Here is a 72089-nt window from a genome sequence, read left to right as displayed (position 1 = left end):
AATTACTTTTCAGTTTAATTCAAATGCAATGTTGAGAAAAAAATTGGATTTCAGGGAATTTCGTTTAACTTGAAACATAAGAAACGTTTTTCTGAGAAAATTCCGAATGTGTAAGCTCTCACTTTAACCGATAATACGTTCATTCTAAAAAAAAATAGAGAGGCTCATTTCTAAGAAAAATCTTCAAAAAAAAATAATTTGTATATTTTTCTCTTTTTTTTGTGAATTTTTAAGGAGAAAATTTTTTAAAAAAATATATAAATTCAAACTTTTAGGTTAATTATCAAAATCTACTTTTCGTGTTGTAATTGCGGTTATATTTTCTCTCTCTCTATTCCAATTACCATTTCTTCAAGTTTTACATACCAAGTCTAATCATCTCTGCACTTTCGAATGGAAAATGTTTTAATATTGCGTGTTAAGCGTCTGAAAAATTTTGTTCCAGCCATTTTTTTTTTTTTTTTTTTTACTTTTTCAGGTCTTATGTTTTAAACAATATTGCTAGTAAGGAAGCAGTTTTGTACTTCAAAAGAAAAGTATAAATTCGGTGAAATATTTGACAAGAAAATTATGTTGGACATAACAAATTGGAAAATAATGTGGAAATTTGGAAGCAATTTCTTGGCAAAAAAAGGCGTTATTTTATTACTTTGCAGTTGAAATACTTATTGTGATGTGAAATAGATACCGCGAGTTTTTTCTTTCTTTATCGAAATGATGTCGGATATTATTAGATATCTATTTTGGGCTTCTCAAATCTAAGGAATCGATAAAATGCTGTTGATAATACTAATATATTTGTCCTAGTTGAATGTAACCGATGTAAAAGCTGGGAAACGAATTTCGTGTAAACTGTTATTTTTCCTCCATTTCTTTATGCATCTTACTTGATTTTCGGTATTACTGTATTCCCAACTTCTTAATACTGTGTTTCCCTGAAAACAAGACCTAACCGAAAAAATAAGCCCTACCTTGATTGGTTTTTAGGATGCTCATAATATAAGCCTTGCCCAAAAAATAAGCCCCAGGGTTCATAATCATGAACCAGACGAACACATTTTTTACGTCTGTTGCGATAAACGACGAATGTATTAAATTATAAAGTAATATTACGCAATAACTTTTTTTTTTACATTTACACTTAGAACAAATTATACCGCATATTGTTCAGACTTGCAAGTATTCAAAATGGCAATTTTGGACTACAGGAAAGCAATCCCAAAGTAATGAATGCATAGGAATGACTCTCCCGACTTTCTATATTTTGGTATATAAATACCAAGTATAGAGCAATTTAAAGACCATTTGCGCATAGAAATTAATGAACACATTGAAAATACATAGAATGGCAAGAGATTGGATTGAAAACTTGATTGTGACTCAGGTGAAAAATTTAGAAAGGATGAATTCTCTCTCTCTCTCTTCTCTCAGTGATACGCTGTGTAATTCGGCTACTACAAGTAGGCTATATGAACAAGAAGTACTCATTTTAGGAGAGCGCTGCTGTTGGAAAAGTTTAGACAAGTGATTCTACAGGAAATATAGTTGCAAAAAATTCAAGCATGAATTCGTAGGTTTTTAATAAAACAAAAGAGACACGCCACCTGAAAATAAACCCTAATGCATCTTTTACAGCAGATATTGAAGAAATGTAAGACCGGGTCTTATTTTTGGAGGAAACACGGTACTATTATCACTGCATTAATATATTTGCCATTTCATTACGTTTTGGTATTGTTACTCGGAAATAATTATACTAATTCTGAGAAAAACTAATTAAAAATTCCATTCAATTTTCCTTCTCATTAAAGAACAATTTCACAACATCGTCGATAAAATTGTATATGACATATAGTTCCATTTCAATACTATAAATAAATTCAATTGGCACCCAGAAACAGGATGAATGTATTGAGGATCAAGACTGGATAAAAAGCGAGGGAAGAATAAGGAATTTATTGCGATCACTAAAGCTTTTTAAAGGAATGAATGAAGCTAGAATATGTAAATCTACTTCATGGGTAAAGAAAATCTTTTCATCTATTGTTATGGATATGAAGTTCGTTCTTCTTTCCTTAAAAATTCAGAGAATTTTTTTCACTCTCTGGACGTTTTCTTTTTCTTATTTTTTACCAAACATCCTCTCTATTTATATGACGGAGAGATGCAATTCAATGAAAAAGGATCAGGATATAGACGTCTTTCCATGACTTTTGTATAATGCGAGTCACGAGCTGATTCGGCATCAATTTCTCATTACTAACAGAGATGGATTAAATTGAATATCTCGTGGTAAATTAATTGACAAGTCACAAAAGCATGGCTAATATAGATAGAACTACTTGAATGTCAGATGAGACTTGAATAATTATTAATTGCGAGTAGAAGAATGATTATTACGACAAAGTTTATCACTGAAACTTGAAAATTTTTGCAGATTTGTTGGAATCAATGCGATAAAAATTTAATTATCATATATGTGTTATCCATCAATATTTTTAATTGCTCTAGAGATTTTCATTAATATGTTTTTTTTCATTTACTAGTCATTGCAAAATAATGCCGTAAAACAGTGTTCATCAACCATTGGTCCACGGACCGGTGGATACGTGAAACATTTTGATTAATTCACATAGCCACTACGTATAGTTTTAGATTTATTTAAATATTATACCGTCTCTATACGTTGGTTTTTATTTCTGTCCAAACTGACAGCAGTTCTGTGAATTAATTCTCCCATTTATTTTTTGTTGGCCTACAAACTATTTCTCCTATTTACGGTTTTGTTTTTTTTGTTAATCATTACTCCTGTACAGCAATTACTCCCACCGTAAATCATTACTCCTATTTACGATATTTATTGCCCGTCCTCCGATTATCTCTCCCATTTATTTAGTTTTTGACTGTCCGCAAATTATTTCCAACATTTATTTAGTTTTTGACGGTCCGCAAATTATTTCTCCTGTTAATTAATTTTTTCAGGTTTGCAAATTAATTTTTTCCTGGTCTGCAAATTATTTTTCCAACTGATTTTTTTCCCCACGTCTTAAATTATTTCTCCTCTTTATTCATTTTTTGTCTGTTCACAAATTATTTCTGTTATTTATTTGTTGTTTGTCCATCCTCAAATTGTTTCTCACATTTATTAAGTTTTTGCCGATACTCATATACTATTTTCCCATTTATTTAGTTTTTACTGATCCCCGCAAGTTGTTCCTCCTATTTATTTTTGCCGTTCCACAAATCGTTTCTCCTATTTATTTATTAATTCATTTCTTTATTTTTTACCGGTCCACGAAAATTTTCAACTGCTTTTACCGACCTACAGCTATGAAAAGGTTGAACAACTCTGCCCAAAAACTTTTGAAATTGTTTTCATGGCTAAAACTTCCTTTTCAGAATAAGTAAAAATAATGTTCGATATAAGAATTTACGTTACACAATTTTTTAATAATATTTTCAAAAGAAATCAGGGGAATCTTGGTTACGCGTAACTTTTATATTGTCAGCGGGAAAGGTATTCCTTAATTCGTATTTCCACTAACCAGAAATTCGTATCGCATTCATTTATTTTTCGAAGCTCCACGTTAGTGATATCTTTAACCTTCAACCCAAATGCGGTCATGCTGATATCCTGGAGACAATTCATCATCTTGATGCGCTTTCAACAGTAAATGTGCCTTCATCTCAGCGACGGTCATGTAGGATGAGAGCTGATGAGGATTATTGCTCGCCGTTCACATTTACGACAGAGACACCGTCCTTCTCAAAAATCATTAAATTTCATATAAATGCTCGTTAAAGACAACCGCAGTGAAATGTGGATCGTAATTTGTGAAAAATGCTTGACGTTCTCTCTCGCTGGGAAAATACTAAAAATATCATCGAGGTTTATTAGTTTATCACACGAATCTCTCCGCCTACTGCTATCAGTATCGCCCGCTTCACTTTTCCTGAGAAAAAATATATTCCCCCTATCAAATTTTCCTTCAGAATCATTTCTCTTGTATTTTTGAAATTTTGCTGATTTAACTACGTATATGTAAGGAGAAAAATCAATTTTTTTGCACATGAACAAAGTTTATGTGTATTTCAAGCTCAAGGGCGTAGCCAGGGGGGGGGGACTTGGGGGTCTGGTCCCCCCCCCCCCGAAATGTGAGAAAATGACCGAAAAAAGGGAAAAAGATGGCCAAATCTATTGTTCTGTCACTTTGGTCCCCCCCCCCCCCGAAATGAAAGTGGTCCCCTCCCGAACGAAATTTCTGGCTACGCCCCTGTTCAAGCTGTATAAGAGAGCATCTATACAGGGTTACTTAATTCCCCTTGCCGTATTTTATTTGCAAACCAATAGAGGCATACTTCCAATTACAAAAAGTACTCGAATAACGTGTAGAAATCAGATATATACGCCATTCATATTGCGAGGGGTTCATAGTTATTAAAATATTAAAATAAACTATTTATACGGACACCCTGTCCCAAAAAACCCAATCAGAAAGTTGTCGTCCTGTCTTTCCTGAGGCCAACAAAACAATTCCACGTTTCTAAGTGCAATATTCGCGGAGATATTTTTTGAATTCAAATGTTGGAGTTGGGAAAGAACAGCAGGAACTAACGGACAATGCTTCTTTCCCTTGTTTATACTGTTTTTTCCCAACTTTTCTCCGAGAGAGAGTCTTTTGAATTCAAAAAAAATATCTCCTCGAATATATTGCACTTGGAAAAGTGAACTGTTTTGTTCGCCTCAGGAGAGACCGGGCGTGAACTTTCTAATTGGGCTTCTTAGGACAGGGTGTCCGTATAAAAAATATACAGTCAAACTCGGTTATAAATACATCGAAGATTCTTCGAGAAACTTTGTCATTATAAGCGAGGTTGACGTTTCCAGGGATATTTTTCACGAAGAATATAGTCAGATACAATCAAATGCTGCACATAAAATTGTTATTTAATTGTGATTTAGTTGATCATTTTTTTGGTGAAGAAAAGTAAGGGAAACTGGGATCATAAATACGAGACATCACTAATTCTTTCCAAAAATGTTATCAATTATAGGCGAAATCATCAAATATTGATTATAAACAACCAAGCGAGAACTATAGTAACACGGCAAATCTGCAGTGATTTCAAATATCACGAGGGGAAAATTTAAACATGGCAAATATGTGAGAACGAATATTTAGTAATATTCATTACAGCATATAATTTATAAATTATACAAATTCGTTTCATCTATGGTCCTAGTAAACATTAAGAATTGAAGTAAGCACCGTTGAAAAATTCGAGGAAAACGGGATTTATAAGAAAAGTCGGGAAGGTCTAAATTACTGGAAAATACAACAATGTTTCTGTTGAAGCCATATCAACAAGGAGCAAGTCAGAGCGTCAAACATGGAAAAAAAATTTTTTTAATCAGACATCAATAGACAATAGATAAACTTGCCTCTATATGATGACCTCTAATTCTATAAATTTCTCCGGAAAACGCCATAAACACGGAAGCAAAAGTGACAAAAAAATGTGTCGTGATTTCATCGACGTTATAACCAAGATTCCTTGATATTATTTTCCATGGAAATCAGAATAGACCACCAATTATTGACGTTATAGCTGAGGTTTCGTTGAAACCGAGGTCGCTATAACCAAATTTGACTATAGTTAAAAAAGTTAACAATACTCTATTTACATTCGGATAAATAAATAGTTTAGTGTTTCATAAAACATACCTGTAGATACTTGATATAGAAAGAAATATTCTAGTCTGTATAAAAAAAATCTTGTATTTCAAAACTCAGTCATTCATCACTAAAACTCTTTTCCACCCACAAATTTATTTCCTTCAACGGAAGCAAATGGAGCAACAAATCAAAATACAAGAAGCGGTTTTTATTTTTTCAAGACTTGTGAGTTTTTCAATATACAATATTCCTGGGGAAAAAATTTTCAGAACAAAACAGAAAGCATTGTATAATAATGACAGGACATGAATCTCTTGAAAGGACATAAATGGCGCAACGCATGAAATCACTGAATGTCTAGTCTGCTGAGTTTCATGAAACTCGTAGCACTGTCTACTCATTGGAAGAAAGTGAATGATGAATTTCTAAAAGGGGGCAGATGGATGAGGTTGTCTTCTAGACAATGCGTAACAGCTTCTCCCAATCATTTAAGAATATAATCTACGACTATATTGTAAACTCTCCCTCCCTCTGTCGATATTTCGACATTTACTTTCAGAAACGTATCTTCTGGTAACCATGCACAGATATCGTGAGTTATTTTGATTAATTTTTGAACAATAGACTAACGATCAAAAGATTATCTGGAATTCTTTGAAAGACATAGTATACAGAGGAGGGTAAAATTGACAGTTATATATCTACTAATTAGTTATAGATTGGTGTATTTCAGGGCGTTCTAAGTAATCGAAATTGATTTTTCGAAGGAAATCCAGCAAAAGATTCCAGTGATTTATGAACTGCATCAATACAGTAGACTTGATAACACGGCCGTGCGATAGTCCGGCCCGTCCAGTGATCTGGCGTTTTTAGTCAAGTTTTTTCCGAGTTTAGAAGAAAATATGTCACTGTGCATGTCTGTGCACAGATATTTATGTTATTTAACTGGGCTTTTTAAACTAACTTCCAGTAATTCAGCGATTTCAGTAATCCTGCAAACCCTGATCTGATATGTGCCGGAGTAGTGAGTCTACTGTATATTAAATCAGTGGTTCTCAATTTTTTGTTAGATGCGTCCCTTGTCCGATTCATAATTCATCTGCAGTTCCCGGAATAGTTTAGTAGCCATTCTCACACACTTATAAAAGAACCACTTCACAGCGTGAATATAGGCACACAAATCAATATCTTCAGCTCACCGCGATACTCCTAATAGAGGTTGGAGACGCCTTTAAGAGCCGCGACGCACACTTTCAGAAACACTGTATAAAATTTATAAAAATTTTGTAGAAGTTTCAGTTACATAGTTATGCAAAAATTTAGTAGTATCTTGTCCACTCTCCTGAACGCATGTCTGAAACGCATTGTTTTGGAACCACGGTAACCAAAGTAAACATTCCAAAAGTCATTGTTGAGACATACAAACCATTGCTGCCGGACAGTTTTCCCCCATTTCGGGCATTTGCTCAGCTCTGACAAATTTTTAAAGTAACCTATCGTTAAAGTCCGGTCCTGCTTGGTATATATGCAAAATTTGACACAGATCGATCCAAAATTGTAGATTTGTATAGAGAACATACAAACACACATACACAAAAAATCAATGTATATGTACAGGATAATTCAAAACTCAACGTAAAAATTTTTAGGAGAGATAGAGAACATCGTTAGGAGAATCATAATCACATAGAAAGGCATGGTCGGAAATGGGTAGGTGATGCTGTACGGACATTTGGAAGTAGATAGATTGGGCGTGGTGGTCCCGTCACATGGCCCCCAGGTCATCTGATTTATCTCCTCTTGATTTTTTTTCTCGGGGGCCTTAAAGGCTATTGTTTACGAAACGCCAGTAGATTCAGACATGGACTTGGTGGCACGAATTCCCATCGATGCTGCTACAATCCGCGAATTGCCCGGTATCTTTGAAAATGTTCGGCAATCTATGCGCCGTAGATGTCATGCGAGCATCAATGCCAATGGGCGAAATTAATGGGTTACAACACCTCCTTTGATGCTTGTAACTACTAGTGTACTCTTTTTTGAGTAATAAAGCGCTTTACAGTACTTTCTGTATTATGTCCTTATTGTGTCTTTATGTCTCTTTATCACTTGAGAGTGGCATTTCCGACCATGCTTTCGTATGTGATCATGATTCCTAACGATGTTCTCTACCTCCACTCCAAGTTTGTGGGTGGAGCTTTGAATCACCCTGTATATATTATAACATATTGATATAAGATTCTATATGTTATTTCATATCTTCTCACAAATTAATCACAGTATTTTGAATTTGTTCATACAACAAAGAAGTTTTGACGTTTTACAAAGTTTTATTTGGTTATAGTTATCATCAAGTACATTTTTTCAATATATCTTGCAAATATCAATAATTTTGTATTGTGTTTTCTTCTCTTATGCAATAATGCTATCTACAACCTCAGATATGAAGGGTTTGATGATCATAACATGTATCAGCAATTGGTAGCATGCCTGTACGTCATATGAATAGGTCTTGCTCAATATTACACTTATGCAATGTCAGCTGAAGCAGTCGTATGTCAACATGTTTAATGACAGCTATACCATCGAATCTGTTGTGTTCTCCCTGTTAACGTGAAGGGTGGAGTATCATGCAATATATAGTAGATATTTCACGTAGGTGGCCGTTATAATCATCGTCATATCAATGCTTGTAGTGCTCCCCATTGCGGAATCGGTAATTTCGACACGAACAATTAATCTGGCTTAGAATCAGGACATGGAGGAACCTCACAAATACCCATCACATTTTGAATGCCCCAACGCGCAATATCTGTACCAATGTATCTGATTGCATATACTTATAACGCGGGAATCTGATTTCATAACTAGAATAAGCAAAACATTGAATATAGAAACTTATAGAAATTATAATTATTTTTTAAATTGTTACCATCACCTCATGAACATCAAAACAAATATGATAAACATTGCTTCGGGTTACTCACTCCATTGCTATGCAATGGACATCTGATACAGGACCCCCAGAAAATTTTATGGAATACAATAGAATTTTCAAACTTCCACATCGTAGAGAAAAAAAATTCTCTCCCTTGAAGATGAAATTTAATTTTCTTTGATGTGATTTGATGGTATAAAGAAATGAAATAAAAATAAGAAAATTGCTTTGGCATACATCATATCACAGTTCATAGTATTTTCTCTTTTTCACCGAATTCATCCATAATGTAAATGTTATACGCGCGTGGAAAGAAACATCTAAATTTACAAAACCATGTTTCATGCTCCCTACTTAGCATTTTCAAAATATTTCTCATGAATATGGTGCGCTAACAAAGGAAGATGAGGCGAATTTCGATGCTGCAGAATTTTGCAACGCAAGTGGTGCTATTTTTTTCGGCAGTACTTGTTCTTGTTAGGCGCCAACACATTCCCCCTTTGTTTTATGATTTTTTCTCGTAAGAGATAAAAAGAACAGTTATGTATTCATCTCCATACTCAGATTCATGACTCCTGTTATATATCTTTTTTTTTATTATTTTTTTTGTAGGAGTGTATCTTGCCCCGAAAAATCCAATCTTATCTTTCTTTGCACCACCAGTGGTTGCATAAATCGTAACGCATCCGACGGCAACTTCTGGAGAAAAGGCATAATACCTTCTTTTGATATTTATATGGCTTCCCCTTCCTATCAATCCATAAATACAAGGGTCCTGCAACCTTCCATGAACATATGGAAATAAGACAAATATATATATATATATATATCTTCCCATGGAGCGACACATTGTCTGCTGATGGGGATAGAATGTTTTCTCCAGAGCTATTGTAGCCCATATTGACTGCTACTTGAATACTAAATTAGCTTCGACTTTTCATAAAACTAACGGGAAAATCTTCGATCTAACAGTGTTTTTCTTCTTTGTCGAAAATTTTTCGGATATGCTCTGCTGTTGAAATGGTCGAAATATGTATTTGCTACTTAGACCAGGGGTTCTTAACCTATGGGCCGCGACTTAAACTTGCATAGCAGGAGTTTTTAAGATGGATCATGCAAATAAATGCACATTCTGGTTATAAATTCGTTTGTTACGCCACTGGTTTCACGGGCATATAAACGATTTTTTTTTGGGGGGGAGGTGCTGTCTTAAACCATTATTTTATATAATTTTAGGGAAATTTCAAAATTCAAAAAAGCATCATTATTACAGAATGAATATACAGGAATTCCGAAAAACTATTTATACAAAACTATAAACACACTAAACAAAAATTAATGAAGATTCAGAATTTATGAATACTAAATGATAATTTTGAACTAATAAAAATATTTTCAGAATTAATGTGAGCAACAATTGAAAATTTTACCACAGAAATTATTCTAGAATCATAAAGTTTCGGAATTTACGAAATAAATAATTTTAAATTTATCAATTTGGGAACCCTGTTTGATTCAGGGTCCTAGCTCAGACAACGATAGCCCACTCGTTATGACCCCATTGATGGGTTTCAAAAATTTTGTGAAGGAAGCATTTTATTATTTTGGAAATGTTCGATAATTAACTATTTAATGCTTAAATATTTAGAATGAAATTATCATCTTTAAATTGGAAGTAGTTCCATGGGTCGCGAAGCTGATCATGTTGTTGATTTTGAGTCGCGGATAAAAAACGTTAAGCACCTCTGACTTAGACAATACTGAATCCTTTAACAATATATGTAGTTATTTTAGCAAAAACCTCAAAAACATTATGCATATTTTATTGAGTATAACAAAATGGACTTTTCATTCTTCAGTTCATCCGAATTTTTCATCAAGATGCTGAAAAAGTGCAACAATAAAAGAAATGTATAGTATAAGAAAGAGAAGAAAGTGGAATAAATGCCACAACTACGTGAAATGTGACAACGCCGCTAACCAACGCTCATAAATCCGAAGCCCCAGTAACAAAAGTAGAAGAGAATTTCGTAATTTCCTCGGGCCCGAGATTATTTGGCACTTTCATCTGACTTTAGTGTCTCGCACCCTAAACGTTTAAATGTTTTATTAGCTGCAACTGCAAGAGTTTATACGCAACCCGCTGAGATTTCCGATCTAGTGTTGAAGGCGTATTTTACTTTACGAGTTCGCTTGAACGCGGCCAGTGAAATAAAACTCAGAGAGAAGGCTAAGCGAAAGTTTATGTCCCACACTAAAAGCTCCCAGGTTTTCTTCCATGTCTTACCCTCTCACAGCTGAAAAACAAGAATTTTTTATCACTCATACTAGAATACCGGAGTAAAATATATTTTTAAGGTAGCAGCTAAGCTTGGGAAAAGTCGATAACTCGGATTATAACTTTAAAGCACCAAAAGGTAGTCAAACTAAAATCGATAAATGTTGGATGCAACGTTTCAACAAGTTTTCAGCTATAAGTTTTAGAACTTTGTGGTGTGACTATCATACTTTCATCGAGTTTCTTCGAAAAATGCTTCAGGTCGATCGATGTTTGGTGTCTAGATACTTGGTCGTTTTTAAAGAAAACAAATTTCAAACACGAACAGTAGAGTCATGCAACATGCATATCTCACGAAGAAATGGAACCAAGATAATTTTTCATGTTTTGCTGATTCAAAAGCTATATATGGCCTAACATCCGCACTACCGATCTTATTTTCAGAATTTTTCGAGAACTTACTTATTCGTTTGTGAAATTCTTTTCATAAAACAAAGTTACAATTTCACGGATTTTGCAAATCATTCCCGAGCACAGATACTTAGATCAACTGCTGATGTATTAGATTAATATTACTTCTTCTTTTGACTCCCGAGACGATGACTTAGAAAATCGATTCACAACATTAATATGAATCAGTCAATTGCAGTCTTGGAATTGTTGAGTTGGTTGAAGATATTTACTCTTAAACACAAGAAATTGCATCTTCCACATAATTATAAAGCGAAACGAAGAAGTGATTGAAATCATTTCATTACATTAAATATTTCACTCGAGTTGTAGATCATTCGAGAGATATTATGGGTCGTGTTCATAATTTTACACCTAAATCTGAAACCATTCTTCACGCCAAAATGCTCTTTGCTTTCAGTAGGCTGTATGCTATCTGCCCATCGAGTATTTCGTTGCAGTAATGTTGATATTGGGATCATTACATGGATAAAACTACGGCTATAGAAATTCGGATGGAAAGACGTTCTGCAAGATTCGGGGGTTCATGCTCAGTTTCAAAAATTCAGAAATCCTCAGCTGCACTAAGTGAAAGCTCTAGTCCATGGATTTCACCTTCGAGGTGAAGTCCATGGACTGGATGTTTCTCAAGGATGGCGTTTCCTACCATGATCGCTCGAGCGCAACACAGACCGTCCTCAAGTATACATATGACTGATTTCTTCCCTGGACGGTCTGAGGTGATATTGATAATCTTCCATCTTGAAACTCCTCCTCGCGGTAGTTTGACAGTGATAACATCAAATCTCAGGGAAGGATCGTTCAGTGGTACAGAATTTTTGCTTTGCAACACTTTCATTATCACTGCCAGGAGTGATTCTATCGTGAGCGATACCACAAGAACAAGCGATGTAGAGACAGGTCGATCCAAGTTGTCGGATGTCATGACGATTTTGAAAAAAAATATACATAAAAATTTCTTGAATAATTGCTGATATGTTCAGTTTGCTATTCGAGTAATTTTATATCTAGTAAATATTTACCGAATTCTATCATCCGGGTGTAGTCCTCGTGTTGTTTCGTCTATTAGTTGCGTTAACAAGCCTCTCAAAAAAGCCACGGCTGATACTAATGAAGTTGACGAATATGACAAGTGTTCTGTCTTTATTCGGGCAGTAAACGTAACCTGATCCGCAATGAATCGGAGGTTTTTCTTGCGGGACTGTTCACGCAATTCGTATGTTTTTTGTGTGTGTTATATATACCGTAGGTATTAAATAAAACATTTGATTCTTCAGATCGCATGTTCAGTATTAAAACTAACTGTTGAGAGACGGGTTCTCACAGAGACGGAAATCTTGCTCTTTGGTCTCTTTGCTCCATACATAAACGCCTTCTAAAAATCAAGCAAGAGTCCTCTGGTTGGCCGTCAAACTGCGTAACGAAAGGGGAGAAAAACACATATGGAGCGATATCAACAAGTTGAGGGTATCCAGTTGGATTCGGCTAACATCCAAATCAATCCAGGTCGACGTCAAGTGGCGAAACTATGTTTAAATAGGTAACTATCATTTTAACTCAGAGATAGAAATGTGTGTGTATGTGAATGAAAAATATTGAAACTCTATATATATATAGTAACCCTTTTTTCTATTTTATTTTATAGTTTTTGGGTTTTTGGGATCGCTGGGGTATGCAGGAAAACAATACGCAGCTGTCATACGTAACTGAAACATCTGATTGACTTTCACAAGATGATAAACGATCAAATGACAGAGGTAAATGTTATGTGATACTATTCTTCATAGAATAAAATTTTCTAAACTTTTTAACATATTCACATTTGATTTCATCTACGATCAAACTGAAAATCAAATTATTATTTTTTGTAGGTTATAAACTTGTGACTATAAACCTACTGACAACATAGCTGCAATAGAATGGCGTTACAAAAGTCAGACTTCATACCCCAGACCGATCGGATCAATGTTTTTCTGGCTGTTCATCGCCAGTGAGCGTTCCGAAAAAATTACGCCATACCGCCGCCAACTATTGCAGTACAAATTCCGTGTCAAACTATTATTTTAGAAAATTTAAAAATACTCCGCAGCATTAACCAATCGAAATTTGTTGCTCTGAGCTGTATTTATTGCAATTTAAAATGATGAAAACCATAACTGTGGTTACATCATTTCTACTAAGCACAATTTTCATCACTGTCTTTTGTAGACCTTAAACCTCGCTTTGCGTAACTTTGGTTCGTATTCGCGATGAAATAATAAAAGTGGCCTAATATATAAAAACTATGTTTCTTTCCATTTTCATGGGATCGTTGAGTGACTAAAAAAGTTATTTTATAAAGAAATAATTCAAGTCAAATTGAAATAACAATTATTAACTTGCATCAATTTTCAATTCAAATGTGCAGAAATAAATTCGAAGTCCGTGAAGTATCATGCGATATCGCAACAATGTTGATTTCCACACAATTATAACCTCTTCAAACCTCTTAACCTCCTGTGCCAAAACTGGCTGTTAAAAAAAATTGATTGATTTGTGTTTATTGTACGTCAAAATACCCTTTAGAAAGAATAGAAAATTTTAATTAATCAATTCATTTATTTCGGTCGATATCTTTACTAGGACCGTTGGAGTAAGGTACACATATATATGTGTGTACTTCAGCTCTTAACTTGAAAAAATAATCATTAAAACCATTTAAAACCGTTAAAAATGAAGGTACACGTGTGTGCAACTCTGGGAGCAAAGAGAATAAGGGGAAATAAATACTCAAGCAAATACGAATTTGTTTTCGTCCTTGAAGAGTTCTCTGCTTGTTAGTCGTCTTCATAAAAATTGAAACATGTATATTTTTTTTTGTTGCAATTTTTCGTGAAAAGACAACGAAGATAGATCTTTGCCCTAAAAGATCTTCCATTCTTACGTAACTGTGTTTACTTTAAAGAGTCAAGAAGAAGGGGAAATGATTCTTTTTTTTCCTTTTTTTTTTTTTTGCTCTTTCCCATCCATTTCTAATTTAACAAGACTAGTAGCTCTCCCTAGTTTCAAAGATCAGATGAAAGAACTTTTCAGAAGGAGACGCATACGTTTCCATGGCAACGTTCATTTTGATTCTGCCGACAAATTAATCACAAGATCATTAAAAAGTAGCGTCAAATGTCTCCTGAAAAGCAAAATAAAATCTTAAAATTTTTAAATGATCACTCTTAAATCATTTCTACGTACGTGTTTTTTTTTCCCCGACACCCTATTTCCACGTGCTTCACATCTTTTGCGTTTCAGTAATATCCTTTTTTTGTTTGGAAAAGAGGAAAATTCAACATTTTTTCGTTTTTTTTTTTCTCTCTCTCTCTCTCTTATTTTATTTTTAATTAATACTTCTCCGTTGAAGAACGTAAGTACGTCCCAGAAGGCCCTGATATGCGGCTTGGAAGTTCGGGTCTTTTAATTTGGTCCTGCTTCTAGCTGATAATAAACACTGCACTCTTTCTTTCTCTCGCAGTGTTGAAGACGACTTTGCGTGTATAGATTCGACCAAGATAAAGCAGGGAACTTGGTTATTCTTCGAGAAAGAAATTCGAACCACGAATATCGAGATAAGTTCGTTAGAATGATTAAACCTACGGAATCGATAACAGAGAGAGGTTTCTCCATTAAGGCTACCGAGTTTTCCTTTCAGTGGAATTGGTGTTGGAGAAAAATATTTCACCTTTTCCAACTTTTCTTGTTGAGCTAAGAGCCTTTTTTGCAAACTTAAGTCAGGGAAAAATAATTTTATAAATGCAAGTTCTGATAAAATACCTTCAGCTTGAAGTATTGGTTTTGCTTAATTTATAAATATAAAAATTTCATTATTATATGTATAATCTGGTGAATTTCAATCAAAGTTTTGAACCAACATCTCCTCACCGCATTTGTAGATGGTTTTAAACTAGAAATTACAAAGAAATAAATAGTATCATTCAATTCAGATATGATAAAACCTATCCTACAATCTCATCTCATTTTTATAATATAGGGCAGTGGGTCTCAACAGGTGCTCGTGGAGCCCTTCATGCTCTGTGTGCACTCTCCAGGGGCTCCGTGGCCACTCGAGGAAAATAATTTAAAAAAAACAGTAAATTTGAAAAAATTAATTATAAATATTTTTAAATAACGCAAAAGTAAATCAGAAACTTTCATGAATAACTAAAAAATAGGCCTACGAGGCTCCGCCATAGAAATTTTTTACCGAAAAGGGATCCGCGAGTTAAAAGAGGTTCGGAACCGCTTCAGACAATTGCCGAGTAGCAGCATGAAGTTGCCTTCAGTTCAACAGGCTTTTAAACGTTGACATCTAAGAGCTGAACATTCTTCCGAAATCGGCGTTTAATGGCACATTCTGGTTTAATTAGCCATTTTATGAGCATAAAATGATCGCAGTGTGATAGCGTGATTTCTTCGAATATCTTTACCTATGACAACAACATATTCATCCATATATTTTGTGTACGAGTGCATAATTGCTTGTGAAGTCTGTGTATGTATATAAGCAGTCTTATATTTGTTTTGATGATCCGCTCGTTTTTAGTTTTCTTATTTCTTTTTCCCAACTCAAATTACATAATTCATACCGAAGAAAAGCTATTTCGACTACTCAAATTCCCACAGAATTTTTTTTTACGTTTGGATTTGTCGTGGGTAGAGTAGAAGCACTAAGCCATATAACCAAGCTTTTCCATTATAATTTCAAAAGACATGAATGGATGTGAGAGATAAAAACACTTGTCATGCAACTGAGCATGAACTTGGATCTTCCAGAGAAGAAAGTATCGGCTTAAAAGAGAGATACTCCAAAAAAAAAATGACAGCTTGACAAGTATCGTCCTTAAAGAAAGGAACAAAAAACAGTAGACAACTTGAAGGGCGTTACAGGAACTGGGATATAAAAAGTTGGAATGTTCCAAGAGGATGACAGCAACGACAAAAAGAAAAACCATGAGATAGATAAGTATCGTTGGTAATCGAAGATTTTATATGAAATTCTGAAAGCCTCAGACAGTCGTAAAAAAAAATTCAACGCGTGAAAAATATCCGAAGAAAATAATCAAAAATTGGGAAAGTATTGTAAAAGAAACAAAATGATTTATTCGGTGTTTCTGGAATGTGAAGTGAAGGAAAACACGTTTCGTATCTAATTGATGATTTTTTTTTTTAAATATGGGAATATTGGTAATTGAATTCTTACCCCCCTAATCAAAAATAACAGTAGTAAATAAAGGAAAAACATCTCAGATTTTGTTTCATTATTTTCAAACCAATTATTCACTTTCTTTTACACTAAATGATTGCATTTCTCATTCAACTGATGGTGATTAATTTAATTTCGTATTCGAATTCTTTTCTTTTTACTATCTCGTATATTCTCATTTTTTAAATATATTAAACTTTACGAAGGTTTTTAACAGCTGGCTGATGCGAAGATAAACATATCTTAGAAACCTTCGTATGGATAGCTGAAATCATCCTTCGGATATTAAACTTTCTCATGGTATTTTTTATAATTTATACAATATCCATATTATAAAAATTATAATTAAAAGATATAATATTTAATATAGTACTATTAAATCATAGTGAAATAGTATAATACCCTCCCCCCTTTAAAAATAATACCATGTACAGAGGCACCGACAGGGAAAAAGACATTAAGGGGGGCTGACAATCCCCATTCGTCTCGTATATTGAGGCGAGATCTGCGTTACATTGTATATTCATGAATTATTGGGGGTGGGGGCTCAGCCCCTCACAGAATGTACTTGAGAAGCTCAAATAGCCTCAGATTTCGGCGCCTATCACCATGTAAATTCACATTTCTGTAAACAGAATGACTTGAGGTAAACCGTCCGTCGTTGGTTATTTATCATTCGATCATTTTTGTCGCACCACCGTCACTTTCTGCACACAAGGACTAATTAGACCGGGGACTACAATTTATTGCCGATTCCGAACGGCAGCGTTTGGCGTTTTTTTTTTTTTTTTTTTTTATACTCACCGAGAGGTTAATACGCGGTGGTTATCTATCTTTGACCAAAATATAAATCGTGGTGATTTGATAAGCCCCATGTTTTCCACTAGGAACAGGTCGATAAGAGGGGGGGGGGTGTTAACTCTTGAAATTATCTTCAACTGTTTTTCTTCTTTTTTTTAATCATAAATTAAATTGTAAAGAAACCAAGGGTGGCCCAATAGAAAACATTTTCTGAGCCCGGTGGAAATTCTGGAATTGGATCCCGCTGCGTGATGTAGGAGTCTGTTCAGGTTGCATATAAGTAAAATTAGTGACTCTTCACCAAAGCAGTCTTGCTGGTGGAAAATATTCCGTATTACGAGTCATTGGTTCTTGGTACAGTAGATTGAACTTCGAAGGGACTGCAAGAACTCAAATTATAGTTCACTGAGATTAAGAATTGTGTGTGTGTGTGTGTGTGTGTGTGTGTGTGTGTGTGTGTGTGTGTGTGTGTGTGTGTGTGTGTGTGTGTGTGTGTGTGTGTGTGTGTGTGTGTGTGTGTGAGCGCGCGCGCACTTCAATTTCACTAATAAACAATTTAAGGTATAGTTTACGCCGCTTATTAGAATCACGGATAATGTTATCATTTGGGTATTGTTATCAATCAACAATATCATAACATGGGAAAACATTCGTTCATGATTATAGGGACTTCGGATAATGCTATCAATTCCTTTCTTCCGTCGAAAGTTTTTTTTTGCACATTCTGAAGCTAGGGTTTAACCAAACTTTTTTTTTTTTCCTGTGAGTTATTGTTATTAAGTTGCAAGACTGTGTAGGAGGCTAGAAAGTGTTCTCTTCTCCCTTCCTTGTTGACAAACATTTCTGTACTTAATGTCGTAATCGGTCCGTAGTGTTCGCCATGATTCCATGTACGTGTGGAGTTTCTTTTGCAATGTCCTTCCTATAATGAAGCCAATGTATACGACGAAAAAAAAAACCTTTCCTTCCGTTTTTAATCTGTTTCTTTCAGTTGACCAGATTTTTTTTTTTCCGAGATGATCTATGAAACGCATTGTACATTTAAAAAATATAATTTGTGATGGATAAAATCGAATTGGTCCGTAATATATTTTATGTTTTATTTAATAAAAAGAAAATCTGTTCGTGTGAAATCTTTTCTTTTCATCCTATAATCACCTTCCAAGTACACGCTGCTAAAAGAGAGTAGACAAACCCTAAAAAAAATTAAGTTTGTTTAAAAGCGTTATGAAATTTAACAACATGGAATTGCAATAAAATTTCACCTACAGACATTCCCAGTTTCTATACAGGGTGTCCTGTAAGTCCTAATTCGGCTTTTATCTCATCAACCGTTTATAGTGGAGAGGTATGGTTCTAATTTAAAAAAAACTCAAAATGTGTTCAGAATTCACTCTGTACCAGTTTCGAGAGTGAAAATACAGTGTGTCATAAATAAGAATAAACAAGAACAACAGTCATAAAATTAACAGACAACACTTTTTTTTCTCATTTATGCTGTTTTTTCAAAACTTTTCTGCGATTTTTCTATTCAAATATCTTAGCGAATATTGCTCTTGGGAACGTGGAATTTTTTTGTTGGCCTCAGGAGAAAGACAGAGCAACAACTTTCTATTTGAAAGTTAGATGACAGGACGAACCGTATAAAAATTTAGATATTTTTTATTTTAGGACACAAGACGTTTTCACTCTCGAAATTGGTACAGAGTGATTTCTGAACACATTTTGAGCATTTTTAAATCAGAACCATACATCTATGACGAACGGTTGATGCAATAAAGGCCGAACTAGGACTAGTGAACTAGCATACATCTATGTATCAGGCAAACAAGACAAACAAACCATCCAGCAACTCCCACGTATGTAAATCTTTTTAGAACTTGTGTAAGACACTAAAATAAAACTTTAGAAGAAAGCACGTTTGTTCCGCATAAGGCATAATACTAGCTGGAGATGTCTGGATACAAAGGATGTGTGTTAGCATATCATAGAAGGATATATATATGTGTGTGTGTTTTTTTGTGTATAAAAAAGTCTTCCCACTTTTCCACATGGAAAGAAAAGAAATCCGAACGCAAGCACGAGCAAAAACGTGCAACGACTAAAAAAACACAAATTTGATCGATCGCTGAAGAAATGCGCTGATGGAACAGTACAGATAGCAATGTTTGGTGGAAGGAAAGACTGGGATAGCTTGCAAAGGAATCTGACTGAAAGATTAAGGGGAAATATGCATAAAAGAAAAACAAAGATGAAGAAAAGTTTGAGGGGCTATTCATTTTTTTTTCTTTTATAACCCTTTACTCTTGTACCCACTCCTTCCGTTTCCCACGGGATATAAAGTCTTTTGGAAGGGTTATTTCGACAGATGAGCACGCGAGAAGCCCCTTGTTCAGAAGATGGATTATGTTCATAGAAAATGAATTTACCTCTAGCCAATATCCAAAAATTTCTGGATGAGAGTTTAACAGCAATTTCGTTTTAAAATTCCAGAGTTACGATGCTGTTTCCTCTCAAGCTGGCTTATCATACCCACAGTATATGACTGAGAATTCCCTTTTATAATATTTTTTATGCTTAAAATTCACGCACTTTTTCTTTCTTTTTTTTAACTGTGAAGTACATCACACAACAAAAGAAGTGAAATATGGTTGTAAAGTTATCTTCTTCAAACGTAAATTTCAGTTTATGAGGCTCTTGAGGGCTCCGTAAAAGTGCTGTGTAATCTCTGAAATTCGAATAAAAAAAACACTTTAGAAGCCTGCACTTTATAGCAAATGAAAGTGCAAGCTGCAGTATTTACTTACGTTTAAAATTTATAAACGATGTTGGAGCGTGTTCCATTTTCCTTTTTCTTGATTTTAATATTTTACTTACATTGTAGTTTTTGTGAACGGATTTTCAGATTTATAGGTACTAGAATATAAATTTCTTTATGATTACGATATTTAGTTATAATTAAGTAGCAATTTATAAGGCACGAAAAGTCATAACAATTAACAATCACTACAGCGTAATATATTTTCTTCAAATTATGAATTAAATCATTTTTCATGAAAGTAATTATTTTAAAAGTGAAAGTTAAATATTTTACATACGTATTATTCCAGTGACAATGAATAAAAAAAATGAAAAAAAAAAAGATATTATTTATATTTCTTTTTCATCTCTTCTTTGCTGACATGAAATCAAGAAATGATTCATTTATATCTTTGATTGAAAAAAATTGAATTTTTGTTATAAATAAATGATTTCAGCTGACGAAAAATTCTTTTTACACGCTAAATCAAAACATTTTTTCACATTCTTACACGCTTGTATATTGCGCCATCTATTGTTTCAACAAAAAAACTAAAAACTGTAAATACAGTCAACGCTTAGTTTACGAACTTGTATTCGTTCGTTCTATTCGTTCCTAAAGCTGGGATTATACTGTAAAATTTGATAAATGCAACCAATGACCGTATTGGTTGCATTCGAGCGAATGTAATCAATAGGCTTATTGGTGGGTTTTTTTTTTGTTTTCAAGTTTTGTAAAAGATATTTATCAAACTTTTATATCGTAATCGCGTCATAAAGTCCGTTCGCAAACCGAAACAATTTCTCCTAGAAATCAATGTATAATAAATTATCCGTTCCTAGGAACCCGAAAATTTTTAATGTGTATGTGTGTGAATTTTTACAATACCTCCATAATGTGCATAACATTTGAACCAATCATTTGATCGTTTTTGTCGCACCACGGCCATTTTCTGCAAACGAGGGCTAATTAGACCGGGACCGGGGCGACTCAAGCGAGGGTGCAAGGGGTACGGCAGGTTATAAGGGGCTTCAAGAGAATGGGCCTCACAAAAATGAAAATCGGTTGAAATTTTCGAGAATTTGCCAGGTACGGCATCAGAAAAATCACTTTTCCGGGGGGGGGGCGGGCGGGAAAGATGATGCTCTTCAGACGGCCCCAGCCACCAGGGTCACCATTAGGGTTGGCATAAGAGGCTTCGCACCCGGGCGGCAGGTAAGCTCGAGCCGCCCCTAACCGGGACCTACAATTTATTGCCGATTCCAACGGCAGCCTTTTCTTTTATACTCACCGTGAGGTTCTTGCGACGTTGAAACCAATGAAAACCATTAAACTAAGGCCTAGGCTGACCATATTTCTTCGAGAGAAATACGGGACATCGGGATTCCAAATACGGGAAAATACGGGACATCGCCAATTATCGCCAAAAACGACGCCAAAACCAAACAAAGTTGCCAAATATTGTTGAGATTACGGAAAATCACAATGGCGGGAAATGATGCATTACTACAAGTAGCAGTGGATTAAAATGTATTCCACGAAAAAAAAACGTTCACCATGGCAAATGTGGGAGATTAATATTCTCATATATAATAGTAATTATCATAAAATAATTTCTGAGTTGAAAAATAATGTTAATCTTTGACTTCAATAAAGAATAAAAATTCAAGTAGGCTTCGTGTAAAATACGGGAAAAACCGGGACACTTTTGCCAAAATGTCGGGACGGCCAAAAAAACAGAAAATACCGGGACTGTCCCGGGAAATACGGGACGTATGGTCACCCTACTAAGGCCAGGATTACACTATAAAAGTTTTATTATAGTTCTTCTATAAAACTTGAAAAATGCAACCAATGAGCGTATCAGTTGCATTTGCTCGAATGCACCCAATGCGCTTATCCGTTGCATTTTTCAAGTTTTGTAAAAGAACTTTATAAAACTTTTATATTATAATGCTGGCCTTACAATGAAAAATAGCCATAGGTAAGAAATAGAGATGAAATGAAAATTATGACAGGCCCATCTTCGTTGTCATTCTTAATCTTAGTGACGAAAAGCCCTCAAAATCTCTGCCAGCCAAATTCATAGTTCTGTAAGGTACTTGCTGCCAATCTTTGTCAATAGGAGGATATTAAAATAATATTTTCAGAATTATCTTTAAGTGGTAGTTAATTCTATATCACATAGCATTACAAAACATCCTAAAAAAATTCTTTGACGTAAAAGCTCGAGCTTCTAAAAGTTTAAAATGATCTATTATTTCAGAATATACAGGAATGCTGAGAAATATCTATACAAAAAATTTTAAACAAACAATTAAGTATAAATTAACAAAAAAATTTATGAAAATACAGCACTGAAAGAGATTTTAAAGTAATGAAAGAAACAATTCTCAAAAATTATGAAAATTTTAGAATTGATGAATTGAAAATAAATGAGTGAAATAGCTCTAGTACCAATAAAATTTCACAACTAATGAAAAAAATAATTCCGAACTTATTTGAAAAATCATTCCAGAATTGATGAAAATTCAGAATTCACAGAAGAAACAATTCCAGAATCGATGGAAATTCAGAATTAATGAAAGAAATAATTCCGAAATTTATAAAAGTACAGTAATTCCAGAATTGATATGAAAATAAGTAATTCCGGAATTAATGAAGAATAAGTTCCTACAAAATTGATGAATTAATGAAATTAATAATTCTGCAGCTGATGAAAATTCAGAATTAATGTAAGAAATAATTTAAGAGTTGGTGAAAGATTCCAATAATTAACCGTGGGTGAGGAGCCTCAGAAACCATGAGACCCGGTGCGACCGCACCTGTCGCACACCCCTGAAGCCGGGTTTTCCTAGGAGCATGTTTCCTGTGCCGTGCGCAACGTGATTCGCCCATCGCGACACGCCGTCCACTCACCAATAAGAAAATCAGTATGACTGTTTTCCTACAGAGCGCAATACGCCTCACGACAGCGCTTTACGTCGGGCGTGATTGGCCGACTGCTTCTGGAGGATTCAAATGCGTCGTGCGCCGCGCGTTTTGCTGATGTTCTCTTCGCTCGTGTGTGTTTTCTTTCCCTTCCCTTCGCACCGGAGCGCGCAGACGACAAAGTAGCTGATGCCAAGGCCATATACTATAATATAGTCACCCTGATCTGATGCACCACACTAGGAAAACACAAACGCGTAGCGTGAAAACGCTGATTGGTTATAAAACGTGAATTTCAGGTTTTTAACCAATCAGCGATTTCACGCTGCACGCACCGTAGAAAACCTTTTCTTAGGAAACCCCGGCCTTACAGGCGGCGCAGGCTTTTCGAACGAGTCAGCGTTGAAAACGGGAAGTGGGGACGGTTGTTCACCTCCACCCCCTCCCCCGCATGTCAATAGTACAATTTTTTTGGTGAACGGAGGGGGGCAGTCAATCCCTCCGCCATCCCACGTATTAGACTATGAGGGACGCTCTTCATGGTATTGCTTTATTGCAATCAAAACTGGGTAAAGAAGACACCAAACCCTTAAATGCTCAATTTTTTTTGAGCTGACAATTTGTTTTCATTGTTCATGACACGTATAGAAAGCCTGGAAAAAAATCTATCTCGGATAGTACTGCATATACAGGGCCTTAAAGCGGCAGTATAGAGCTTCAAAAATCGCCCATAAAATAAATGTATTGAAGTAATATCCAAATATATATAACTACCGTCTTTGCGATTCAAATATAGTAAGGAAAAAGTTCGGATTGCAAACTTTTCTCAAGGTAAAAATAAAGAAATGCAAACAAAACATTTTAACAAATTTAGCGAAATCATAGACACACACATGCTCAGCAAAAAACAAATATTTGTCGTTAATTGGGACATCTACCAGCAAATTAAAGATATAAAATAGAAAGAAAATGACTTCAGCTTATGTGTGTGTGTGTGTGCAAAGTTTATTCTGAATTTTTATCTTCAAACTGACTGCAGTAACAGGGCTGCCCTTATCAGACGCGGGCCAGATGCGAAAATATTTTCGGGGCTCCTTAGTTCCAATTTTATATATTTTGTGAAGAAGGAGAATTGGGCATCCAAAGATTCATATTGGTGCATTATCACAGAATATACAGGAATGCTTAAAAATATCTACTCACAAATGAAAATTCGGAATTAATGAAATAAAAAAATCCCGGAATTGATGAGAGAAATCAATTTTCTCTGCTTTATAAGGTGTTGACCGGGCCCTGTCGCGTACCCCTAAGGGCGGCTCCGTGCAGTAATGAACGTTTAATTTCATGTATGCAAAGCAACGAATATAAGGGTTGAACCGCTTTGATTGCGACTAATAGAGAAAAGAATACTAAAAAAAAAAAATACTGTTTAGATTTTTCAAGCGCTTTGGTTCTTCCCAGCTCCATGATTCACATAAAAAACGAAGTCCTTTAAACGGTACGTATGGTCAACATTTATAACAGTCCGCTAAATTTCACGTCCATGTGAAAGCATAATTTAGAAAAGAAAGAAAGAAAATTATACAATCACAAAAAAAGGTAAAGTATTTTCCACAAACGTCAAAGATATAAAACAATAACTTAATTAAAAATTTTGTGATCACTTTAATTGAAAATTCATCGGATGTTCATCCTCTTCATTCCGTTCCGGGTCTTTTGAAAAACAGAACTGAACGAACGAATAGCCTCCATGCCTGGTTGTAAGCAAATAGTACCGGCGGGTAAACAAAATAAATACAAGAGATTTACTTCAATCTAGTCTACTTCGGTCTCTGATGGAGTTGGTGGTGGTGGACATTTGATTCGACAGACCTACTAAATTCGAATCGTAGTTGAGGAATTTATGGTTTTTGTTGAGTCCTTGGAAATCTGTCAGAATCAACTATAGAACCTGGTGTGCACACAGGGTTTGAGTGTGTGATCCTTGTGTAACAGTCAGACTGACAGCATATTGAAACCTGCCACTGTCAAAACAATCTTACCATTGCACGTCCAAGTGTAAGTGAACAGTTTCATCACGGATTTTGATTAATTTTTTGCTTGTTATTTGTATGAAAACTATTTTTCAAACTGTACTTGGCTTTAACCCAGGCATCTTCAACCTGTTGCTCGCGAGCATCACGGTGTTCTCTGAAGCACCCAGAGTGCTCGTGTCCGATTTCGTGCTCTCGAGCACTTGATCAACGCTCTGATTAAACACTTTGCATAAATTGCATTCAAGGATTAAAATCATCCCGATTTCATGCATTTGCATGTCAAACTTGCCGTAAGGGTGCTTTCTTTTGATGATGGGCACAGGCAGTGCTCGTGACTAGAAAAAGGTTAAAACCTCTGCATCAACCCATACATGCTCTACCCATGGCCCCTTTATGATGTGGCCAGTGGCCTCAAATGTAATTTTGTAAAAATGAACTAAGAAGCACATTTAACTTAAGTGAAAACCTGTTTACTCGTGTTAAGTGTTTTAGTAATTAACTAAATTTTAAGTTAAGTACTATAAAATGTATGCAGATGATAGGGACGTTTACATGCCGTTTAGTTGATTAAATGATGTAGTAAATAAACCCAATTCTATTTTTCCAGTTAAGTAGACCTATGCATGTGCGCCTCCTATGAAAATCATCAAATCAGCATTAACTAAATCTATTTAACGTGCTAACACTTTTTTTGAGAATTTTGCCTGCTTAAAATTTAGTTAACCACTAAATCACTTAATGCTTGTAAATGGGCCTTTACCCACTGTGCAATTCCACATCAATGGTAAAAATGGGTAAAATATAACGTCCTAGACCAGATGCAGGATTTGAAATAATAAAAACCAAGACTCTCTCAGTAAAAAAGAAAATTGCAACCTAGAAGCTGAAGAAAATAAAATTTAAAAAAGCCACCAGAGAAGAAAAACCACCAGTGGAAAGAAATGGCCAGTCAGAAAGAAAAGTGCCAACAAGCTAGAAAGGAAATTGCCAAAAAAAGTCACAGAAGAAAAGGGATTATATATATACAGTAAAACCTTGTTAAGTCGTCATTTTTCTATAGGCCCTTCCAGCTTTCTTAGACAACAATGTTATTAAACCCTCATTTATTCGTCGCTAATTTCGGTTAACTCGTCACTATGGAAAAGTTTCAGAGAGAGGAACAGATTTTTTTTATGGCTTCTTTTAAAAATAGCTTGTTAACAGCATTGTCATATGTTTAAGAGTCACCATAAAAGCCTATGTACCAAAACGGAACAGTTTAATTAACAAAAGTTACACTGGGGAAGTTCATTTGCGGACCAAGGTTTTTGAAACGTAAGGGACTGTTCGAGCTAGATCTGATTTCTGCCCGGGCCCCACTAATTTAGGACTTCAAATTTAAATGAAATATCTTTGTTTAAAAACCAGACATTCTTTCCAAAGTTCAGAGCTTCTAAAGCTTATTTTTCCCTACCCAGGGCCCCCCAAAGACAAAAGTGGATCTTCTGTTCGAGATTATCTTGTAGTGGTATCATGAACTACTGATGAAGAATTAAAACACTAAAATTTTAAATTTCATGTGTTTGTAAAACTAATGTGCAATAATTCTGTTGCAAAGAAAAGCCAACTATTCTAACAGTTGCTCTGAATTAAAAATTACTAGTATAAATCAAAATGTACCAGGATATTTTACCAATCAAAGTGTAACGGTTTATTTTACCATAGTAAATTAAGTAATAAGAGCTGAAAAAAGTTTAAAAATTTCTATTTTTTTTTTTTTGCGATCTATAAATTTTATTAATATTGTAAAATGGATTCATATTTTAATAAATGTTATATTATTTTAAATTTATATGATTTTCACAATACTGCACATTGATACTGATGGCACTTCACTTAAGTCATCACTCCGCTTAAGCCGTCGTAGTTTTTCGATAGCATGAGGTGACAACTTATCGAGGTTTTACTGTACTAATAGCTGTTCCCTGTTTTTCAAATTGTACTTACCTTAAACCTGATATAGACCTACATATTTTCTAATGTAACTTTAAAAATATATGGCTCTAGTAATTCATGGTATAAATAAACAAGTAAAACACCCATTGAGGTGACAGAAATATGAAGAATTGGAAACTCATACAGTGGTACTTGGATACTCATCAGTACAGTAGATTCTCGGTAATATCCCGCACATATCATACCATGGTATGCCGGATTACTAGAAATTAATTGAAAAAGGCCTATTATAATATAATAGGCTTTTTCAATTATTAAGCCTATAATATAAACTGAGCACCAATTTGTTTTCCTCTTCTATGATAAAAAAAATCGGCCTAAAAACACTGTATTAGCACACAGCCGGATTATTGAGTCTACTGTAATTCGTTTAAGGCTCAGTTACATTTAGCAAATTTACCAGATGTTCTCCAATGAGTAAAAGAGCTCTGGGGAGTAAATGGGTGGGGAATAAACAGTGTAAACCAAACAGAACCAGACGTCACTTAACTGATTTTAGTGCAGTGTTCCAAAGGACATAACAGTGTCAAGAAAAGGTTCAGCCGGTGACCTGGCAAGACAACGTTTTCTGGGGCACTGAGCTTATATTGTGATAGCAAAATAGCCTGGTCATGCTCGGTTTGTTCAATTCAGCCCGTGACCTGTCTGGACGTGTCCAGGCTCATCAGTTATGGGGGTTAGGGTGGCGCAATTGTCTCTCCCCCGTCTTTAAAAAAATATAAAAAATGCAATAGAAATGGAAAACAAGGTGAAATATACATATATTGAGTATATGTCCTTTGTCCCCCCCCCCCCCCAGAAAAAATTGAAAATTACAGGCCTGAACGTGTGCCTCCCCACCAGTCACACACTCCCTCAATATGATATGAGACAGAAAATATAGCTGGGGCACAATGCTTGGGGCCTGAAAAGAGTTGCACAAACTAGAGTTAAATCTATATGATGCGGAACGTCAAGAGACTGAAATAATATTTTATTTTAGATTTCTGTTTTATAAGCCCTGGTGATTAACCTCTCCCATTAAATGTGGCCCACGTAACTTAACGAAAATATTGATATGGACCTCGGATACAAAACGTTGAAGACCACTACTATAGAGTACTTCAATGCGAAGAATATATAGGAGAGGGGGTGGACAGGGTTCGTCTTGCACAGTGGATTTCAATTGTGTACAGCTGTTACTATCGTTAACCAATGCTGGAGCATCTAATTTTTTTCCCTTCCAGTTTTTATTGTCATCTCACTCTTTTGTTTTAGGCAAGTTTATAGAAAATTAAAGCATAAGAACAAATTATATTTAATTATTAATTTCATACAAGTATGTAACATTGTGTGACATGTATTTTTATATTTCTGAAAGACTGCATAATATAGGCCTACAATATTTCAAAGTTTTTTTTCGCATAGGTTCTGTCAATTGGAATTTTTTATTTTTTGGGGCTTTGCTGAAATATTCATCTGCGAAATGGTGAAAACCGTTGGAATTTAGTAGCTGTACAAGCAATTCACGTATTAAAACAGTGTGCAATTGAAAGTTATAAGAAGTTCAGAAGAGTATTATTGACAATGAGTGTGGAAAACAAGTTCAAGGAATTTCTTTTTCCCAAGTTGCGAAGCATGGAGTTTGACGAGGATGTTTTCGGAAATTATATCTTGGGAATTTTGATGACTGAAGAGCCCATGTCTGATAAGAAAGAAAGCCTTCTGGAGTTTTTCACTGGAGCTGCTGTAAGTTTTTATTCATTCTTTTATTTTTATGAAGTAGAAAATTTTTCATTTGTATAATCATTTTTTGTCTTATTTTAAATTTACTCAACAAAAAAAAAAGCTGCATTCATGAAACTTTTTGTGTAAAACTGTTTTTCTCTAAGCAGATGGTATGGCCCCTTACAGGTGCTTGAATGGATCAAGGGAGTAATTTCAAGCAACATTTCAACTACATGGGTTGGCTTAGCGAGGGGCCTGTGTTTTTTTTTACAGGATAAAGAATAGTAAATAAATTACTCTTCCAAACTGAGACAAATAGGCTTGCAGAAATGCCGCTCCACTCTAATTTGTATGGGTCCCAGGACCCAGGTCATTGGCAAAATCTGGATCCTTTTTGAGTAAAAGTGGGTCCCTTCTATCATTCACAGTGAAGCAAATAAATAATTTATTTCTAAAAACATGTTCAATCCAAATATTCACTTATGAATAAATTTCAATTTACTAGTATAACTAGGTTTAGTTGCAAACATTGCTAGGATATTCTACTGATAAAGAAAAGTTGCAAAGAAACCAGGGTTGGTAGAAAATGTTTTCACTTTACTTGGTTTATTACAATTTAATTAATGAGTATTTCACATTAAGTTCAATTCATTCATTTAGAACAACAATTTTCTATGTTAAGTTCAATTCATTCGATAAGAGCAACAATTTTTTACGTTAAAGTCATCTATTTCAAGGTTTGTCTCAATAGAAATGGGTGGGTATCATCATTGGAAGTCCATATCCATTTAGACGAATATCACCTTTCTGCTCGTTGACCAGGTTGGTGTTTTAGTCACGATCACGATGCAAGTCCACTCACCCTGGTAGAACCAACCGAAAAATAGAGTTCCATGTTCCAAGACAAGTCACCAGCAGCCAATTTCATATAGAAGATCTCTCCATGATCATAGACGAAAGTCCGTCAGAGTTTGGCCAAGTCAACATCGGCATATGGAGGAAATACTGGACATCTCCATTAGCACTAAGTTAGAAGCTTCATCAAGACTAAACTGCTTGGAGTTTCATCACCTAGTGAGGGCAGCTAGTCACCAATCTCAAAACTGCAATACTTGTTGTAAAACTATTACATTTTCATAAAAGCATCTTCACCGGACCCGCCGGGAACAAGAAAACTGGTTATTTTATCGCAACATGTTAAGATTTCATGACCGAAGCTGAGAACAACTAACTTTAGCTACCCAAGTAGTGAAAGCAAGAAAGAAGTAATTGAAGTAATAGTGCGGAGAAAAGAGAGTGATCGTGACAGCATATGGCCATCCCTAACGAACTCGAGGCGACCACCGATAGACAGCGCCTTCACTTCCAACCCATCTCACTAATGGCAGTAAATTGCAATATAGCAATATGGCCAGAGTTGGTGTTTGGTGAAGTAGCATATGGCCAGTATTTAAAGGGAAAACTCCCGGCCGCACATGTCTAGACAAGACAATCGGTTTCAAGGTAATTTCATTTACATATCGTGATCACAAGCCGCCAACTTCATGATCGGCCTTGATTGCTGCCACATGACCACCACTGCAAATGAAAAACAACAAAAAGTAAACATTTATGTTTTTAAGTGATGACGACTTCTGACTTTCACGCCAGGGATGCGTTACAATGTTAGTTCCGAAATCGACATCGGTAACAACAACTGATTCTCAAAATAACTTTAAAGGTCTCACCCAATACAGCTGTGGATCATCTATTATCAGCTAGACATCATAGAACAACTTGTAAGTCCTATGTCAAGAACAGAGTATCCAGTTTTCAACTGAGACGAATGATGTTTGCCACTTGAGAAAGTTCACTTCAGGAACCCATAGGAACCGGAGCACCTTTCCGAAGTTACACAATTATTAGAATTCACTGAATCACGTCCACCGATGAAACATGCTAACGATCATCAACACAACATTATAGAACTTGCTGGAACATAACTGCAGATTGATGCAGCATCTTATGGATCACCTGACCCTTTTAAGGAACCATTTTTCCAACTGACTAGAATACACGGTAAATGACTATTAGGTGACTAGAAGCATTGACGTACGTAAAGGGGGTTTTGGGGTTCTAACCCGAAAAAAACCTAACATTTAACTTAGATTAGTACCTTGTATGTCACCCAGTATGTTGACATGACCGTTGAACGAGAAATTCTTAGTAGACAATCCTGTGTTCTTTCCTTCTAGGACTCAACATATCTTCACATTGCTCCTAAACTTGTCACCGTCAGGATAATAATAGTAAACGGGGCTCTTTTTTCCTTTTCACAAGGACCCTCTGCCAACCTTGTTGTATTGGAAATATAGATTTTAAATAATTACAAGAACTGTTTGAAATTGGAAGAGAAACAGCTTTAGGTGTGACGTTTGTTCTTCATCATTACCTGTGGTGTTTTGCATACTATTGTTCAAGATGGGACTTTCTAAAGTCTCCTCGAGAGTTTGGTCGAGCCCAAAGTGGGGGGTTTGGTCAAATTCTGCTGATGTGGCGTTGTTGAAGGAATTTTGAGCTTTTTCATTTTCGACAGTACTATCCAACAGAAGAGACCCCTGATTGTCTCCTATAAATTTTTGATGTCACAGGCACTAAATTTTCCTATTACATTCTGTTCAGAATTACTAACAGAATATAAAAGTGGAAAAAATTTTGGTGAATACGAAACGGACCATCCCATCTGGGTTTGAGCTTCACCATAACATTTCCTTGTGCACTGGAATGATAATACATTCTCACTGAAACAAGGTCTCTGACATCGAAACTATGTTGTTTCCTTTTTTGCCATAATTATACCGTTGTCAGAGTTGTTGTTTCCTTACTCAATCCTTTACCTGTTTTAGGAGCTCTTCTGGCAAACTGACTCTCTCTCCCAGACAGGAAGATCCATCTCCCAATCAAAAAGTAGAACCAACTCCCTCCCAAGAAATAATTTTGCCGGTGACTGTCCAGTAGTTTCTGACGGGACTGAACATATGGCCAGGCCGAAAAATGATAAGTTTTTATCCCAATCTTTATGGGTATTACCTACTTGACATGAAATCATCTGTTTTGCTGTCTTATTAATGTGTTCTGTTAAATTTGATTGTGGATGATAGGGAGTGGCAAATCTTTGTTTTATCTGAAGAACTTAACATGTTTCTTTCATTGTATTCGAGATGAAACAAGGACTATTGTCCAAAACTAGGTTCTTCAGGAATCCATATCATGTACAGTATTCGTGTATACATTTTTTCGCAATTACACTTGTGGTAATGCGTCGTAAAGGAAACAATTCGACCCATTTAGTATAATAGTCGACTACGACTAAAAGATGTATATTTCCCCTTGAAGAAATTGGAAAGAGTCCCATGGTGCCCAGCCCGACTATTTCTTCGGGGTTGTTGACTGTAGTGGGAACCATGTGTACCCATTGTTTCTTGTTATCATATTTACATGTTTGGCAGATTTTACATGATAAAACAAATTTTTTGATATCTTTTCTCATACCTGGCCAATAGATGCGTTGGACAGGTCTGTCAAACTCCCTTGTGGCTGGAAAACGGGTGACAATGCATCTCTGAAAGAAACTTGGCTCTACATGAAGGAAGAATTACCAAGAGTAGTTTCTCTTTATGATGAAAAAACAATTTTTCATTTTCGAACAAATACATTTTTTCTATCTTATCATTATAATTTTGACTTCCTGAACTTTTGTCCAAGAAATACTGGATTATGTCTCTGTACTCTAATCATTGATTTTCTACTAATTCATACAAGTCTAACAAGGAAAATAAATATAATTTGTTGTCTATGTTTTCTTCAAAATCATTTTCATTACTTATGCCAATAGGGTTTCTAGATAATGTGTCTGGACAAGGGCGTATCGAGGGGGGGGGACTTGGGGGTCTGGTCCCCCATGATATGTGAGAAAGTGACCGAAAAAAGGGGAAAAGATGGCCAAATCCATTGTTCTGTCACTTTGGTCCCCCCCCCCCCAAATGAAATTTCTGGCTACGCCCCTGCGTCTGGAACCTGCATAGCTGAATCCTGTCTGTATTCGAACCTCAGTGGGTACTCTTGTAAGCTTTCGACCCATCTACTAAGTATTCCCTTTAATTGTTTGGCGTTGAAAAACCAGGAGGCTGCTTTGTGGTTGGTAACAATGGTTATAGGCTCATCAGAAAACCAAGCTTGGAACTTATTGCATGCCCAAACCATGCACGTCACCATGACAACGCTCTTCCCTCCAATTTGCTCATGACCAGTTCAACTCTATTTGCCTTGGTCAACCAGGTTGCTTTGAGTTCGTTAGGGAAAATAATGAACTCAAGGTGACCACCGATAGACAGCACCTTTGTTTCCAACCTAGCTGAAGAGATCACCTTTTTATGACATTAGTAATATCACAACAACAGCTAGTTGCTAGTAGAGGTTATTCACCCATCAGCTCCACTGAGTGGAGTGAGTATACTGAAAACGAAGTTAGAAGAATGAGTTGTTCTCAGCGTACTGGAAGAATCTGTTTCCTTCAGCACATTGGGAAAACTATGTCGTCATTTCGTTGATTTGCATATCGGCACATAGAAACCATTATTTTGAATACTCTGTAATTCTGGATAGCAACAGATCGGAATTCATTTAAGAAGCCGGCCAGACTTTTCCCCATGATTTCGATAGGGCTATTGTGGGTGAGACCAAGACAAAGGATGTTCGGAACTAGCGGAAGTCTGTGGCCCTCTGCTAATTAGACAAAGTATTTGAATATAATTATTTAATAACAAATGAATAATCATACATACAATAGACATAATGAATCACAAAAATTGTAACAACACAACCGGCTCTTCCCCCAGGGGTAGGACCTAGCGTTAGCTAGTCAACAATGGGGTTATAGTGGGTGATGAGACATCGGAAAAACGTAACATGAGGCCCAAGGAGCGATACGTTACAATGTGCCGGAGGTCAGCCATGTGCCGATTGGTCCAACATCAAATCAGTTCTCGTCAACTATAAATAGTTTGGGAAAAAAACAGCAATCACATTCATTCGTCTTCCAACTCGCTTTTGTGGTGTTGGCATCTTCATGTGTTGAGCGGTAGAGGCTCTTCACTTAATGTACTAACAACATGTAACATAGTTGTGATTCTTCTAACCATGTGATACTAATATCTTCAAGTTAAGGTGAAGTGGTTTGACCTGGATAAGCTGTTGATAAGTCTGTGTTCCACGGTTCTTCCTAGAACTGGTTGTGGGTATTGATGGCCATCACCTGGTGAGATCATTTGGAATGATCTAATAGGCATTCGTCTTGCTGAGCTACTAATACTTCAATGTCTGTGTTCAACATAGTCAGTGTTGCTGGACTGATCCTGTATATATAATAATGAACTCTCTTCCTCCGGAATGGTTTGATTCCTCGATCGTCTTTAGATCTTGCAGTGAAGTTGTAAAGATCTATTAGGTCAAGTATATTGCTGTCAATGTAATTGAATGAGATTGTTCTTTAAAACATTGAGATCATGGCTAACATACTTTAATGATAAAATAAAATTAACAAATTTGAAACTTGCCATCTTTTTCATTTAAATTGCCTGAGCATATACTTGATGGATGTTAGAATCACAGGGAAAGAGTAACTGGGTCATATGCTACAGTGGGAGCGAATCAAATTTAATTTTCAGTGTACCTATAACCCACAGGAGGAAAAACCCTCAGAAATTGTAAAGTTTGGTATAATAACCACTCATTCAGGGACACAACTTGATATTTCATCAGCCTATTCATACTAGCACATAGGGGTTATATATTTTATACCACTACAGCAGTGTTTCTCAAAGTGTGCATCACAGTGAACTAGAGTTGTTGATTTGTTTTTTATTTATGCTTTTAAGTGATTATTTTGTAAGTGAAAATATCAACAAAACTATTCTGGGGCCTCGCAAATGAACCATGAATTGGGCAAGGGAGTCATGGATGATAAAAGTTTAAAACACCACTACAATGTAGTATAGTATTTCCTTTGTACTTGAAAGTAGTGCAACTACTTTTCAAAGTTGTGACATAGCATGATTATGATATATCAGTGTTTCCCAAAGTGGGCAATATCGCCCCCTGGTGGGCGATGGAATGGTCCAAGGTGGCGATAGAAACTACTGATTTAACATAGAATCCTATGGGTTTACGTGAGTTGGGGGACGATGAGAGGAAAAAATTTCTGATGAAGGGGGCGATGGAACAAAAAGTTTGGGAGACTATGTGATAGATGGTGAGGAGGGATAAAAAAAAGAAAGAAGTTAGTACAAGGTGTTCCTCTCTGTACTATTTTTTTTCTCATAAGACAGAAAATATGCATCCCACAAGACTTGTGAACAAAATTTTTATGCGTCCTCTACTGAGTATTTACATGCTGTACTGCATTAGCAGCATCTCTGGGTTTGGAAGACTGGTGTAGAAGATCAATTATATTATTAGAAGCTATATGGTGATGTTTGAAATCTTTTCTGTACAATTAACATCTTTTCAACACTTCTTGTGTGGGTAAATTTCAGCTGTAATGGTAAAAGAATTTTATCATTTATTCTAGGCACGATACTACAGCAGCAGAACCTCTCGATAACTTACACTCATGGGACCAAAACTTTTGTCCTCTAACGGGGAGTGTCTGCTATTGGGGAGGTATGATATACAATACAACCTCGTTTATACGACGTTTGGCTTCGGTCGCAATTGGTTCCTATATGTTACTGCATGTAAAAGTGAAACACCGGTAGTTATGCATAATTATCAATCATCTTGATAAGGAAAGTTTGATCAAATTTCACTAAATTTATCACTTTTACCAGTGATTATGTATGATTCACAAATAGTCTGATAAATTTGGAAAAAAAATTTGTAACCTACCTCCTCTTTACTAAACCCATTAATTATTTCTACCTGTACATGGTACATGCACTACATATATTTTGCAACAAAAATTAAGTAATTAGTGAAGAATAAATAAACGTTCATAACAGCATTATCAGTTAGTTATGTTAGCTTTCTTCACATGTATCAACATCTGCAAACAACTGTCCAATTAATTTCACCGAGCGTTACCCGCAGTGCTCACTTTTTTTGGAAGATACGCTTTTCCCCTTTTTTCCTTTTCTTGGAAGTTTGAAATATTAAAACATTTTTTATAGCTCGAATGTGACGAGACGTAGTATGACACCCCAAAAGGGGGGGGGGAGGGTCATAATGTCCTGTGACTAAAAGAAATGCTGTTGATGGATTTATGTGGAACCATATAGTTGAACCTTTGCTAAAAGATATACAAGTAATAAAACTGATGCATCTTCGCAAGGGAATCGGAAATCGAAAAAAAAAAAAAACGATGGGGATGCAGCTTTGCAAAACATGACAAAGATAATAGTAATAATAATCTCAGACCTTGAAATATAATTGTTCAACTCTAGTGATGAGATAATAAAGTAGAAGGATGGCTGTACAGATGGCAGCACATGTATGACAAATTATTTCTTCATATCTATGTGAAAAAAACCGAAAAGTCTGTGCATTGGCAAATGCTGTTGTAGGCACCACCGTTACGTATGGCAGCGATGGCAAATGCAGTCGTAACCACTTGACTGGTTAAGAATGTTCTTAAAACACATTTTACAGAATAACGTGTCATCAGCCGGCATTTACCTAATCTATGGCCTCCCGATCCTCAGACATCCATGCAATTTTTGGCTTTGGAGGCATTTGAAACATCTGGTAAGTCGTGACAATCCAAGAACTTTACCTGACCTTAAAGGCAGCATTTCACGCCACGTGCTGAATATTTCCCCGCACACACTTCGGTCAGTTGTGGAACATGCCATCTTGCATTTTCACATGGTATCTGAAAATGATGGCCATTATGTTGATTTCATGTTGCATAAAATATGCACAGCTTGAATTTTAAAAACTGTTATTTCTCATATGATTGGTTGAGCAAGTATAGTAATGAAATTATAGGTTTGAAAATAATTATTCATATTGTTAATTCTATACTTTGTTTCATTTGGCTTAATTTTACAATTTTTTCTTTCTTGCAGGAACAGGATATGTCTGCCTTCTGTGATGAAATTTGTCATGAGTGGAACACAATGCAAAATGTGTTTCTACAGGAAACTGTTGAAGAGAAAGGTAAAGTTTGATTTATATATATAATTGTTTTTTCCCAGTTATCAAAGTAAGATGCAATACTGCTTTTGCTATGTAATTTTATGGTACTTGTATTGCAGGGCTTGCTGAATTGGGAAAAAATGAAGTGTCTTGCCAAATTTTTTTTGCAGCTAATATATATATATATATATATAATCTCTTTTTATTCTAAAAAAAAGGTCCAATATATTTTGTAAAATTTTTCTAAAACTTATTGACATCAATATGTTGGTAGACATGCAAAATAACTAAACAGTATGTTTTCTAGTGATTCATCTGGGTATTCTCCAATCAACATTAGTAATAATATTAACCTATCTGATTACAGCAGTTAAGGAAAGAAATTCACACTAGTAACCATATTCTTAATCGTATGTGCACCTCGTACACATTCCTCTATGAAATTTCTAACAAATTGGTACATGCCAAAATGTGTGTTCTGAGTGTATGTGTGTAATTATAAATAATATGTAAATACTATATATAATATGTAAATACTATATATAATAATATGTAAATACTTTATATAATAATATGTAAATACTAATGTATTTATCTTGTCAAAATTGTGCTTATTTCATGTTCTTGCTGGTGCTGCCATCTGTCGGCCGTTCATATTTTGAAGTAAAGATGGCAAATGTTTGAATTTCATGTTACGTAAAGTAACCATACACTACAAATCAACATTTAAGTGTGAGTTAAAAGAAATATTTTTTTTATTAAAGGGTCATACATTAAAGTAATGCAGCAGAAAAAAGACTAGGGAGCTTGTGACATGAGTTAGTTATGCCACATAATGAGTATTTTGAGTATTACTCTTAGTTGTGTATGTGCAGCCATGCAGAGTCAAAGATACTTCCTTGCCCACAAAATTTTTACTTTGTGCAGTGTAATTTCACTATATTATGTACAGACTTCACTATGCAAGGGGGTAACCAGAATTTAGTTTTTACAATTTTTTTATTCAACTTTTTTGTATAATATTATAAATTCTTTAATTCCCTTGAAAGTGCTCTTCATTAGAGCTAATAAACTTGTCGAGTCTTTTCTTCCATTGTTCAGAACTTTTTATAAATTTGTTGTGATGCCAGAGAGCACTTCCATTTTTTTTGTTTTCACTTCATCCATGTTGGCAAAACGCTTTCATTTCAGGTCCCTCTTCATCTGCAGGAATAAATAAAAATCACATGGAGCTAAGTCAGGTGAATAGGCTGGGTGGCACGCTGCAAACATACTGTTTCTTGTTAAAATTTGGCGCGCTGTGAAGGAAGTTTGAAACAAAGCATTGTCATGATGCAACCTGTCTCTCACAAATCGAGTCTTTTCTGCTCACACTGTTATGCAATGTTCTTAACAGCTAGCTTGGTCGTCAATCAACATTTCACCTTCTTTGAAACAGGGAAACCATCCATCTGTGCACTTGAATTTTATCCATAGCAGCATCACTGTGAGCTTTTTCTAATATCCCAACAGTTTCTAATGCTTTTTTCCCAAGCAGGAAGCAAAATTTCACAGATCTTCATTGTTCAGATAAGTCTGCCATGACCAAAAACAAATAACAAGCTTTCCCTCTTTTTTTAAAACCAAGCACAACTCATTTCTATCGCCATGGGCAATTTACTACTTAGTGAGTTGTGCTGGAAATGTAAGTGTGTGTACCTGACAGTCTGAGTGCATATCTAGTGTTGTCTGATTTTTCACGGCTGCCATCTATATTTTAGAAGTGAATTGAGTGAAGTGTAATGGTTGAATATTTGTACCATTTGTAGGCCTGTTGCTCTCTGTGGCGAGACTTTCTAAAGGAGATATCGGCGTGCATTCACGCTTCAAAGTTGGGAATTACCGAAAACCAACTTCAGCCAACCACCACTGTGGTAATGGTGAGGTTTGATCCCAGGTCCTCACAATGCGAGTCCATCACTATGACTACTCGACCACCACAGTGGCCAAAGAACAAGCTAAACAGCTTGTGTGGAAAAATGTCAAACACAACTTTCCCAAGCAATGCCACTCGATGGCACATTGGCTCAAGAGGAGTGGCTTTATGATTACCTAGTAGGAGAACCATGTACTAATGATGTTCCACTTACCGTAAGGCAATTCTGGTTATGTAAGTGCAATACTTTTTTTTTATCAAGAGTTGATTCCTTGTCAGAGTCATTTTTTAAGAGCTGCTGAAATTTTACATCTTCAAAGATTTCTAAAATCCCACGAAATTAAGAAAATTAGAAATAAAATTCAAGGTAACAACTATTCACCTCTGCTAAGTGAGATTTTATCTGTTTATAGGTAACAGTAAAATAAAGACAAACTGTATATTTTACCCCTAATTGTCCACTTTAACTTATTAATTAAATTACTTTGTGCATGTATTTTTTCAATTAAAAATATGCTAACGGCACCAATTTACATCATCAAAAAAAATTGAATACATTTTTATTGCACTCAAAAGGGGGGGGGGTAACTTATTGAAGTATTCATTTTTTACTACAAAAAATGTCTCTGCTCGGCAAGGTTCGATCTCGACACCCTCTGTTCAGGGCTTATGAATAAATTGCCATGGTACAATAAAACATTTGTTGCCAGGAAACTGTCAATTTGTTAAATATGTATAGATATGCCACCCCCCAATGCAGACACAATTATGCTTATGCTATCATCTTTTGTTAAACATATTTTCTTTCCTGTTTCTTCAATAGGTAATCTAAGATTTAATTTTTGGCTATGGAGTAGTAATACTTTGCCTGAAATCAGGCATTCTATAGAATGACGTATTTCATACGTTGCTGATAATAAAATTATGATTAAAAGAGCATTTTTTTGTGATTTTTTTTATTGCAGTGGATCTTGGAGAGAGACTTGCAAATATTATGCACAATCAAGTCAAGTCTGTTGCTAAAGTTAGTTCAGCTGATGCAGATGAAAAGAAGTTCAAGGATGCTATTTTGGCTCAATATTCTCAAGTCTCGGATGATGAAGGAGATGAGTAAGTGACCAGTATTTAGAGAGAGAACTTGAAATTAATTAACGAAGACATGATGAATTAATGTTCCCTCATTTTAAAATTTTTTAAACTTGATATGGGTGACTTACATAAAAGAGAAAGCCATCCAGAATGAGTTATAAATTATATTTATGACAAAAAACAATAATCTTCAATTGTTGAAAACTAAAGGGAATAAACTTATTGTTAGAGACTTCTCTGCCTGTAATAAATGTCAATCACATTAATGGTCCTTGAAAATCAACCAAAATACTTAGGAAAAACTGCAGTAGAACCTTGATAGCTCAGCACCCTAGAGAGATAGAAAAATATGTCTGGACTTATGCAGATGTCAAGTTAGTGAGGTTTCATTTGATCTAACCTTTAACAACTCTTAGATATCCTTTATGTACAAGTATTTACATGTTCCTTTTCATAATTAAATAAGTCAGTACCATCATCTGTGAATTCACAATTTTTTTTAATCTACAATTTTCTATGAAAAGAGCTTCTGTATTCAGAGTAATCCTGAATGAGATTAAAAAGAGGCTATTTTAATTGCTGTGAAATATTTTATTTATGAATGAGCAATGCAATAGTTGAAAATAAGAAACACTTGCCTATTCTCAGTTTAAAAGAAATTTGATCAAGCTTACTCAACAATTTTACACTCCAAAATTTCAGATATCATTCACACCTATTTGTGATTTTCATTTTACATTGACCGTATTTCCAGATTCTGAACAGTAGGAAGGAGGGGAAGTATTTGAGAATCTATGACAAACATCAATCAACAAAAAAAAAATATAATGAAAAATTGTTAAAATAAATGAAAGCAATGTCATAAATTTCCTTTCTATTATGTACATATTTCAAAGTGTGTAGAAATTCATTATTGTATTGCATATATGATAAATATTGCATTTTTGTAATTTAATATTGCCTGGAATAGAATTTCGCTAATAAACGTATTTTACATTCCCACCTCTCTGAATAGCTGTTTTCAATAGAAAGGTATCCCCCAGGCTGTCAGCCAAGATTTTATATGTACAATGAAACCTTAATTTTTAATGATAATCTGCTGGTCCAAAAAAAAATATTGTAAAATTATTTTTACAGTGAAATTTCCCATAACACCAGACACTTCTCATTAAGCGAAACTTTTTTAAAATTAGGCTATGTTATCAGGCTTCAATCTATTTTTCTACTCATCAACAGACACTCGCCATTTGCTGCTGAAATTTTTAGATACTAAGGGTGTTCTTTATTGAAAAGTTCTACTGTATTATATGGAGAGGCAGAATCATTATCATAGCCTAATTTGTGCTGCTGATGGTAGCACCAAAAAATGTCTTTTATGCTGTTTGAAAATGAACTGTGCATTTATTTTCCACTAAAAAAATTAATTTATAAAATTTAGTTATATAATTAAAAATGAATTTAATGTTGTGTAATGTCATGATAAACAAAATTGGAATATTAAGAATGGAAAGGCATCATACATGTGGCATAAATTTCAAGAAATGTGAAGTGAGAGGAAAGATATACGGGGTGTTTGAAATCTGATTAGAAGAAATTAGGGGGTTGATATATAGTGGTTTTTTTTTCTTGAGGGTTATATATTAGAAGTCACTAATCATCCTTTTGTGGTTTTAATACTGTACTTTTGTGGCTACCCACCCACATTCAGAGACAGCATATTTAATGTGTAAATTAGCTTTGTTCCCACAAGATTGCACATTCGCTTTTTTCGAAAAGTGTCTAAGATTGATTCACCCATTCAAATTGTAACAAAAAATTTCCGATATTATTGGGGAAAAATGTACAGAACAAATCTTTAAGAACTCTATCATGAATATCTGCAGTTTTGCCATCTAGTCAATATGCAGTCCTGAGTTTCACATCATGAAAATCTGGGTATGGGACCCGCTAGACTACTAATGCACAATGATAGGGTAAATATGATTTTCAGAGGTTTTCCAGCTTAGAGTTGGCTATCCCTTTGAAAATAAGCTCTCTTGCCAAAATGCAGAGACAGCTCTTGAGACATGCAGTCCCACATAGTGCCACTAAATCCAAAATGAATTGCCCTTCAATTTGATTGGAAAAAAATAAAGGAAAAATATTTGTCCACTATACAAGGGGCTTCAAATCCGAGATGGAAGGGTGAAAAAAAATTATAATTTTTTTTAGGAATTGCTGGGATAGGGAAAAATTGGAATGGGGTGAGCCATCAAAAACAGGTCCTGTATGGATAGACATTTTGTCTCAGCTACTTGGTAAGCATAGAAGAATAGCTGTTCAGAGTTGAATTTAACGCTTGAACTGCGCAATTAATCAGATATCTTTCCATACTCACAAAAGAGAAATTTCCAAATTCAAATCACAAATATGTGACTAAGCAGCCTACTAAACCCATCATCTGTTCATAATAGGAGCAATTGAAGGGTTAAACTGTAGTTCCCAATATAATTAGCCTACTCTATGTGCATAAAAATGACCATGGTATGTAACATGAATGATCAGAGGCTAGGTGACCCTGTTAGTGATATTATTTATTTGTGTATGTATGAGTATATCCACACATGAATTTCAATAGTATTCAAAAGTAAAATATAGAGAGATTATATTTTCAAATTCTGAAGTGCATTTGTTTTTATTGTTATGTTTGATTTCAGTGACCAGGGTTTCATAATTCCTGTGTCTGCAAGCAAGGCATGTGCAGTTGCTAGTCACAGTATCCTTTTTTAATGTTTACAAAGTCTTTTATTTTGAATTTGTCTCTATTTTGTTTTAGAAAATCGCATCTTATTGGGTTTTTTTTTTTTTTATCATTTTACATTCAAAGTTTTTCTTGAAACATTTTTTCCCCATATTTTCTGCCTTTTTTAAAGGCTTTATATAAAAAATGACGTACATATTCCTTTCAGAGAAATTTTGAAAGACTAATCTTCATGAAGCATTTTAAATTAACTGATTCATTAAGATACCTTATGTAAATATTTTAAATTTTTTATCTTGGGGGGAAGGGCGCCTATGCCCCTCCCTGCTCATGCCTTTGACTTTATGTAATGTTGTTAGCAAAAAACAGCATTCAAATTTGTTTGGTATCTTGTTCAGAAATCTCTAAGCAGTTGATGTTTGTTTCTTCATTTTTTTCAGTTTTTGTTAAAATATATATATATATATATATATATATATATACACCGTATATACTCATGTATAAGCCAACTCCCCCACTTCAGGACCACCAAAAGCGCAATAAATTGAAAACCCAAGCCGACCCCCAAAACATCCGTGCATTTTTGGGAAAAAAATTCGTACATTTTCATACAAAATGAATAGCTTACGGAAATTTACAATGGAAAACGATTCAAACTTTTTAATCCCTTCTGAGTCTCCAAGCTCATCGTAATCCATCAGATCATCATAGTGTGCGGCATCTTTGTTTTTATCTTCATTTGGGCTGTCATCGCCATTTTCACTTTCAAAGAGGATATCATCCTCAGTTCCATCCATCATATTGCTGATGCAACACTTTTTGAAGCATCGGATGATAATTTCGATAGAAACAGGATACTACGCCTCATGTACCCATTGGCACACTAGGCCAATGTCAGGTTTCTTCAAGGCACCACTTTCTGTAGTTTATCATCAGAACTCATCCATTCGATCCACAAATTCCTAAAATAGCCTTTGAGAGGCTTGTTGATGCTCACATCTAAAGGTTGTACAATCAACGTTAGCCACTACCAACCAATGATGTTTTCGATTTCTTTGCCTCAGCTTTGACATTATCAATTCTGTGGGGTTCAAACATATCCCATACCAATAATGCCGGTTTCTCGAACACTGCTACAAAAATGACTACTGATTGCTGTGGTCGATATTTTCTCATCAAAAACTGACCTGAGTATAAGCCGACCCCCCCCCCCCCCACCTACTTAAGAAACTAATTTTTCCACAAAAAAAAACTTGGCTTATACACGAGTATATATAGTATATATTGTATTTGCTAATTTGAATTGATAGAATGTGATTGTGCGAGTATGATTTACAGACCATGCAGATTTAAATCATGTGGAAATCCTTGACTTTTATACATGGTGTTCACGTGAGTTCTTGTAATAATTTTTCAGTCATACCTGAACTAAAGAAGATAATTTGTTCTGGAATCACATTTGTTCTGTTAGCTAAATTATTCATTTTGCGTGAAATGACTCGTATTCTTCATGAAAGAGAAAAACTGGAAAGTGACTGAGGCGGACATAAATTAATCAGGCTTCAGTAATAGTTTTGGTAGTGCGAAAATTCAGCTTACAACACAGGAGTGCTGTGTTAAGCGAATCCATATCTGCCAAAATATTCTTTAGCCAAGGTAGAAATATCATGGAAAAATCTTTTTAAGCCACGATATAACTATATATGCCTATAAAATAAAAGTGCACACAAATATTATAATGTGTAATCATCAGTGCACCTTGAAAAGTTTGTTGTCCTTCTACTTGGATGCACTGTTTCAGGTGATGAGAGAAGAAACTTCAATGATTGGTCTTGTATATCATGTGGTATTTCCCTTTTATGTAGAATGAATCAATCATCTGGATCATACCCAGTCTAATTACTCAATTGGTGACTAAATTACTTGGCAAATAACCATCTATGCTGTTAGATAAATCCATAAATCCTATATTCATTTAAAAAAAAAAAACAAAAAACAAAGACCACAACAGCCAACCTTCCAAACAAGTGGTGGGAAAAAAATGCACATAAAAATATAGATGCCAAATATATTTAAGACTCAGAAGCCCAAAATAAAATCATTTTTCTGAAAATATTTCATGTCATATAACACTGTTCACTATCAAAGAAATTAATATTTTCTTAATGTATCCAGTACCACGAAATGTCAATGTTCAGTCTGTCATTGATGCAGAAAAGGATCAGAGGGAGAAGTCGAAAATGGAGTATGAGAAGAAGAAAGCTCAAGATAAAGTGAATAGAGAGAAACAAAAAGAAAAGCAACAAGAACGTAAGGAAAAGGAGAGAAAGAGGACCATGAAGACGGAGCATCGACGATGATAAAAAGAATTCAGACATTCATTTTTGTTCTTCCATGTGTTTACTTTTGTGAATGTTCAAATTGAAGAGTCAGCTATTGTGAAGAGTTTAGTATGCAGTGTAAAATGGTATTGTCTGTCTTCATGATTATTATTTTATTTTGCATTACATTATGTCTACTGTGATCTTTGTTGAATTTAATATTTTTAATTTATGTGGAAGTCAAAGTATTGAATGTTGATCCCATCCAAAGCACTGACATAGTGGAGCACTCAGGGTTGTGCCTTACAAGAATGAAAGCCTGTTAGGTGGTTCCAAAGTTACATGCAAGTGCTCCTCAGGAAATAGAATGTGTGTTCAATGGATTTTGTATGAAAAAATGTAATGATTAAAACAATTTTAAACTATAAACATCAGAAAATTGTAGACAGTCAAATTTATGGTCATGTTTCATAAAGCATCTGTTATAAATTATAGAAGCATAAAAGTGTCCTTTTGACACAAAATATAAAATTCTTAACAGTCATTTATCAGGGTAAATTTCTTATTAAAAAAAGTAAAGTTGGTTCCTGTTTGAGAAGAAAAAAACTAAAATGAAATTTTCTATGAAAAAAAAAAGTGTGGGAGAAATAGTGTCAGACTTTTACATCTACTCTGTTATAGTTGTCTTGAATAAGGGGTTGTCCTTTTGACACATATGAAATTCTTAATGGCCCTTTATAAGGGTAAATTTCATAAATTATGTTAATCTCTCATGAAGAGAAAACTTCCATGTAACTATATGCAAGTGCTATACATTTCTTTTTTTGTATCTTATTCTCTTGGTCTTTTCTGTGTTGGAAAACAAATACCATGTGCTTCTTGATTCATAGTCAAATCTATATCTTGGTATTAGTGATTCCCATAGTAATTTAACTGTCAAAAGGGGCCACTGGAAATTTCAGACTATATTTTTATTATATGGAATCAATTATAAAAAGACAATAGTGAAAATTGTAAAACAATTTTATTAGCTCTATACCTATAATAGTTATTTCAACTCTTTCAAGTATATTGATAGAAAACTTGTGAATGCAAGTCTTGTGAAAATTATTAAGGATGAGTAGAAAAGAAGTAGATTGAATTTATAAATATGGTTGAACCCATGTATGAACTAAATTGAATATTATATCAATTACATTTTTTCCTTGTCTCTGTGAACCTGCAATATATAAACAGATCATTAACACCAGAACCGCTGCACTTTCGGTATACCTATAACCGTGGACACGGTCAAATTGACCCAAACTGTGAAAAAACAGTGTTTCATAGCAAAAAGAGGAATTTCTTCAGTTCCTGGGTTTTTACCTACTTTCATTCAAAAATTAATGTTTAATTGTGTATTCATACCGGGAAACTATATTTGTTTATGAATATATAAAATGGGCCTCAAAATTAGCTAAAAAATTATGTAATTCATTAAAAATAAGATTTAGTGTACATTATTTACATTGTTCCATACAGAAAATTTCCAGTAATTCCATAATATGGCAAAGATGTAAAATAGGCATGTCAAATTGAGTATGAAAAAGTCTATAATATGATTCTGCAATAAGTATTGTTTTTTTACTGATAAGTGGAATTTATGATGAGCAATGGAGCAAATTTTTTTTTTTCATTATTCTTGCACATTTACTGCATGTTCATGTTGCACAACCCATGCAAAAATTAACAGTTTTGTTTTAACTTTTAGATGTTACCTGACATCAGACTCTATTTATTTATTTATTTTTGATGGTTCAGAAACAGTTACATGATCAAGAGTGCACAAATGTTTCCTCTTGCTCAAGAGCAACAGGTATTATGAATGCAGCTTTCCAATAATATTTTAGAGAAACTGTGTTCGAAAAAATAGTTCTGGCCTTCTGTACTGCTCTATAGAAAATACAGGAATTTTTTTATAGTGAGATCTAGGATGCTGTAGAAAATGTGGACAGACCACCCCAGTGATGATTCCTACCTTCACCGAATTTTTTCTGGCCATTTAATCGGCTACAACTAGGCAAATTTTATCAGCAAACTTTGTTGAATTGCAGTGTGAAATAGTTTCTGGAAGCTTTTTTGTGTCTTCCACTGCCGATATCGACTGTCAAATGAACTGTGCTGAGTAATAAAACATTTTACCTTTTTCCCTTGATAAATTTACATTGTGGCATCATTTGTTATTGCTCTTCGATTTTGTCTCACCCTCCCTACTAAGCTCATATTTTTAGGCTTTTCGCATTTGAGCCAGCTTTAGTGTAGCGAAGGAAGATGTCAGTTGAGGTATTTCTGCCCTTGTTCTCAAATTTCTTGATCAGTTGCATCACTATGTGCTCTGAAAGGGAGATTAGTTGTACGCTGATCCTTTCCAAGGTTTGGAAATTCGTTCAAAACGTATTTGGTGCAAGCCAGAATTTTATTCTTTTTCTAAGACAGTTTGTCTACAGAAATTTCAGCTACATTTTTTTTCTATAGTTAAGCTTTTGCTGTTTCAAAACCTTTCTTTAGTCCTGTCAGAATACCTGCTATTCAAGTCTACAAAGGAAATGAAAACTTATCTCTACTTACCGTTCGTTCATTGAAAAGAAAAAGATAATCTCCCCGGACAATATAAATTGGTCTTGACCTTGAAAGACATTTATTCTTCACCATATTCATTTAGAAATATTTTTCAGAAAGGGTAACCACTTCCAAGAAAATTCTGCACCCCTTTTTTCCTATGGAATAGTATGTTGGGTCAAAATGACCCAAACTGTGGTTCTAGGTATAAGTGCTTGTAGCTCTGAAACACGAGATGTGAAAGGGATAAAATTTTCGTGAATTGATATCATGAAAAGTCACAATTTTTTTACCATGTGCACTTAAGTTTTCGAGATAAATGAAGTTTGATTTGGGTCAAATTGACCCATTCCACTGTTCTAGTGTTAATGACAAATTGTCAGATATGTGAATATTAAATTATTTTTTTTTGGCAAGAATTTCCAAACTTTTGGTGAACATAGAAATTATCTCACTTCTCTGAGGTATCAGGTTGTTACCTCTATAGTAAAAAATTTAACTTTTTCACTTGTTCTCTCTGTCCCACCCACATCTCATCTCTTTCTGTGAAGTGCAAATTCAAGGACAAAGAGAACAGAGTTCCCTAACTTATCCTCATGGGTATAGTGGTTCTTAATTAAATAGAAATTCAACCATTCTTTGTGTTATTCAGAAAACTCAAACTGGAGAACATATTGTAACAAAAACTGACTAGTCATTCACTAAACTGGCTTGTTCTCTTCTAAATGTGAACCCCTATTCTCCATTAAAAAAAATTGAACATGCAGTTTAATGCATCTATTATCATATTTCAGAATTTTAATGTCTATTTTAATCCAACATGCTGATGGAACTAAAATCAGCCACATCCAAAAAAATGATTGAAGAAAAGCTGTCTTTCTAGAAACACTACAGCTTTTTATGCATTACAGCTTTGTATAAGCTACATGTAATTTTTTAATTCAAGAACTATTCCTTAATTGGAAGTTTTGGCTCTCAGTGTCTGTGTAACTAAGAGTTTTTTTCAAGGATGAAACCCCACGAAACATGGAGAAAATTCTACGTAACCATATGCAATTTGAAATTATTTTGTAATTGGAAGGATGTTTGGAAAGAGTTGGCAAATTCACAGATAAGGATGTGCTGGACAGTTTAAGGCAGTGTTTCTCAACTGCCAGGCCGCAACCCGGTACCGGGCCGTGAGTGATTCATCATTTCATATATATCCCCGTTCATTTTCCATTAGTCGTGTTTATGACTGGGCCTTTTACTCCAAAAAAAAAAAAAGAATTCTACCGGCCCGTGGTCTTCCAAAGGTTGAGAACTACTGGTTTAAGGTAAATTCCACACTGGTGTGATATTACAAACGATGCAGCCTGCAACTCATGGATTGGTTAAAAATCTTAATTTCTGGTTTTTTAACTAATCTGTGTGTCGAGTTACATGCTGCATTGCTTGCAGTATCATGGTGGTGCGTACCCTGCCTTAAACAACATGTAGAATGATTATAACATATTTTTTAATGATGCGAGCAACTTCTTTTGAGCAGTTCTTCAAACTCAATTGTAGTTGTTATTCTCCCATTATTCACAAACTGGTAGTCAGAGCTCCCTGCCATTACTTGTTTTTATGTGAGTTAAAAGTGATTTAATGTTAAAAATGAATTTGTTGAGTTACTAGTTATTTTTAATGCCTTTCCAGACCATTTCTTGAAAGTTATCCAGTCATATCTTCCACTTTCAGATGGTTAAAAAAATTATAATTCTGTTGAATCTCACTGATACTTTTTCTTTCAATTTTCATCATATTCGAAGGTAACATGAATTTCAGCTTGTGTGTTTGTATGTATATGCGAGACAAACCAGTATTTTGGTAGTTTTTACTGTGTATTACAAATGAAATTGGTTTAAAAAAAAAACCATGAATTTACAACTGAGAGGTAAAGTCTCTTGCACATTTTGAAACATGATGAATTTTTGTGATATACGTATATATGTATTCTTTTGCGCTTCTGCCATAGAGCAAGAAATGCATCCTATTTGTGTAATGTACAAGTTATTTGTTTTCTAAGTGATGATTATCTTGTATGAAAGTTTTCAAAGTTTTGAGAAATGCTTATGTGTTTTTATTAGTACTTACGTTATACATACAAGTTACTTTTCATTATAACTTTAATAGAAATAGTAGTTTTTAAACTCTTTCTTCATCCTATTTCTACTCATATTTTTAATGACAGTTTGAGTAGTGTTGTAAACTATGTATGTAAAAGGTACGCTAATAAGGAGAGAGGAAAAACAGAGAAAAAACATTATTGTGTGCATGTCATACGTGTAAAGTCGTTTCAAATAGTTGGTTTTAAAATATTGCATAATAAAGATTTGGTGCCATTCTTCAATGCACATGGCTTGGTAAATTTTTTCCCCAAGATACCTGATTCTATGTCTCCCCCCGCCCATTAAATTTGTAAAACAGCTTTCAGGTGTCTCATGTGCAGACAAAAAACTATTTTTTGTGCTATAAGCAAGATTTTTAAATGGCTTTTTGTAACCTCCTCCTCTAATTAATGTTTAAAAAATAGTAGATGATGGAAGAATTTTGGGCTGTTTGGCTATCGTCAATGAGCATATAAAAAACTCATTTGAATATTCATTTTATACATTCATTCATGACAGCTGAACAGCCTATAATACTGATGATGGCTGCAAAAGTCTGATATGTTTTTTGCTGTAGATGTTTTCAAAAAGTTGTATTAAACTCTCTGGTGATTTACTTAAGTTGAATAAAGAAGAATATGTTATTGTGTGTGTGAGTTTTGTGAATTCTGTTATACTAATGCAGTGCACAGTGCTTAATGTGATTACGTTGGAGCATGTGGTTTCTGGTAACACTAAAGACTGATAACTATATCTGAAATAAATATGGAAGCCAATACAGTTACCTACTTCCTCTTTGGTCGAGCAGGATATGAAAAAGGGACATTTTTTTTTCCTTCTCCACATAACTGGTTGCTAAATGTTCTCAATCATGCTGTTCCCCCCCCCCACATTCTTTGAAAACAATATTTTTCATATGATCTGAAATCCTATATTCAAATATTATTCAGTCTGTGGAATCGGAATGGAACACTGATGTCTATTACGAATTGTGATAATTATTTTAATGTATGCTACATTCTACAATTGGGTACATTTTCTGGCCTCTTACATAGTCTTGAGGTTTATAACTATAATTTATTGTGGGGATAAGTCTGAGGCTACCTTACCTTCAAAATGCACAAACTTTGAACAAAAAAATTGATATAAACTGAAATCCTGATAACTATAAACAAGTTTTTTCACATGTTATGATATTGCTTTGTTTCATACACGCTAAAAAGAGATAATAATAATACATTGACATACATTATCCGTAATTCTAATAAGCGGCGTGTATACAGGATGTCCCATAAGTGCTTTGCCCTCTAACTTCTAATTAGAAAGTTGTTACCCGGTCTCTTCTCAGGCCAACAAAAAAAATGTTTTCCAAGTTTCTAAGTGCAATATTTGCTGAGATATTTTGAATTCAAAATCAGAAGAAATTTGAACAGCATAAATGAGGGAAAGGAGTGTTATCCACTAGTTTTTGCTGTTGTTTCATAACTTCTCTGATTTTTTAATTTAAATATGGATATTGTATATATTTGAATATATATATACAATATATATATTTAAATATGGATATTGTGCCTAGAAACATGGAATTTTTTTGTTTACCTCAGGAGATACAGGGCAACAACTTTATAATTGGAAGTTAGAGGATAAGGGGACCGTTGGAAATCTAGATTTTTTATTTTGTGATACACTGTTTTCACTCTCAAAACTGGTACAGGGTAATTTTTGAACACACAGTATTTTTTGAAATTGGAATCGTATCTCTGCCAGACAGTTGATGACATAAAGGCCACATTAGCACTTGCAGGACACCCTGTATAGTTTCTTTTTTAGTTCATTTTAGTACATTTGTCCTTTGTGCAATGAAGAAGAATGAATGCTCTTTGTATCATTCGAAAAAAAATGCCTACGTGATGAATCAACAAAAATGTACTTTTAAAAGGGGGGGGGGAATGTAGAAATTGACGGAATTAGTCCATTAAGTCTTAGAGTGCCATCCTCAAAGGCAATTCTTTAATCCTTTAAGCAGTTTTTAAAATTTTTCTGATCAGCATTTTATACAACTTCCACAGTGGAAATCGCCACTTATTTTATAAAAAAATTTTTTTTTCAATCTCGTGTGTTGAGCTGATAATTGTTTTCCCCCAACACAAAATTAAAAAAACAAGGAAGAAAAAAAAAAAAAGTTTTCCGTGTTAGGAGCCGTTCAAGTATTACGTCATCATCGATATGGGGGGGGGGGGTTTCCGATTTGCTGATTTTTGATGACAAGTGGGGAGGGGTGTTTGGATAACGCTTACGTCATCAACAACCCTTTATGAAAATATTAGTTAGGATTCAGAGGGGCAGAGCTGATGACGAAATTTTGCTGACAAGGGGGAGGGGGTCAAAAATGGCTAAAAATTTGCTTACAAATACAATGCCACAACAGACAAAATGACCAACGAGGTGGCTGATAAAAAGATGCCCATAGAAATATGGTTGTCATATATTTCAACATGTAATACTTGAACGGCGCCTTACCGTACACAAGCTAAAAATGTAGCGAGTTCAATGTTCAGTTTGTTATCATGAGAAAAATGATTCCTGTGCATTCGTAGCAATGACAGAGTGCCAGACAGTGGTTGTCGGACTCACTATGTATATTCTGGAAGACAGAGGCGGATTTAACGGTGGGCGCGCCCGGGGCCCCGACTTTTGAAGGGCCCTGAAAAAACCCAAACTTCACGCTTTTTTCTTCTAATTTAAGGGGCCCAATATTTTCTTTCTCTCCCCTCCCGGAGCCTCAACCAAAGCCTCCTAGAGAGAGTAGTATCTAGGAGGCTTTGCCCATAGCCCACTAAACAATTAATGTCTAGTCGGCCGTGCTTTGCCTCAACCGACTAAAATCCACTTCTGCTCGAAGGGTCAATCAGAGGAGTACGCAGGATTGACCTTTGTGGGGGGCACAATGAATTGTTTGAAGAGAAATTTTGAGTTATTAGCCTTCGAATTGCATTGAAATTAACATAAAAAAATTGACTATAGGAACTTGTAAAAGTGTTTTCTTTCTTAATTTCTTTGAAAAATACTTTTTTTTGCATCGGAAATAAATTTTTGATTGTCTTGCACCCCCCCCCCTCCCACCCTTGCGTACACCTTGGGGATCATAGTTTTGCTGACGAGGGGATTAAATATAGCTAAAAATCTGCTTTACGTAATACTTGAATGACCTCAAAGGGATTAGGGGATTAATATATGTTTCCCTGGTTTTTCTTCAGTCCCGGAAATCGGGGTGTTCAATTCCGAGATCCGGTTATCGTAAACATATGAGCAATTCAAGTGAATTTGAAAGGCATTCAATACAACAGATGAAGTATTAATATTAAAATGTTATATTCATATTTAAAGTTTATTAACTAATATCATTAAAAATTATGTGTAAATATGTCTGGGAAGGGGGTGGGGTGAGTATCTCTCGAAGATTGCCAGTGAGCCTAAAACACTATTTAGCAATGTGAGTGCGGTTAATAACTTATAAATAACTTATAAATTATTAAATGATATATATATATATATAACACACTATAAGATTCTCGTTAATTACCGTAGTGTAAACTATTCTACAATCGACTGCAATTCGAAATAATGTAATTATAAAAAAAAATTTACTAAACTACAGAAAAATCTATTTTTTTTCCTTTCGGAGTATATAATTTCAATATTTACGGAATTAATCCTTGAAACAATTTGAGCTAGCTATTCATAGGCGTAGATAAACTGGAAAGGCCGGGCTGGGGGGGGGGTTGCGTAGATAAACTTGAAATGCTTGGCCGGGGGCGTGGATAAACTTAAAAGGCTGGACTGGGGGGGGGGGAGTATGAGGATGATGATGTCAATTCATATATATGAATATACATTAAATCAGTCGGCTCCACAATTGACGCTGTGGGGGTGGGGGCAATGCCTCCCATGCCCCCTCCCACGTACCTCCGTCCATGTAGTCTTACTTTTTATTTAAAAAAAACATTTTATTTTAAAGTTAGTTTTGAAACAAAGAGATTTGCCCGTTGTTAAAAGGCTTCATGTTCTGCACTTACAGCAAGCAGCAACGTTTCAGTGGTGGACTTGTTAACTCTTTAAGCGGTGCAGCAGGAATTGCTAAAGCCCCCTCAAAATGCCATATCTTTATTTTTTATTGGAGTATACTTTCTTCCGATTTCAGAAGATGCAAAGTTCCTTGAGAAATCAACTTTACAAAATATCTGGACTTGTCAATGCTAAAATAAGATGATTCCAAGGAGGCGAGATACCTCGTGATTGTCCTTTAAAGGGTCAACAAATGAATTCGAATGAATGAAAAAAGAGACCGAATTCAAGTACCTTATTTTATTCCATATTCCTACTGTCCGAAAAAAAATTGCTGGAAATATTTTCAACATTACAAAATGTCTGGGCATGTCAATTCTAAAAGAAGAGGCAAGAGAGTAACGACATACCTCGTCAATACATTAATAATTTATCTTATAATAATTATCTTGTACGATTAATTTCATTCAAAATTTATTGATAGTAGAGCTTCTATAATGCATGCTTCCAGTGATAAAAAGTTCTTAAGCATGTCTAATTTACGAAGGTTTTTAACACAACTGGCTGTTGCGAAGATATATTTTGGAAAGAGAGAAAATTCAACTGCCCCTGAGGGGAATCGAACCCACGTCCTTCCACTTTCCGGGTGAACGCTAGACTACAGAGGCACCGAATCTCTCAATCTTTCCTTGGCGAAGCCGCTTGAAAGGGGAGGTAGAGATTTCCTTAGCTTTGTGGTCAGAGCACTCGTCCGGCAATCGAGGGACCCGGGTTTGACTCCCGGTAGAGGCAGAGATAAGTTTTTTCCTTCCTTAAAAAATTAACATCTGAAATAATAAATATCTTCACAACATCCAGTCTTCCGTATATCTTGTATTAACAAGTGGAGAGCGACATTCATGTCATATAAATGACATATCTAAGTAGTACACGTTATTTGGATACTTTTTTCAATTGGAAGTATGCCTCTAGGATCAACGGTTCTCAGGTAAAAGACCATACGCCCTGTTACCTATGCACCCTGTATATTTACAATGCGGGGTGCACAGAGACGCGTTTATGATTTTTTGCCGCACTTCTCTCCCATTCTAGTCTAATTTTCTTGACTAATCTTTCCTCGAATTTGCCACCCTGTGCTACAAGCCGCTTGGTCTCCCCACACTCCTGCAAGTACACCCATGTCTCTATTGGTCACTTCCATGCTCACACACACTCTCTAAATCACTCTTTTAGTCATTCACATGCTTGCTGGTTTGGTCTCTTACATACCTGTACACTGTTTTGTCACTCACATGCTTGCACACGCTCTAGGTCACCCTTTTAGTCGCTCACTGACATGGTTCCTTGCTTTACTGTTTAGGTCACTGTTTTGATCATTTACACGTTTACACATGCTCTAGATCACATTTTTGGTCATTCACATGCTTACTCACGCTCTGAGTCATTCTTTGGTTCACTCACGTGCTTGCAAACTCTCTAGGTCACTCTTTTGTTCACTCACTGACCTAAACTCTTGTTGTTTGGGCAGAGGTGGATTTATTGAGGGTTATACAAATTTTGTCGCCCTTCTCCCATTCTACTAGTATTCTTGGCCTCAAATTTTCCACCCCACTGAACATGCCGCCCTGAGTTATACTCCACTAAACCCCCACTCAACCTATAAATACGCCCTTGACGATGCATAGGAAAGTCTTTTTATCCTGGAATAACTCGCTAACCGTTGGTCCTAGATGCATAATTCCAATTAGAAAAGGTATGCAAATAACGCGTAAGACCTCAGATACATCATTCATATTGCAAGATACATCATTCATATTGCAAGGAGTTGCATAGTTATTAAAATTAAAAAATTAACTGATTATTTGGTCACACTATCCTAAAAAACCCAATCAAAACAAAAAGTTGCCCTGTTTCTTCTGAGCGCAACAAAAAAAAAAACTGCATATTTTTGTAATGGTTTTTTGATGCAATATTACGTTGAAACATTACATTGAATGGGTTAAGATAAACTCTATTTTAATTTCTTCAAGTATCACTTCATGGTACGATATAAATTTATTTGTATAGCTGCAACAGGCGCTTCCAAAGTTATATAATTCACATTGCATTCTGATATTTATGTATTCGTATCCATTATGTATGACATTTTTTTTCTACATGGATGATATTATAATCAAATGCATCTTTTTTCCTTTCTACAATTCTACATTATGTCATCAAAAGAAACTTTTCGTAAACAATGCATAATTGTTCGAATAATAACACATTCAATGGGTTTGAAAGTTTTACATTAATGGCAATAAAGAAAATTATATAACCTGTATAAGGCACTTTGCACTTCAAAGATGCCTTTTTCACCAGAGTTGCAGATACAGTAAGTGTTCAATAATCTTGCAGTTAAGTCTGGTAGACCTTAGTATCTGTATCAGCGACTCAACTTATAACTTATATCTTTGAAGATTTAAAAAAAAATTGATGCATTTTGTATCAAACAGCAATCTCTTTTCTTCCTGACAAGTTTAAATATTGTTCAACATCTAATGCTAGGTTTTTGTTCATGGCTTTCACTGAATAGTGCAGCGGAGCTATATTTCGATGTGTATCAATAGTATTTGCCTTGTATATTTCGTTGGTTATATGTGCTTGACAAAAACTGTTGTCGTTCTTGAAATGAGTTGTATTGATGATGCTGTTGTTTTTGGCTTCTGATTTCATGCTTTTATTTGCGATCTCTTCCTCTATGAAGTTTGATCTAAACGAAGTTATAGAGAGTTTGTCCAGGTCATTTTGATGACTGGTTGAGCTATTCATTTTTTCTTCAATACAATCATCACTTTTATAAGCGTTGAGCTTCATATTAAGTACAATGATGATGACAAGAGCAGTCAGTAGTATAGAAAGTAGCATAGTTGTTGTTCCAATGTACACTTGGTTATCTAAAATATAAATATCACAAGTATATGTTAAAATATACATAAATAAAATCACTTATAATACATCTACTGCAAATTTTATGTGTATATAATTGTTCTTTTTTGTACCTGATTCCTTTGATCTCACTGGCAGTATTAATTTCACTTCTGTAATCATATCGACAATTGTAGTCTTTGATGTTTTCTTAGTTATTGAGTCTGCTAGCTGTCTAGAAACGTGATCTACTTCTGTCTGCAGTTCTACCGAATTCTTAAAAGTGGACTGGAAAAGGAAAGAAATCGCTGAATCAAGGTCAAGGTACTATTTATAAAATTATTGTTATTATGTGTACTATATCATGTCAAAATATTACTAATATACGTCCTCAAAGAGTAGGCCTCTACTGTAGTAGCAAGTTTGTGTGGATGTTCAATTTAAGACAATATCAGTATCAAAACTTCTGAATGAACAGTGTGAAATTTATAATACTGTATTATATTTGAATTTTATAGAGTTTAATATTATATAATGCAAATCATTAAGTAATAATCTTTTCAATTGTAGTATAAAAAAACAATTAAACTTACTATCGTTACATCTATAACGTTGTCTTTTTTATGTTGTATTTCGCATTGGACAATCATTTTTCTCTTGCTTTGCAGCCATACGATTTGTTGCAAGTATTGACACAAATTTGTAACATCCACCTGCACAAGGACAAAAAGTGTTCTTATTAAAAAAATTACTTTTTTATTGGTCATTGATTTGGTGGGGAAAAGTTTTGAAAAATAAATCGTTTGATTAATATTCAGAGTTACTAATGAAGAAAACAAAAAAAAACATTTCTCCTAATGTCCGAGGTTCCGAATAATCCGAGAATTCAGGACCGCAACTAGATACTTTGTCACCCGGGGCAAGCCGGAATTTCGGCACCCCTTGCATGTAGAGGAAGCGGTTAAAGGGTGATTTCGGCGCCCCTTCTGGTTCAGCGCCCCGGCACCACATCCGCCTGCTCTCCCCCAGTTGTGGCCCTGCTGGAATTTTTCAAAATTTCTTCTCAAACTGCTTTATAAATACGTATTTCTTTTGTTTTATTCTTCCAACGAATGTGAGTAATTTCAATTTTTGAGTTAGCGGTATTGATCCCTAGGCTGAGGTTCTCGGTGGATCCCCCTTAACAGAATTTTGAACGGGCTCTTCTACAGTAAATTTATAGTGTGGAAAAATAATAACATTCATATCGGGACCCAGGGATATCAGAGCCCCTGTCAGTCTCCCTTACAAAGAGGCTATCGGTCTTAGCAGATCTAACCTTGATGGACTAAGTAAGTGATTCTCAAAGTGTGCATAGTCTACCTCCATCAGGGAGTCGCGAGGAGTTGGTGTAGTGTAGAGATCTTCAACCGCTGACGCACCGCAGGCTACATTTGACGTTCTAGCCAGGCCTGTTGGTCACTATACTACATATATGTTATCAAAGAGCTAGACGGTCTACAAGTATCCCGCGTGTCCCTTGGTCTAATCATCGTTTATCCGCGGCTCCCTAAAATAGTCTAGAAAATATTACTTCAAAACACTCAACAGGCAGAAATCGCTACACCTAGGCTCTTCACCGCATCCGCGGATAAATGATGATAAGGCCAAGGGAGCCGTGGGTCAAAAGTTTTAGAACCACTGAACTAAGGCAATGAATTAAGAACGAAAAAGGTGAGAGTAAAGAGTAAGTACGAATACATAAGTCTAAGCGCTCCCCCAAAAGCCGATTTCTTTAGGTTTTTTTGAATAATCCGAGTTGGAATCGATCCCGTTTACCTCAGATTATCGAGAGACTACTGTAATAAAACTAAATGAAACATAATATAAGAATGAGAATGATCGAAGTTATAGCTTGCCTGTCTTCCATTAGAATTATCGAAAACAATCATGAGTTTAGCGCAGTTTTTCCCAATACTAGCGATGTTTGGATAACAGGAAGGTTCTGAATGGCTCCTCAAGTAATTAGTCAAGTTTTTCTTTTCCCAACATTCGCCTTCTCTTTGACAAAATGATCCAATACATGATGTATCCTTCGTCGGCATACATACGTAACCGTAAGGACATTGATTGCTTGGTTGTTCCTCATACTCTTGAATGCTACAGGCTATGCCCTCACATATATCCTATAGAATGGGATATTCAACATGAAAGAATTATAAAAAGAATACGAGTCAGTGACACATTACTTTTCGGAATCTTGAGGCTCGCAAAACTTTACTATTCTATATAAAATGAACCCCACTCGAAAAGAAATGAACTTACTTCTGTGCATTTTGTTTTTCCTGCCGAACAATGGCATGTATTACACCCATCTTTCCAAGAGCTTCCATCTACATATTTTGAGCTCTGAAAGTAGCATGACGTATCTCTCTCCTGTGCTAGAGCTTTTTTTTATGATGCAAATGTAAAACAATTAATCTATAATTCAAATCTTAATTTTTGAAATTATTAGAATACATTTAAAGACTAAAAAAAATGTTTTATCGATCAAATAAATACTCATCTCTAAAAACATTTTTAACGAGCAATAAATGTTTCTTTTATTTTAGCTCGAAATATCAAAATTAATAAAGAAAATGAGAATTTGAAATTTTTGATTTGGTGAATGAACAGAACCAAGTATGGATAACTCGTTTACGTTTAAATTGGAAAAAAAACACCATTAATTTAAGTTTATCATTAAATTCTTCACATAACAAATACACACATTACAGACAAAAAAGAATTCTACTTACGTGTATCGCATAGTTTTCCTGTCATTCCTTCGGCACAAAGACACGTAAAATCGTTGATACCATCTATGCATATCGCTCCATCAGTACAAGGGGAAGACGAACAATCATTTACGTTGATTCGACAGTCGGGACCACTAAAACCTTCTGTACATTCGCATAAAAACCAGTTCACACCATCAATACACGTGCCTTCATTGTAGCATGGGCTGGACGAACAGTCATCAATATCTGACGAAATAAAATGTACAAAAAGTAATGCGTTTCTTGCCTTATTCAGTGGTGGTGTCACAAAGTTTTAAATATCTGGTGAATTTTAGAGGGCATCTGGTAGATAATGAAAAGGGGACATTGCAATCAAAGCAATATTACTTATCCCTATTCCATATCGTATTCGATTTGTATTTGCGGGGATTTTACAATTGTAAAAGATAAGGGGCTAATTAATGTAGGCTAGTTTATGAGTGAAAATACCGTAACTTCTGCAAGTTATTAACTCAGTATAAGTTAACCTCTATATGAAGTTATTTTACTCACTATTTTGACACAATATTCCTTCATAACCTTCCCGGCACATGCAGGAGAAACTATCACCGGCGTTTATGCAGGTAGCTCCATTAAGGCAAGGATTCGATGAACAACTCAAGTTCATACCTGAGAAAAAAAACCACTCAAATTCAATGCTATATCTCTTAAATAAAACATTACTTTATAAGAGTTTTTTTTACCATGACAGAATACTGCGGTTTTTTCCCCGCATATCATTCTTATAAATAACTCAAACTTACGTTGGCTACATGTTCGTCCATCCCAACCTTCTGCACATTTGCATTCGAAATTATCTCCATTTTCTACACAAGATCCTCCGTTTTTGCAGGGGTTCAAATCGCATTGACTGCGCTCTGAAAATTAAAAAAAACTGCATAAATATTTGAAATAATTGATACAGCAGAGAAAAGTGTAATGGTGGTCTTTGAAATTTTAGAAAAAAAACCTATTTCCACATTGTGTGTTAAAAAATGGAAATGAAATCTAGAAAATTTCGAATGAACACAAAATATTGCAGTAATTTGATAAAGTTTGAAATTTCTTATTTGCTTTGTAGAAACATTTTTCTTGACAAAAAAAATTTACTTGAGCTACAAGTTTTTCCCTTCCATCCTTGCTTGCACTCGCACCAGAAATCAGCCACAACATCAATGCAAGTTCCATTATTCTTACATGGATTGTCTTCACATTCGTTCGTGTCTAGAAAATAATAACAATGGATTAACCTATCGTTGTAAGTTTATACAATGGTGATAGAGAAGAAAAAAAATTTGAATGAAGCCAAGAGACATTCTAAACGAAATCAAATCGTAACTTTAAGGAAAAATTCTGATTGATTATAACTGATAATTAAAAGTACTTCTCTGATAGAATGAACGAAAAGAACCACTCATTCAAGCACAAAAATAATGTTATAGGGACAGATCAAAATACAAGACGTATATGTTTAGTGCATAAATATTCAAGCATACTACCAATAAAAAAAATATTGAAAAAATTAAGATCTCTTTTTTAATATCACAAAGAAAACTGAAAGAAGTGGGGGGGGGGGGGGAACAACTAAAAATTACATACTGATTTTTCCGGGAAGTAATACAAAATTTTTCTCAAGGGACTTTTCCATCAACTTACTTATAATGCACATTACTCCTTCCCAGCCATCCCTGCAAAGACACTGAAATGTGTTTATTCCATCCAAACATGTGCCACCATTTCTGCAAGGGGACGATGCACAGTCGTTTATGTCTGAAACGGGTAGTTACAACATTGAAATCAAAAATTATATTTGACTAAAAACATGAAAAATATGAGAGCAAAATATCTCGATATAAATGGTAATTTAAGAATTAACCCTTTGTTGTTTTGTTTTTTACCTTTGAAGCAGAAATATTTTATTTGAAAAAAATCAGTATTTTTAACATAGCGATGCAAAAGCAACGGGTTCAAAATAAAACATAATTTCAAACCAGTTGTAAAATTATCATAGAGGGTAAAATAAGTACCGGGTGATTATAAAAAAACTATCCCGACATATGGGCCCCTAACTATCATACCATTCACAGAAACTGGATGAAATTTTGGCATAAGGTATTTTGATGTATGCGCTCAAGAATGATATGGAAAACAACAGTGTCACTCTAACAGTTACGGTTACAGTGAGAAAATTTCGAAAATATCAAATGGCAACACCAAGTTTTTTGTATTGGAATGTGATCTCCATTGTGAAAAACCCTAAATAGCGTTCGAACGGCAACTGTAGCATGAAAATCACCGGCGGTAGATAGGCTAAAAGTGAGGACAACCGATAAGGACAGAGAAGCAGCATAAAATAAAGCATTTTATTGTGTTTCACAAATTTTCCACATGACCTTGTGGAGGACTAATCAGGCTGGGATCTCAGCCGAAGAAACGGTGTGACGAATGAAACGAACATTAATGCTCTGGTGCACGGCAAAGTCCTTTTTACTTTTTCCTTGCCTAGCTCCGGGGATTTTCGTGCTACAGGTGCCATTCCAACGCTATTTAGTGTTTTTCAGTATGGAGATCGCATTCCAATACAAAAAACTTGGTGTTGCCATTTGATATTTTCGAAATTTTCTCACTGTAACCGTAACTGTTAGAGTGACACTGTTGTTTTTCATATGAATCTTGAGCGCATACATCAAAATACCTTATGCCAAAATTTCATTCAGTTTCTGTGAATGGTATGATAGTTAGGGGCCCATATGTCGGGATAGTTTTTTTATAATCACCCCGTATATAAACTAATGGTTTTCACAAGTACAGTAGGACTCGGTTAATTTGAATTTTGGATAATTCGAACTTTTATGAATTTTCCTTGAGAAATTTCCCACTTATCTAATTTAATGTTAAAATTTTTTACTTTATTCGAACTTTTTTCGAATTTTTTTGGATAATTCAAAGTTAGAGGGAAAAATCATGATTTTCATAGGAGCAAATTTAGTTAGGAAAAATTCTACAAGAAGCCAGACTCTGTTTTTCTAGATCAAGTTGTTAAACAACCACTTTTTAAAGAATAATAGAAGTTTGAAAATTTTATTTTCTCTACTCTTTTTTTTGATAATTTAATGCCACAATTTTAATATTGTTCATCTGGAGTGCATCACTGCTGTGTACCACTTAATACCGATTATGCTTTTCTACCTATAGATCAAGGTGTACCATTCAAATTCTGAATCTTTTTGTCGTCATTGAGAGTATGGAAAATATTGGAATGTTCAGATTGTAAAACATATGCGAATATACAATTATGAAATCAAACTCACTTTCGTGGCAATATTTTCCGGTATAACCGAGTTCGCAAACGCAGCTGAAATCTCCCGATGGCTCACTTATACATTTTCCGTGGCTACCACAGATACTGGTCACCGAGTATGAATCCGAAGAATTGGTTGATATCGGACCTAAACAACTGTCTACAGCTAGAAATAAAACGCAAACAAATTAGCCCCCAGTGTAGCCAGTCTGAAACATGAAGTATAACAGCACCGTATAAAAATATTACAATGAACAAAAAAAACAGCGTAAAAAGTTCATGTAATTGATCACGCATTCATGAAGTTTTACCTTGACATTTAGGCGGAAAGCAATCAGCTCGAGAGTATGAGCAGTTCTTTCCATAGTATCCATCGGGACATTGACAGTAATAATCTTTCTGCATACTGAAACACGATGCTCCGTTTTCGCAAGGACTAGGATTGCATCGATCATCATCAATCTGCAATTATGTATTCACAAAAATAACACTTATTCTTCTGTTTGAAAAGGGTTCTTTTATGTGTTTGTGAATAATTGTACGATCTTGAGCGTGCTATACATTGAATAAAGAAATAGAAACAGTCACAGATATTCTGTGAACATTTTAAATACACTCGTAATTATAGAAATTGCTGAAGCATCAAAAAAAAAGTTACCTCACATCGTGATCCTTTGTATCCAATGGAACATAGACATAGGTATCCGTTGATCAAATCCACACATTCGCCATCATTCAGACAAGGATCACCGGCGCATTCATCAATATTAGTTTGACATTCACGTCCTGTGAACCCAGGTAGGCATGCACAATGATAATCGTTCACTAGATCGACACAAGTAGCACCATTTCTGCATTGTCCCAAACAGTCATCGTCGTTGATTGAACAGTTTTTGCCAGACCAACCAGCTAAGCATTGACATTCATAACTTCCTTCTAAATTTATGCACTTTTCAGCGTTTTCACAAGGATTCAGTTCACACTCATCAGCATCTAAAAGAATAATCATCAAAGATTTAGGGAAGTTTTTTTTTTTTAACAGCTTAATACTAGAATTATACTTTCACTAACGTATTACAATCTGAACTTTCCGATACTTTCGATACTCTTAATGACGACAAAAAGATTCAAGTTCTGAATGTTACACCTTGATCTATAGGTTAAAAAGCATAATCGGTAAAGTGATGCATAGTCTCGATGCACTCCAGATGAACAATGTTAAAATGACATTAAATTATCAAAAAAAAAAAAAAAAAAGAGTAGAGAAAACAGAATTTTTAAATTTCTATCGTTCTTTAAAAATCTGCTGTAGAACAACTTGATCGAGAAAAGCAAAAAAAAAAATCTGACTTGTAAAATTTTTCCTAACTAAATTTCCTCATACGAAAATCGTACTTTTTCCCTCTAACTTCGAATTATCCACAAAATTCAAAAAAAGTTCGAATTAAATAAGAAACTTTAACATTAAATTAGATGGAAAACTCAAGGGGAGTTCGTAAAAGTTCAAATTATACAAAATTTAAATTAACCAAGTTCGAATTATATAAGTTCTACTGTACTGGCACGAGGTTGAAGTACGAATACGAATGGTATTCAATTATTTACTAGATTTACGAGCTGAAGAAACGGGATTAGTATCAATTTGAAAATTCGGAAATGATTCGGTAATTAACTGATATTTATTCACCTGCGTATCAATCAATCCTGCGGTAACCACTGATACAACTGACCAATGAAAACACGGATTTTAATGACGTCACTGAATAAAGAAAATGTGAAGCATTGTGGGTTAAAGATGAGGAAGCGCTTCCAAATCACTGAAAAGAGAGTTTCCTTCTAATAAGCGTTTGAAGTAGAAGTTTTCAAGTATTCACTCTCTGAAAATTCACTTCCGATTTTTGTAAACGTGTGTCGTCAAGTCAAGAGAAAATTTGTCTTTTTTTCCAAAAAAAAATTTATTTATTGAAAAAATTAATGAGCATTTTTTTAAAATATTTTATTAAATACAGGATCAAATTTTATTTTTCCCACGCAGTTCAACCACATTTCTCACATTTGGTTTTAATTGGAATTTGTTTGGAAAAAGTCAATTAAAAGCATTAATGGGGGCGATTAATTAAAAATTCACATTAAAAAATTTCGGGGTCACCAATTTCTTTCAATATGACGACACACGAAACAAAGGATTATTTAAAAGATAAATTTCTGTGACACGGATTATGACACGAAGGAGAGTGCCGAATTCATCGTTTAACTGCTCCTTCTACATTACACGAGGGCGCCAAAATACATGCTTGCCCCAGCTGCCGAAGTATCTAGTTGCAATGCTGTCTTAACGTATGGGCCCATACGTTACAAATAATTATTTAAGATATATTATTAATTATTGATTTATTAAGAGGAAGAAGTAATGTATTATACAGTGGAACCTCGTTCATATGACGTTCAAGTGGCCGAGTCAAAACGTCGTATAAATGCGTAAGTCGAATAACTGAGACTTTTAAAAAAGTGTTACGTTACTTTAAGTACTGTATAAGTTAAAGTAATTATAAATTTGAATTTATTGAATGGTATGTACTGTATTCAATTCGGTCTGACGAGACTAAAAATCAATTAAAAAACTAATTTATTTTGTTTTTAAATCTCGATGGCAATAATTTTTCTATCAAACTTGAGAAGCAAAATTATTATTTTTTATAATTCACGGAATTCATATTTCACATATTGCATTTTAAATGCGTGATTTTATTGAAAAAAGCTAATTATAAATTTTTAAATGAATTAATTCATTTACACTCAAGTAAATTGCAAGCTATAATGTTCTCGTTCTCGGCGGACAACTCGAGTGAAGTACACTTGACGGACAACTAATTGCTCATGCACACTCTCGATTCACTGACGTAATAGTGCTGTTTTTCCATTGGTTATTTTGTCAGGGTTTACCGCAGGATGGAGGCGCACGTTATTTATATGCATGTGTATGCAAAATGTTAACCCGACTTACGCTATCATCAGTTCCACCTATTGCGTAACTTCAGAGTATTACTATAATCACTCGTTCGTGCGATAATGTACAATATAAATTGTAAAATACAGTGAAACCTCCCACAATGGACACTTTTCTGAATCACGCCGGTGGGGCCCTCACAATATATCTTAATATCTATTAGCCAAAGCTGGTTAAAGAGTACTGATTAAAGAGAACTCTTTAACCAGCTGCTATTAACGGATACTCCTCGTTAGCGGAAAAATTTTTCGGTTCCACGAGTGTCCATTATCGGGAGATTCTACTGTACTGCGTTCATGTAAAACTTTTTCCTTACCCAAGTGACAATTTGGTCCTTTCCAGTTTGCAGGGCAGCGACATTCATATCCGTTCACCAGATCAACGCATGTTCCCCCGTTCTTACATGGCATGGGCTCGCATTCGTTAATATCTATGTTAGAAAAATTTCAGTAATTTATATATAAGCTGGTATAATATTTTACTTTAGATGATCATGTATTTTAATTGAAAGGTCGAATGCTTAAAAAAGAATGAGCGTATCACACAAAATTGCGTTTCTTACTAAATTCACAATGTTTTCCCTGCCATCCAGGTGAACAAGTACAACTGAGAGTTGAGTTGATTTCAGAACACGTACCACCATTGAAACAAGGATAATCAGCGCATGGATTTTCGACTGGAAGAAAGTGAATAGATTTAAACTAATAGTTAATTAGCAAAAAAAAAAGTAAAAAATAACTGTAGAAACTGAATAATAAAGCAAGTCATTCGAATAAATTTCTTTCATAGAAATGCGTGTGTATTTTTCCCATCTAGTTCTCAGTTTGTATATACGCAACTCAAAAATACTGGTATATTTAGAGGTAGAATTCTGTGAAAGTTTGTGCACATAATCAGAAAAAGTTGATAACAATTATAAACTAATTTATATTAAGAAATGCAATCACATACTTATTTCACATTTCTCTCCAGAAAAACCATCTCTGCAGTTGCAAACATAAGAATCAGGGGAGTTTTCACAAGTTCCACCATTTTGACAGGGCTTGTGATTTCCACAATAGTTAAGGTCTAACGGGGAAAAAACATGTTTTCAATACCGATTCATGTAATCTTTCACATGCAAACAAAACTTTTGTCAATAACTATAAATGTTAATTGAACCCAAAAAGGGGTGGCTCTTTTTGCAATTTTGGGTTTAAATAACGTCGTTCATTCAATTGTCTTATCTAACGAAAAAGGTAATATTCATTTTCTATAACCATAAATGTATTTCTGACCTTGATCGCAAAGAATTCCACCCCAGTTTTCATGGCATATGCATTGCCAAGGACTGTCAGTACAGAATCCATGCTTGCATCCAGGATATGTATCGCATTCATCGCACATTTGAGATTTCCACCCAGGACGACACCTATAAAAATATTTTCACCCAATTTTACTAAAAAAAAAAAATTCAATTTATACATCTATTTACTATTTATTACATCTATTACATTACTATTATTTTATACATCTATTTATTATTTTGAAATAATTACAAGCAGAAAACTATGGTATGATACCTACAAGCATTCACCTGGTTTTTCACAATAACCATGATCAGGATGACATCCTTTTTTACAAATCGCTAGAAAATAAATAAAATTTTTCATAAATGAATCACGTAAATAATATATAATAAATGTTTAGCTTTATTTTTCTAAGACTCCGATTTTTGTAAATTGCGTTAAATTCACTTAATCAAGAATTACATAATTTAACTGAAAAAGAAACATAACTCTTGCGCTTAATAGGTTCATAAAAAAGAAAATAAAACTAACGTTTTTCACAAAGTGGCCCCGTCCATCCACTCAAACACATCTTTTCACCTTTCTTACTGCAGTTATAATGACCAAATCGGTCATTTCGCGGCCTGCATAGAACCGTACAGGTACTATTGTAGTAAAATGGATCACATGTTACTCGGATTCGGTAACTTATGTTCGCCGCCGTTCCCGAATGCATCAGAGTATGCCATTCTGCACCTGGTAACAATATTCCTGAATAAAAACTCCTTTCTATCAAACCGTGTTGATCTGAAATAAGAATCATTTATTATATTATTAAATTTGTAATAAATAGCTGAAAACACACAGTTTGAAACTTTTAGTCAGTGGCAAAAATAGAATAAGGCTGTGTTTATTATTATATAAATACCGTAATAACGTTTTTTGTACTCACGTAGCCCTTTTTCTTCTCGAACATCAACAGCATCCAAAACAAACGTAAACGCACGCTGAAAATCATAAAAGAACACAACGGCATATAATTTTTACTTGATTTCGCAAAAAAACATTTAAATCAAGGGATCATATATTATGTGAAACATTCTACACATTAACTTTTCTTGTGTGTGGGAGGGGGATCATGCTTCCTTGAAATTTGATCTTATTGACGATAAGAACTGAGATAAATCAAGTAGGGGAAAGTGAAGGTTAATGGGACAATTCCAAATTTCAGCATTAGGTTTATTTGTTTGTTTTTTTCAAATATTTCTTTCACATCTGAATGACAACATTCAAGATGCCGTCATTAATCACAAAAAGTAAAACATTCCTGATTATTAGAGAAAAAGAAAGACGAAAATAAGTTTTTCACTCTGCTGAGTGAATGATTTTAAAATATTATATAAATTTTCTTACATTGGTGAAGATACTGCTAATTGGTACACTTTGAATATTGCACTTTTCATAAATCTTAGTCAAGTTTTCTTGTGATGAACAAGTGCTATTCAGATTTTAAAAATATAAACTTTCAGCTCTTGGGGTCTAATGGGACAAACATAGAGTAGTTGACTAACAAAATGTTTTCTCTCAAGCAAGAAGAAACACTTGAATATTCGGTAGTGGCATCAAAGCTATACCATGGCTTCACAACAATTGAAACTAGAAATCTTTCATTTCATTATACTTTATTTTTAGGCATAAAAACTCCTGAACAATTATTCTAAAATAATATTTCATATTTTTGTGAGTCTATTTTTCTTGTCCCATTAGACCATAGTTTCCCAACCTTATTTGTCCCATCGCCCCCTTCTTCAGAAATTTTTTTCTCCCAACGTAATCCAACCCATAGGATCCTATGTTATACCCGTAGCTTCTACCGCCCCCCGGAACATTCCACCGCCCCCGGGGCGTTAACGCCCACGTTGGGAATCACTGCATTAGACCCTGAGGTGGACTAATAGGACAAAAAAAAGTGATGTATAAAACTGGTCATCACTGCAAAAGTAACTGAAATTATTTGTTTTGAATATATATTTTTATCATAGGTGTTTATTATGTAACACAAACGTGTATGTTTATCAATAAAACAAAAAAATAAAATAATTTTTTTTTATATTTCACTTCAAAATATCAGAAACTTTCAGCCCCCCTTTCCCGTATAAAAAACGAAACTAAAATAAATAAACTAGAGTAAATTATTCTACAGGTAAGAATATTCCGAGATAAAGAGCTATTATTGTAACACATTTTTTCAGACTGATTCAAATATTTGTACAAAAATGGGATGTGCATATAATCTAGTATAACCATGATGAACTGATAAGATTTCTTACTTTATAGTAAGTTAAGACTTTTATTTTTATGGGCATCTTTTTATCAGCCACCTCGTTGGGCATTTTACCTGTTGTGGCGTTGTATTTGTATTTGTATAACTCATTTTGCAAATTACTGTTGAAATATCTCTTTTGTAAAAATTCTCTTTAATTAAAGTATGACTTACCATCCATCGGAAACTAAAGGGGATCCTAATAAGAACTTTCTTATGAGGCGCTGTTTTTATCGAAAACGATCCTAATCCAACGACACCAGTCATTTGGCTTCCAAAGTTACACACACCACTGTCAGTATCTACTTTTGACTGATATTCCTTTAAGCATAAACGGAAAGCAGTCCGGCAAGGGAATGGACAAGTTCCATCATTTGCCCTGAAGGCACCGCAGCATTTGCCATCTGACAGTTCACTGCTATAGCTATTAATTCCAAGCACTTGAAGTTCGAAGACACCTGAAGAAACCACGAGGTTGAAGAAAGACACTGCACAAAAGACAGAAATAGCAAGACTTGCGAGGGATTTCATTGCCCCTTGTGCAGATCAAGTTTTGAAGCACGTTATGAAGTTAAAATCCAAAACTATGTTTCAGAAACCACAATTAGACGTTACACTTTATATAAACATGTTGTGAAATGGTAATATGTAAAGACGAACATACTCCTGTGATAAAACAGTGAATGGTCTGTTACAAGTGCAGCCTGTTTCCTTTAGCTCCACCGATATGTCAGACTAGCGCGACCATACTGCTGAAATAGAATGTGAACAGGTTGCTATATGTGCGTGGGAAGTTACAACAGTAGGGTACTCATCCATCGCCATTGTTCGCTAAGGGTTGCTGTATAACTTATATTTGATATAGCCAAAGATCATTGGAGGGACCGTGTGAATTGATTGATCCCGCCAAAAAGCGATCGGAGGGGAACTTCTGTCAGGCTGGAATATGCATGGGAATAGGGGGAGTCAATCCGGGGATAAATGTGTGTAACGTAACAGGTGACGCTATTCAATATCCCACTCAGTATGTACTATATTACGATAGAAGTGTGACCGAGAAGGAGACGGGACGGAAAAAAATTATTACCAAAGAGTTCGTGTTTCTATAATATGGCATAGAAAATATCCAACGTCGTTTACTTCCGAATAAATCTATTAATTAGGCATATTAATTAGCTTAAAATTAATTATAGAGTAAAATCTCAATATAGCGATACTGTGCAGACCAAAAACAAATATCGTTGTAGAGGGATTATCGTTATATCGAGTATCATTGTAGTGAAGTTTCACTGTATTAATAATATTTCTAAAACTATAAATGTGTTCCTGTACACGTGAGAATATATTCTTTGCTTCTCAATTAATTATATTGTTTTACAAAATAAATAATTGAGACGAGCAAATATAATTTCCGAAAGTACAGAATAAAATTAATCTCTAAAAAAATGATAATAGTGATTTTTTTTTTTCTAAATTCATTTTATGTGGAAATGATGGCCCCTATGACTCATGATATAAAGTTATTAAAAAATTATTAACATGAAGATATAAATTTAATTACTATGGTGATGTAAATTTAATTAAAATTCAAATCATGCTAAATGTTTTTATATATTCGTGTTTTTATGTTTTTCGAATTTCATCTGAATTATTGTCTTTTGTTTAATCAAAAAATATACGGTACTTTATTTTCAGGGGTAAAATTTGTTTTGTTTTTTTTTCAAAAACATTGTTAAATTGATTATTAACTATGTATTACTGCTTATTTTTGCACACTTGGATATTGCCATAAATCTTGTTACTCTTTATGACCCTTACGCGGGTCCCAAGGGTGTATGTCCCTTTCGGTCAAATAGTGTTTGCTTTCAGAACTGTCTTTTTGTTTTGTTTGGTATTGTGTTATTTTGTCTTGTAATAAAATAAAAAAAAGTAGAGAAGTAAATGAATTAATTTTTGAACGCTTTTGCTGAATTGTTATTTTAATTGGTGATGAATCTAATTAAAAAACATCATCGTGGAAAGAGAAAAGGTATTTGATAAACTGAAAAATGTATGCGCTAATCTTTTCACTCGTTAGTATTTATAGTGCTACCATAAAAATAGTTAGGTATTTTCTTTTCCGACGCTAAATTTTATTTCGTAATAAATAAAAAAATGAAATTACTTTTCTTTCGAAAATTCAACAAATCTCTGAAATGCATAGGCAACTAAACATGTTTCAGCATTAAGAAAGTTCAAAGATATCATCAGCACATACGTATAAAAATACGACAATTTCTTTTTTTTTAGATTTCTATCATCTCCATGTGCGTTTAGACGACAGACGCAGGTTAATGAAATGTGCTATCCACTCCATCCCCATGTATAATAGGCGTAAGAAATGAACGATATCGGAACAGGGTGGATTGGTTGTATTGATAGTATTCCCCTCTCCCTGTATCTTGCGCAACAATGAAATCAAGAGCTGTTCAGTTCAACGCGCCCTCTTTTCCTGTCAACCCTCCCTAACACTCAATACTTCTCTATTTCGTATGTCATCATATCTACAGGATCAGCTTTTTTTTCTTCAAAATTTCATAACCCTATCT

General features: G+C 34.7%; 3 protein-coding genes across 3 annotated transcripts; 1 reads left to right on the top strand and 2 right to left on the bottom strand.

The window, feature by feature from the left end:
- The first annotated feature begins 24837 nt into the window (after positions 1–24837).
- On the top strand, positions 24838–50481 carry LOC149079979 (coiled-coil domain-containing protein 43-like). The gene is made up of 6 exons (XM_089238898.1): positions 24838–25185; positions 28566–28886; positions 36968–37058; positions 39918–40062; positions 42738–42796; positions 44957–50481. Exons 2-6 carry the CDS (start codon positions 28725–28727, stop codon positions 45139–45141), a joined length of 642 nt encoding a protein of 213 aa, XP_089095024.1. The 5' UTR covers positions 24838–25185; positions 28566–28724; the 3' UTR covers positions 45142–50481.
- Positions 50482–55928: 5447 nt separating this feature from the next.
- Positions 55929–57511, bottom strand: LOC149079978 (uncharacterized). Its single transcript, XM_089238561.1, has 3 exons — positions 57398–57511; positions 56939–57092; positions 55929–56833 (listed from the first exon to the last, which is right to left on the bottom strand). Exons 1-3 carry the CDS (start codon positions 57452–57454, stop codon positions 56385–56387), a joined length of 660 nt encoding a protein of 219 aa, XP_089094687.1. The 5' UTR covers positions 57455–57511; the 3' UTR covers positions 55929–56384.
- Positions 57512–58639: 1128 nt separating this feature from the next.
- Positions 58640–70264, bottom strand: LOC149079977 (protein jagged-1b-like). The gene is made up of 18 exons (XM_089238575.1): positions 69676–70264; positions 68131–68185; positions 67731–67985; positions 67477–67537; positions 67188–67321; positions 66862–66978; positions 66473–66586; positions 66227–66340; positions 63562–63896; positions 63215–63365; positions 62914–63069; positions 61259–61372; positions 60713–60826; positions 60367–60480; positions 60116–60232; positions 59582–59809; positions 59109–59230; positions 58640–58969 (listed from the first exon to the last, which is right to left on the bottom strand). Exons 1-18 carry the CDS (start codon positions 70030–70032, stop codon positions 58640–58642), a joined length of 2988 nt encoding a protein of 995 aa, XP_089094701.1. The 5' UTR covers positions 70033–70264.
- Between the last annotated feature and the right edge of the window lie 1825 nt (positions 70265–72089).

This window comes from Pholcus phalangioides, unplaced genomic scaffold (genome assembly GCF_987345545.1).
Source record: "Pholcus phalangioides strain wild (caught in Gottingen) unplaced genomic scaffold, Ppha-v1.0 ptg000011l_1, whole genome shotgun sequence".
NCBI classification, from domain to species: Eukaryota; Metazoa; Arthropoda; class Arachnida; order Araneae; family Pholcidae; genus Pholcus; species Pholcus phalangioides.
This window is presented reverse-complemented; position numbering and strand designations above follow the sequence as displayed.

What these genes read in the sequence shown, in the direction of transcription:
- LOC149079978 (XM_089238561.1), bottom strand. Translation starts at nt 57,454, where the DNA reads ATGATTGTCCAATGCGAAATACAACATAAAAAAGACAACGTTATAGAT. An exon ending in ACGTTATAGATGTAACGATA is followed by an intron (nt 57,093 to 57,397) that starts GTAAGTTTAATT and finishes TTCCTTTTCCAG; the next exon opens with TCCACTTTTAAGAATTCGGT. An exon ending in AGTGAGATCAAAGGAATCAG is followed by an intron (nt 56,834 to 56,938) that starts GTACAAAAAAGA and finishes TTTATATTTTAG; the next exon opens with ATAACCAAGTGTACATTGGA.
- LOC149079979 (XM_089238898.1), top strand. Translation starts at nt 28,725, where the DNA reads ATGAGTGTGGAAAACAAGTTCAAGGAATTTCTTTTTCCCAAGTTGCGA. An exon ending in AGTTTTTCACTGGAGCTGCT is followed by an intron (nt 28,887 to 36,967) that starts GTAAGTTTTTAT and finishes TCTTTCTTGCAG; the next exon opens with GAACAGGATATGTCTGCCTT. An exon ending in GGAAACTGTTGAAGAGAAAG is followed by an intron (nt 37,059 to 39,917) that starts GTAAAGTTTGAT and finishes TTTTTATTGCAG; the next exon opens with TGGATCTTGGAGAGAGACTT.
- LOC149079977 (XM_089238575.1), bottom strand. Translation starts at nt 70,032, where the DNA reads ATGAAATCCCTCGCAAGTCTTGCTATTTCTGTCTTTTGTGCAGTGTCT. An exon ending in TGGACGAACATGTAGCCAAC is followed by an intron (nt 60,233 to 60,366) that starts GTAAGTTTGAGT and finishes TTTTTTTCTCAG; the next exon opens with GTATGAACTTGAGTTGTTCA. An exon ending in GAAAAACAAAATGCACAGAA is followed by an intron (nt 58,970 to 59,108) that starts GTAAGTTCATTT and finishes CCCATTCTATAG; the next exon opens with GATATATGTGAGGGCATAGC.